Here is a 72,089-nt window from a genome sequence, read left to right as displayed (position 1 = left end):
ATGTTCAAAACCAAATGAATTATTGAAGTTACATTGTTATGTACTTTTTTGATGTTTGTTGTATTATATGATTTGGGGTTCCTGTTTACCCTATTACTTTGACCAAATAGGATGTTTACTTGAGGCTTGGGGGTTTTATTCTATGAGGATTTTACGTACAAGATCTTTTATACTTGACCATCGTGATGTAGTCACATGTCTCTATGATGAGTTTTATTTGTGGGCTGTTATTGCTTTCTAGTTCTTGTATAGAATTGAGGTGAATGATGTGACTTTTCTGGTGTAACCTTTGAGTCTTCAATCAGTTATCTTTGATGCTTTCCAATTGCTTGTATAGGACTAAGGTGATTATTGTTTTTTATCCTTTGGTGCTTTCCAGTTGGTTGTATAGGACTGAGGTGATATTGAGATTGGTCTTTAGGTGCTTTCTAGTTGTTTGTAAAGGGCTAAGGTGAATTATGTGTTTTATCTATAAGATCATTCCAATCACTTGTAAAGGGCTAAAGTGAAAATTGTGATTCTATTATTTATACTTTTATGAGCCTAGGATAGGTAATCTATGTGTGTATGTTGGGAAGTGGCTTGCAATGGAGATCGAAGCCCAAAGTGGCTGCCTAGGTAACCCATTATAAGTTGTTTTAATAAGTGATCATATTTCATTAAATGGGTTTTAAAATTAATTAATAAGAGTCATTTTTTTCCCTCACCCATGCATCAAGCACTAGTACAAGCTAGGATGGGAGTAGAGAAGATGGTTGGTTGCGACCTTGCTTCATTAGTATGCTTTGTCTGTACGAAAGGATACTAGTGTCACATAGAGACACTAGGGGGTCAGAGTCTAGAGTGGATACTAGGGAAACTTTAGAGTTGGTTCATGTGATGACACTTGCCCACTTACATAGTAGATTTCCTATGTGTCATTGTTGCCTTTGAGATTAGATGATACTTGTGTCTTGGTACCTTTGAAATAGTTTTCTTTTAGATGTTTCCTTGACCTAGATATTGGTTTTGACTTGTGGTTTGATATCCGTATGGGACTTGATTTTATCTCCTTAGTGTGGTGGGAGTGGGCCATTTAGGTTCCACAAGGTTAGGTAGTAGTGCATTTTTCTTATACCATTGAGATCCGATCATTGGATGTCATTGCTGGATGTACCTATGTAGTTGATCCTTTCTTTCTGATCTTATATTTCTGTTGGATGGTTATATCCTGTTATATTGTACTTGATTTATCATAGAGCTTATGAGATGATTTATTTTATATATTTTCTATATTCTTTGAGCTCTCAATACCCTGTAACTTTTACAGTGGATGATTATGCATTCTAGTTATGCCAAGTGGCAGCTTATGTAATTATATATTTACGTAAATGGATTTGTACTTATAGTTATTGTTTAATTTGGATTCTTTATATATTGGATTTAGTATTAATTAAACTTAAATGTGATTCAACTTTAAGGAACCCTTAGGAGATGTAATATGTTTATGATGGTTGTATGTATGTGAGTTAATGCTTCTACTATATGTTATCTATTGTTGTCTAATTCTTATCTTAAAAATATCCTTTTGAGAAACTTAGTTAAACTTCAAGTTAATTTCTTTTGGGATCCCTAGTGGGGTGTTACATAGCTAATGACATCAGTGAGTGCACAAGCCCTAGTATCACATGTGTGAATTTTTTTATAAAATGTATGCCAATAGTGCCATTATAATTGTAATTAATTAATTGATTTATTATAATTAATTGAGATGGCCTCAACGCTGACTCGAGGAATTATTTTGAAGATATGTTATAAAGGAAAGATGTTTTCTTTATTTGTAATGTATGGTGATGATTGCATGAAGTGCAAATTGCAAAAAGGAGTAGAGCGCTTGAGGAATGTGTGTAAGTGATCCAAGGGATTATTGGATGTGAGATTTTTTATTTGGTTACAACATCAAAAGGAGAAAAATTTTGGTTGATAGGATAGAAAAAGAGGAAGGAATAATACAATACAATTCTATTATTCTGCAATGAATAATATAGAGATCATTTTGATAGTGGGTTCATTGGTCTTGCCCTTGAAGCTATTTGGGTAGTGGGACTAGCTATCTTCCACAACTCTTAGTAGTGTTGAGACAAATCCTAATAGGGTCCATCCTCTAACAAAGAACATTTATATTAGTACATCATCTTTTGGGTACCATCCCCACCAGGGTTTTCTCTATAATCAAGGATTTCCCTAGTTAACATATCTAGTGTTATTGTGTATAAGTATGTTGTTGTGGTTTCAGTTTATATTACTCATATGGTTAAGTTTGTTTAAGGTTGATAATTGTGATAATAGTTGGAAAAGTTTCACCCCACCTCTTAGTTATACTAGTGGACTATATATTCTAACAATAAAACCAAGAGACCTCAAATTACACATCATTATAAAATGCAATGTACAAATTAATTGTATTTCTATATAAGAATCTGACCATTTCAAGACTTGTATAATATTTACACATTTTATAACTCATAAGGAATCATAACTTCAAATCAATTTATGCGTCCATTTCTGGACAATCTATTCATCTAACTAGATAGTAAATATAAATAATTGGTGAGGAGTCAACCATATTGATTTAAATTGTCTTGATAAAGAAACTTTATGTTTATACAATACAATCCTATGTTCTTGTCACAATGATGCTTACTTTGAGTAAACTCAACAACTTACAATGGAAAAGTTGTTTTGTAAGGATATCATTAGGCATATACTTTGCAACTAAGAGGCACTTATCCCCTTCACAACTATATGCTATTAAATTGACACTCCAACCAACTCTCTATGGCATACTCATTTTAAATAGGTATATGAGCACAACATTGGTATGAATATTACTACAATATGAATACTAGTGTACTAGACATCATGTAGTATACTCCTAATCTTCTCTCAATTCAATCTTGGTGTAATCTCTATAAGCTACCCATAACCAGTTTGAAACTTTTTGTAATATTAACTATTTATAGTGGTCTTAGATGTACAAATTTGAAACGACTACCAATAATGGGTTTCCCATGATATTTAGATAATGTTCTTGGGTAAGATGAAGGAAACAAGGGACTTAGAGCAGCATAATGAAAATGTATATCAGGAATGTCGATCCCAATTTTCAATAGGCATAGAAGGTCATCCAATCTCACTCATGGAAAATACAATGATAACATACCTGATAAATATTGAATGGAAAACACCTAAAAATCTTGCTAGAAATAGTACTAGGATTGAGTACATCACCTAGGTGCTAATTGAAATACTTATAAATTAGAGGGCTATGTTATGGCATTCAATTATAACATATTTGTGTTGAACTCACTACTAGGTCTATTAGAATAACTATTACATTAGACGAACATTTTCAACGACAAGCCAATTTGGCTTGTTAAATTCATTTTTAAAAAAACACGATCTCCACAATGTCAAAATTTTGATGATAGTAGAGTTTCTCATCAAAATTTCAATGTTGTTGGGATCATATTAAAAAAAGAAAAGTGAAATATTTCATTTGTTTTTGTGCAACAAATTGTAGGTAGGGGTTTGGGTCAAGCTTGAGAGGAGAAACTGTGACAAGAGGTAAGGGTAAATTGTATGCTTGAAGAACATTGTAACCCTTATCATATTTGAGAAACACAAATTGTAGCACCAATCTTCTCGGGATGACTTCTTGTCAGTACTAATTTGCAACAAAAACACAACCCCATAACACATCTATACAACATGTCTATTCCATGTCATTAAAGAATTCATTTAGTATATCCTCTGATCTTGAGCTAGATGCCATGTAAACATGTACATGCACATGGCATTGATTAGGTCTATAGAAGCAAAGGTTGCCCCATTTTCCCCTTCCTATTTTAAAATATGTGATAGATGTGGTTTGATATTTACTAAATTCAATGGGGATCCAAAAGAAGGAAGCCCTAGAATTCCCTATATCTACATCATCTAGAAACTCCAACCCTCAATTATTTCCTAACTGTGGATGCCAAAACCTAGACTTTCATGCAAGGGTTTGCTAAATATTTGCATAATATTATAGAGCCATTTTTCTTTAATTCACTAGATATTATTTGCTATAGTTTGTAGGAAATTTTTTTCCTTCTCAACTCAAAGTGTTTATTCCATTTCCATATGATTCCTCTTTATACAGTCATGTAATAAAATGGTCAATAAAAATAAAAAAATCTCTACCCTATTGGTTTGCACATTAGATATGCCTATAATAAGCTTGTGATTGGGCTACTAATAATTTACCAGACATCATTTTTAGCTTAGTGATTCTTGTCTAGATCTAAAATGGGAAGGTTAAGTGTATCTATAGGATATCGCCAATTTTCATAAGGGAAGATGCCCTAGATTGACTTCTGGTAATACAAATCATAGCATTATTACCCTCCCATATTAAAAAACTCAAGCTTTAGACTTTAGGTCCACCTTCTATGTTTGGTGTTTACAAAAGCCTTGATCACATTTATTTTTGTCTTATTATTGTTTACCATAATCTTTGCATTATTTATTTAAACATGATAGGTCAGTCGTTACCTTTCCTATCCCTACTTGTCATTGCCTTTACTATCTATTGATCTATAAATCTAACACCTAGTGTGTGGTTATATTGTTTTCCTTGTTTATTTAATTCTCTATTTATTGTCCATTTTAGTTACTATCTATTCTATAAGATTTAGTGGTTTGATCAAATCTATTATAATTCTAAATAACCTAGACAATTAACGGGATAAAGATACTTAGCTCTATGAGTGAAGAATGACTAATTATGATGAGCTTTCATTAAAATGGAAAATAGTGCCTCTCTTTGTTGATGTTACCTCATGGATTTTGCACCTTCAAGTATTCCTACATTTGAATTAGTTTCTCTATGCCATAGATCTGACCTACTGATTGCATACCATTCACCCCTTTCACCATAGAAGAAATTTATGTTGTGGTTTCACAATGTATGCCCCATTTCTCCCAAGAAATGGGAACCCCCTAGTTTAATTTTTACATTTCTAGACCCCTAGTTTGGGGTCTAAGTCTTTTTTAGGGCTCCATGTAGTGTTTGAGTCAATGCTAGCCTTCTACCTAAGAAACCCACATCATAGAAATTCAAAATTTTGGAGAAAAGGGTGATTTTATTGATAAGGGGTGCACTAGCATACCTTGCACACCCTTGAAGGTGTGCTACTGCCCTAGTCACGCTAGTGTAGAGCACATTCCCTTGGATGTGCATACCTGCACACATGGGTAGGTGCACACCTCCAAGGGGTGCGCTTGATCTTGATCCTATAAAAACCCAGGATCCCCCTTCCCTATTATGCATTGTTCTCTTCCAAATAGCTAGAAAAGCACCTTCACAGCCACCAAGGTGCACCTCTTCCTTTAGATTCCTGCACACATAAACATACACCTGAGTTAAAAGCTGCACCATTGCACATTGATCCAAGGTGCATAACTACACACCTTTTTATTTGAAAAAGCCCTAAATTACATACCTTCAGATGAAAGATGCACACCTTGTGCACCTATCCAAGGTGCGTAAGGTGTGCACCTTTCGTCACCAAAACTAAAACTTAAGAGTCTTCACCTAATTTTAAGGTGCACATATGCAAGTTCCTTACATTGCACTAAATGAATAAACTTCTTAGACAAATATGGTATGCAAGTGTGCACCTTCCAAGGTTTGCAATTGTGTACCATCCTCACCTTATGGTTTGTACAAAACATGGTACGCATATGCACACCATATTTTTGCAAGGTGATAAGAAGGGTAAAGGGTGCACACATTGTGCAACCCACAAGGTGTACAATATGTGCACCCTTAATTCAAAAGTTTGTTAAGTATGAAGGCACACCTAATGCACCTTCAAGGTGTACAAAAATCTATGCAACTGAGCTAGAAATAAGATTTTAGGGGGTTTTTAGAGATTTAGGGTTTCTAGGTTTTATTTTTCACCAATTAAAGTTTGTTTAAAATTGATTTTTCCCACCTCCCAGACTAATAGGCTTTTGTTGAGCAGGTATAATGGCTTCTCCTTTATCTTCCCTTGCTGCAAAGATTGCTCCTAAAGTAGTTCTTTCAAGTTTCAATGTGTCCAAATGAAATCACACTTCTAGGATGTGCATTAGTAAATCTTAGATACATAAATTGGTCACATCGACTGGAATGCATTCTTAGTTCTATGCAACAAACCAAATGAAAGGCCTCTAATGGTGTCTGCACTTATAAGATCAGGATTAATAAACATAGATTCACTCTCATTTTTAGTACAATCTTCTAAGTTGATCATGGCTCTGGTCAAGAATTATGTTTCAGAAGAGGGGGTGGTCTAAAGCATAACTAGAGAGATCATTCTTGATCTAACACCCAAGAATATAGAGAAAGTTTTTAATCTTCCAAGGGAAGATTAGTATATAAGATTAACATGCCATCAAGTAGAAAGGTGGAATAGAGATCATGAACAAGAAGCTATAGATATTATTCAATCATCATATTTGATTGATAGGACACCTTTGGGAAGAAAATATAGAAAAGAAGATATGATAAGAGGTTACATGAAGGATGATAATTCCATAGTGCTCCTAAGCATAATCATTGGATTACCAACAATAGGACACTTAAACATATGGATGGTACACTTCATTGAAACCATCAAAATAGAAAATATGCCAATTTACTGGGCCACAATTCTTAGTGAGAATTTAGATGAATAGCTAGTGGTGGTAAAAAATGATCTAAGGTTTTATATGACATCTTATTTGGTGTATCTGTTAGTAGCAAGGACTATAGACTACCTACAGTTTTTAAAAAGGGGCAACTTGCAAGATGTTGATGCATGGCCTTATGTAGTATACCTCTAACTAGTGAATAAAAAGCTCTCAAATCACAAAAAAGAATGTAGAGTAGTGAATGATACTTTCATTTTTTCAGTTATTCGACTCATTATGGGAGACTATACAAAAAGGATGTCAAAAGAGGCAGCAACAAGAATTATAGAAATAGGTGCCTACTACATCCAATTCAAGACATTCACCTACTTAAGGGTAATGGGTAAAACTATAAATCCTAAGAATCTCCCTAGGTATCCATGTGATAGACTCATTTTTCTAGAGATTACATGACAACTCTTGTTTGCATATGACAACAAAAGTAAACAACATAAGAAGAACTGGGTATAGCCCATCACCATAGGTCCATTTGGTGGAAGGAAGGAGTGGGATATGATGACTTTTGAGTTAGAATGGGATGAATATCCCTTGGAGGATTATAACTCCCCTCATCCATGTTTTGATAATATTGGCAGAGTCCAATACTTGGTAGGAAAACAATTTAAACATGAAGATGCTATAGAGGATCACTGGATGAATTTAGTAGATAACTATGATATTTGGATAAGGGATTATTGTAGGATGACTCTTTATTTTGTAGATAGTGCCTTAAGAATAAAGGTTCCATTGAAGGTTATTCAACAAGACACTTTAGATGTCTTGGATCCCCTATATAATCGAGATAAGATATGTGATCGGCTAATCATGAATGCAAAAATTAATAGAGAAGAAAATGAAGATATCAATCATAAGGTGAGGCATATCATCTAGTTTACCAAGGAATGGATTAAGAGACCATTCAAGCTGGATCCCATTCCACAAGTAGTAGTTTTCCAAGCTACAACCCACCTAGTGAAAGGTAGAGGGGCTAAGGTTAGAGTACCAATGTTCACAGCCCAATCTCTAATTAGGCTAGCAACTATGTATCAACATGATAGGGAAGTTGGGTACTTCAAGACATAGAAGGGCAAGAATAAAAGGAAAAGACTTTCTCCACAGCGAGCTAAGCCCAAGGTTGAAGGGACTCAAGCCTAGGAGGTACCTCAAGCCCAAGAAGCCACTCAACCTCAAGATATTCCACAAGTACCACCATCAAAATAGGGATAGAGATCCAAAGAGGAAGCACAAGAGGTGTCCCCACCAGTTCAAGAAGAAGAAGCCTCTCTGTTAGCTCCTAAGCGAAAAAAAGGCTAAGACTCCAATTAAAAGGACTAGTAGACAGAGGGTGTAAAGTAAGGTTATTCCTATTCCTTTAGTCCTAGAAACCATTCTTGAAGGAGTAGAAGAGGATGAAGAAGATGAAGAGGATAAACTTCCCTTAAGTTAGAGGAGTCATATAGCCAAGGCTACTGAGGTAGAACAAAGAAGGAGTTATGCATTCCTACACAACCTATTTAGGTTACAACTTCGGAGGATGAGTTACAATAGTGGATTGAGGAACAAGAGGATTGAGGAGCTAATGTCTTTAAAATATCAGATTTTGACTTCATGCCTAGAGGTACTAAACTCATAGGTTATAAGATAAGGGATGCACCAACAAATCAGCCTTTCGAAGAAAATTGGAGTCAATTACCATCTTCTCCACAAGGACCTTTAGGCGGTCCACCATTACTAGCTCAAGATGTATCTTTAGTAGATAAAGTTCATCCACTTCTCTCCCTTTGGTCAATAAAGAATAGGTGCAACCAGTGCAAGAAGAAGCGCTACAAGAAAAACCTATTGATGAAGTATCAAAGGAGGGGAAAATATATGAAGAACCACAACAAATTTCTCAAGATATAGAGGTAAGGATTCTAGGTTCAATAGATATAGGGATGCCTGATATAGATACCTCATAGAAAGAAAGCACTTCAGAGAGTAGTGATAAGGGAAAGGGTGTAATAGAACAAACCCCCTCCTCATCCAAGTATAAGTCTCTAATGGAAACTACTCCAAGGTGATTGAGAAAAGAGGTGATAGTTAGGCATAAAAGGAAATTACATTGTAATGAGGAAGATGGAAAGAGAGAATTAGTTGAACCTCTCAAGAAGCCTGGGTTACCTAAGGGTGATGCACATACATCGGCCTTCATTATTAGGGACCAAAATCAAGATTTTTTCACTCACATTGGTATCCCTCCTCTACATGTAGATATTGAAGATTTGACCACAAATGATTATTAGATCAAAGAAGTCTTTCTTGGTAAGCCAACTATAGACACGAATAAATTAATGGTCACCACAATAATTAAAGAAGTGTTCAACCACTTAGACAAAGATGAGGTTCAATTGGTTAAGTTGAGAAAGAAGACTGAAATCATGAGGGGATTTTTGCATGAGTTAGTCAATTGTATTGACCCAACTAATCTAGAGGCCACTCTTGAAGCAACTTTGGAGAAGAAAGAAAAGGCAGTTATATAGGTGGATCCATTTTTGAAGGCTTGTTAGTTATGGCGAGAAATTTTTAAAGAAAAGGGTGTGTAGATAATACAGGGGAACCTCAAGTTATTCCACAATATGCATAATAATGTAGAGAAATTGGTTGCTATTTTAAACTAGGATTTTGGATTGATGGACAAGGTACATACTTGGGGAAATGACCTTTGAGCATTGTACTTAATAAAAGATCAAAGGTATCATATGCTGATGAATGTATATATGAGGGATGAGTTAGATAAGATAGATGATTGAATTGAGAAGATTGCGACTGGTAATAAAGTAATGGAGATACTACATGTGGATATTCATAGGCTCAAGGATCAAACCCAAGAGAAAATTTTGGAAGCAGAGAAGTATTATAGTGATGCATGCCTTGACATTTTTGAAGATGAGTCAAGAGATGAACTCCTATCAATATAAATAGTCCTCAAACAATTTTGAAAGAACTTTGATGAAGCTTCAACTAATGGAGACATTAGACAAGCATTCAAGATGCAGGAGGCATTATTGTAATTGGATGTAAAGCTTGAAGACTTTGTGGAGACTTGCATAGAAGTGGGAAATTATTGGAAAATAGTAAAAGATAAGTATGATTCTTTAGATTTTTTTGATGCAACCCAAGTGACAAAGACAATAGAAAAATTCAAGAGCAAACATCTAGACATAGCTCTCGTATGAAGGGCAACAAAACCCAAAAGCTAGAATTTTAGTTTCGACACTTGGAAAAATTTTGCGTTTCTTTAACCTTGTCTTCCAAGGTACACTTCTCCAAAGGTGTGCAAGGTTAACTTCTCCAAAGGTGTACTAATAGTTAACTACCAATTCCAAATTTAGAGCTTTACATGCACTAGAAATGCATTCTGACAATAGTTTAACTCTTAGAAACATTCAAAGAAGGCTAGGTTTCCATTTTTAGAGCTTCCAGTGACTCCCAAATCCTCTTGGATCTTCCTTATTCTTATCTACTTCTTTTTTATTTTTTTTAAGAAATGTAAAGGTTCATGCACCCATTAATTGATATAGACAAGGGTGGAGTCCTAGTTAGTACCTTTTAGAGAGTTAGTTTGTACATAAATAGATTTGTTTTATTAGTTTAGAAGCATATGTTTGCATAAAGAGATCTCTCACTCTCAACACAAATTGAGGAGAAGACTTCCTCTAAATTGAGGAATTAAACATGTATTCTAGGCCATTATTTTGATGCAATAATATATGCTATTGGTGCTTTCATTCTGAGTGTAGTTATTATTGTCGGAGTGTGTTATATTTTGTGAATGTATGCTCATGAAGTGTAATGAAGCCAATTTTTTTATTGTGTTAGTTTGATTGAGTGATCTTTTAATTCTAGTGTTTGCCACATGTTTACAAATTCTACTAACGTACTTAGTTGGAGAAGAGATCACCCTATTTTTCCTACATAGCTTTTTGTCTTGCATGAGCACACTTTCTATGGCCTTCCAATTTGATGAAAACTAAAACATCTTATGGTTACTAAATTCCCATCGATGATTGCATCTTTGGAATTAAGGAAATGTTGCTCCTATTTTCATTGGCTACCTACCCATCTTTTCAAAGGTTTAATTTATAGATGTGTTGTTTTTGAGGCTTATGTCTATTAGGGATTTACTTTTCAAGTCATTTGCTTACACTTCTTGTTACCTTATCTTAGTTATTTTCTTTACAGTCACTTGGTTAATTGAGGAATTAATATAGTTGCATAGTTAAAATTGCATTCATTATAAAAAAAAATACAAAATATATATTTCTTTTTGTGTGGTTACTTTTTGAGATAGCAACCAGATTCAATAACTTATTCAAAATTGATCGGACTAGCAAAGGCCTCCTTGTGAATACTTACATTTATCTTCTACTGAGAAGATTCTAGTAGGTCAAAAGATTGCCTAGAACCTTAGAGTTGGTCCTAGATCAGTTTTTCAATAGAGGAGTTTGAAAAAATTCCTGCCATTAAGCATCGTGCAAAATGATAGCTCAATAATTTCTTAATCAGAACTCATACAAATCAAAGTTGTGATCAGTTGGAAAAATTTAGTCGAAATTAGTTTGATGCAATTATAAACAATTCTTTGTTTGATACAATGTGATTCTCAATTTTGTTAGCACTAATTTTCCTAGGATGACTTCTTGTCAGCACTAATTTGCATCACAAATGTAACACATGGCACATATATCTAATTTTTAATCTTCAAATTGATTTCATATTTATGTATTTGTTATGACTTCTCTAGTTTTATCTAGCCTAGAAATGTATTACAATAGCTTATAGATTGTTTGCAAGACCATAGGGTGCAGTTATGAATAAATTCCCTCATACAACAACTTATTGATTGTTTGCATTCCACACTTTACTTGAAAGTGTTAATCTTGACAACTAATTGGGAAATGAATTTCAATTTGTGACTCTTTAGTGGAGAATCTTGACTTCCTATTAGAAATCTTTCTAATTGTATGCATAATATTAACTTATTTGAATTTGACTTGTATGGGCATTATGTACACGTAAATAAAAGTTTGTCAATACAGAAAAATCAATCAAGAAATTTGGATTCCTTTAAAGTGAATTTAGCTAATTTATGAATCAATATAAGTCCACACCATTGAATGAGTCTTTGATATCCAATATTGCAAATGCTCTAATTTTTTCACTTGTCATGAGCACAATTTAGTCCCCTAAAACTAATACCTAATTGCTTAAACTCTAAATTGATGCTACCTAATGAATGTAAGGTTTAAAAATAATGAAAACCAAAAAACAATAGACAACCTTGGAGAAGAGATAGATTTTATGGATTATGGGCTCCACTGAAGCCATAGTCATTACTATTCTATTATGGGAGGAATAACTATAGTTATGTGGAGAGAAGTGTGTTTTTAGAAAGCCTTGTTTAGGCTTGTTGAAATCCAAAGTTATGTGATTTATATTGATATGGAATTTTCCTCTTGGAGATCCCACCTTCACCTAATGTGTCATGATTCAACTTGTGAATCATTGTGAATACCTTGGCTGGGGTTGTAATTGTTATGTTTTGTGTTGTCCATGCATTAGTAAGCATGTTTGATTATCACTCATTTGAGTCTTGGTTCTCCTAGCTTGGTGGGTGTTGTCCATTAGGCCTAGGATGGGAAGTGAGCCTCCATGGTTCTTGTTTGAAATGTATTTGTAGGTTTTTGTGCTCAATGGTATCATAAGAGAAGCATCATGAAGGACACAACTTTTCATTTCTATATTTCATTGTAATGGAGGTATCTTCATCTTTTTAAAATTTTTGTGATGCATGATTCCATGTTAACAAATTGGAATTTTGTGGAGATGTAATTGTATCAATGTTTAGTGATGTGCATTCAAGTGAAATGAAATGAAGATTTATCCATCTTAATTGAGATGTTGAAATGTATGAGTTGTATTGTAGAAAGAAAGTAATTGTGAAGAAGCATATGTAATTTTAATCTTATTTCCTTGAAATATATTTGTAAGGAATGGAATTGGAAAGCTGAAATCTCATTGTAGGTATAGTTTAAAAGTTGCTATATGATTAATCGTGTTCATATCATGTTTTGATCATGTAAGGATTTAGATAATGTAACTAGATCAATAGCATTTTAATTTTAATTTCATTGTAGATATATAAGAATGATCTAGGTCGAGTCCATAGTTGATTCTATTCAATGTATTACAAATCTTAGGCTATTGTTACAAGTAAACTAGTATTTATGAACACTAAAGTTTGAAATTTACATTCCATGATTTTAAGTGGTTTGAACCATAGAACTTTAAATTTGATAGGTTCGTTGGAATGTTAGTATTCACATCAACCTAAATATCTAATAAAGAAAACAAAATCATGCGAGAATACTTGAGTATGAAATACACAAACTACTTATTTTGAAAACACACACACAATCAACAAAATCTACAAGTGAGCAAATTTGCTCTCTAGATTTTGTATGAGAAATGGAAAATAATCCTACTATCTAATAAAAACCAATAAAATATTTAGAAAAAAAACATTCCTATAAATCTCCTAGGTAGAAAATTAGTAAAATAATATCCCTACCTAGGAGACAAAATACAATAACCGTAAAGAATTAGCTAGAAAATTAAGACATGACTAGTGCACCAAAAAAATTATTAACCTAAAAGAAATGTATTTAGCCTAAGCAGCCCATGAAAAGGCACAAACATTTAAAGAGACTAAGAATAGTGTAAACAAGTCTCATTCAATTTTTTTTATAATATTATAAAACTTTCACCTTTACCACATGCAAGAAATTGCCATATATCAAAGAGGATAGGAACTTAAAATAAGAAATATATACATATACATACATATATATACATACATACATACATGCATGCATACATATATATATATATATATATATATATATATATATATGTATATGTTAATGTCTATATGTATATATATGTATATATGTATATATGAATATATATATATGTATATATGTATATATGTATATATATATATATATGTATTTATATATATATAGATATATATATCTATATATATATATATATATAAATAGATATATAAATATATATGTATATATATGTATTTATATATGTATGTATATATATGTATATATATGTATAATATATATATGTATACATATATATATGTATGTATATATATACATGCATATACATATATATATATATATATGTATACATATATATATATGTATATGCATGTATATATATATACATACATATATATACATATATGTATATAGATATATGTATGTATATATATACATACATACATATATAAACATACATATATATACATATATATATATATGTATATATACATACATATATATATATATGTATATATATATACATGCATATACATATATATATATGTATACATATATATGTATGTATATATATATACATACATATATATATATATGTATATATACATACATATATATATATATATATATATATATGTATATATACATACATATATATATATATATATATATATATATATATATATGTATACATATACATACATACATATATATATATATATATATACATACATAAAGAACAAGCATATGAACAATGCTCATTCATGTGACACTATCCAAATGAAAAATAAATGATTACACTAAAGGCATACTACTCTAAAGAAAATAACTTCACATTATTAATCGATGGGCAAAATTACATTAAACGTCTTGCAAGACAATTGAATTAACTTTGCCCATTGATCCTTCTATTATAAATTTTTTAATTTAAAAAGAACCATGGTTTCCCCTTTTTGTGTAAGTGTGGTGTGTTTTGCAATCATTCTATCCCATGAAATCTACTAGTTCAAATTGTGTCGCCTATCTCGTACTTCACTACATGCCATGAATCAAAGTTGTTGGGTATAATCCTTTATTTTAAAAAAAATGGTGGTTTCCTCTTTTTGTATGAGTGTGGTGTGTCATGTGATCATTCTATCCTATGAAATCTTCTAGTTCAAATTGTGTCACCTATCTTGTACTTCATTGCATGCCATGAATAAAAGTTGTTGGGGATAATCCTGATACAAGTAAGGCACTAGGGATGTAAGAATAACATATTGAAAGAAAATTTGGTGCCTTTGAAATTTATTTCGAAGGGTTTGTGGCTGACTTTTTGTATTTAGTAGGTAGCTAGAATTCATGGGGTTCACTGGTTTAGGAACGAAGGGAGATCAAATCTCTTAGTGTATATGATACATAATATTCTTGTGCTTTGTGTTTTTAAAGATTAATTTGGATGTTGTTTATGTCTTCAGTGAGCATGAGAATCTCTAGGAGGCAAGCCATATGTGAAATACGGAAAGGGTTGGCCACTTTAGGGGTTTGATTTCTCTACGCATTTTCTATTTTTTTAGGACCAAACTGATAATGCTTGTTATTCCTATCTGTTCAGAAAAACATTGTTGGTATATTTTATTTAGTATCTATTTGCAAGAAACATTTTTGTATTAATGCAAACAAGGATGTGTGATAATTTAAATTTTAGGGTATTGGTTTCATGGCTATGGTTATAGGAAAATGAATCATCTATCTTGATAGGTGGCTTTCTTTTCTTGCTCCATGCCAACAGTAAATACTATCTTTGAAATTGAGGAATGCACAACTAGTGTTTTAGCTTTAGGAGGTTATTTGTGAGATTCAATATGCTCTGTTGTTAACATTTTATATTATGTTGCCTTTGTAAGCTTGGTCTGAACTGGGGAGGTTGATAAGGTCGTCATGGCCTTTCAATTTTAAACAATCATGGCTATGATTCAGGATAAGGGCAAGCACAATGCCCTACTCTTGCCAAAAGTAAATGCCAGCATCCTTGCTAAAGTTATCAAATATTCCAAATATCATGTGGAAGCTACCAAAACATTATGGATATTTTGGTTTAGTAAACGGAATAAAAATAAAGATAAATTCCCTTCACATTTTATAGGCAAGATTCCAAGTTTTCATCTACTTGTAGCAGTTTTCTTTTCATTGTGGTTGTGGTTAGGAAATTTTTCTATTTTTGTATAAGTATTCTTTGTTTTCTAGGTTAAATATTTTAGTGCCTTCAAATGATTTGTAGTAATGATTCTCCAATTTTTTTTGGAGTTCTGACGTTAAATGTTTAAGGTTTTTCTCAAAATTTGAAGGAATTTGTATAGAATTATAGTGAGCATTTGAAGCTATTTTTGTGGTTGTGCTAAAAAATCTAGTGTACTTTGCCATCACTTTCATAGGTTGTCTATTGATCTCATTTTTAATTTATTAATAATTAAAATTTCATGTTGGATACAATTGATTAATTGTGTGTTGTCTTTGATGTTACAAAAATGTCATATCAATTTTAGTCAGTGCATGCCAAGCTCATTTGGGCAATGCAAATAGTTTTCCGTGTCTACCAAGCATTCCTATGTTTGCCTAGTTTAGAAGGTAGTGTCTATTGAGTTCACTCGAGTGTCAAAGGAAAGTTTTATAAAGATGATTGTTAATCAAGCTCACTCGGTTAATGAGAAAAAATTTGGATGGAACTAGTGTTAACCAAGCTCACTCGATTACCAAAGGATTTCTGCAAGTATGCAATGTTAACTGAGTTTTAGTTGGTTAACACAAGAAATCATTTCTGAGTTAGTGTCTACTGAGCTGGGTCAGCTAAAGAAGGATTTTCTTTTATTAGCATATTAAGCTTAATTTATTCATCTATTGGTTCTAGACGACTGGGAAGATGAATTTAAGATATTCTAAGTTGTATTTGAGCTGACCTGACAGTGTGAATGATATAAGTATAAGGTCAAGTTGAGAATGTAAAATATGAATGAGTGTGTGAATAAATTAAAGATTTGATAATGAGTAGAGATAGAGAAGGATAAGTAGAATATCCTTGTGGACATGAAAAGATATATTCAATCAGGAAGGATCAAGTAGAAGCTAGAACAGAGATCTGTAATCAACATTTTTTAGTTTTTAGAGTTTATTTTTGTATTGACATCTAAGAAATCTAGGATTTATTTTAGTGCTAACTGATTCACCCCTCCCCTCTCAGTTACTCCTCTTATATTTCCAACAATTGGTATCAGAGCTTTTGGTGGTTTTAGAGAAGGTTTCAAGGACCTAAGCTAAAGATCAAGATGTCTTACAAAAGAGAGATTCCCAAGCTAAATAGAGACAATTGTGCATCATGGCAAGGACTAATGAGACTACATCTAGGTAGTATTAGTGATTCAAGTTCTAAATATCTTGATGCTAAATAAAAGACTCCCACTGGAACATTATTAGTTGAAGATATTATTGAAAAGAAGAACCATAACATCATGATGATTGATATTGCTTCTGCTCTCAATTATGGTGAATTTGATGAAGTAAAGGACTATAGAACAACTCATGAAATGTGGACCAAACTGAAAGATATCTATGGAGGAGATGAAAATGTAAGAAGAGCTAAGGGTGAAAGTCTTAGAGGTCATTTTGATCAGATGAGAACAATAGAAGATTAGAACATTGCAAAATATGTGGAAAGAATTGAAGCAAGTTGGAGTGCTATTAAGCCATCTAGAGGAAACGTTGAAGAGAAAATAGTTGTAAGAAAGGTAATCAGAACTGTTCTTCCTATTTATGCAATTAGAGTATCTACTATTCAAGAGATGAGATGTGATCCAAATTGTAAAATGCCTTTGGATGCTCTAGTTGGAAGATTGACAGATTTTGAGTTAGATAATTTTGATAACTATGTTCCTAGTTCAAAAGTTATTGAGTCTACATTTGAAGCTCTAACTCAGGAAAAAGGGTAAGAAAACAAAATCCATCCAATTAGGAAGTGAACAAGAAGAATCAAAAGAAAGTTTAGATGGTGATCTTGAAGTTGTTGAAGCCCTACTTGCAAGAAAATATTCTAAAGGTAGAGGAAAGTACAAAGGTAAAGTTCCTCTTATCTACTTTTCTTGTGAAGAAATTGGTCACATTGTTGCAAGGTGTCCAAACAAAGAAAACAAAGATGAAAAGAAAAGTAATAAGTTCAAAGGCAAGAAGAATTTCAAGAACTACAAGAATCACAAGGATAAAGTTATGAAATATTGTTTTATGGCTAAAGATTCTAATAACAGTGAAGATGAAATGGTATATATTGCTGTAAAGGATGAATCTAATGATGAAGAACATAAGATGACACTTATTTCTCATGTTAGAAAAAATGATACATGGATTATTAATAGTGGCTGCTCAAATCATATGACTAGAGATAAAACCAAATTTGAGGATATGGAACCATATGACAGAGGTAGTGTGAGATTTGGAAACAATGAACCTTGTTGCATAAAAGGAGAAGGTCATATCTCATTGACCAATGAACTTATATGTAATAATGCTTATTGGGTTGAAGGATTAAAGCATAATCTATTGAGTGTGGTACAGTTGAACAACATTGGATTCAAGGTAGAATTCATGAATGGCAAGGCCAAACTACTGGATGGAAAAGGAAATCTCATTGGATCTAGCAAGAAAAAAAAATGAAATCTATTTTATCTTGATCTCAGTGAGTGTTCATGTTTTATTGCTCAAGTGGAAGAAAGCTAGTTATGGCACAAAAGACTATGTCATGTAAACTTTGATAATTTGGTTAAGATTATCAAACATAAGAGAGTAAGGGGTCTTCCTTGTTTGAAGAAACCTAACATAGGTCTATGCAAGAATTGCCAAATTGGTAAGATGGGAAGGACTAGTTTTAGAAGAAAAAACTATCAATCTGAAGAAGTCTTAGAGATTGTGCATATTGACTGATGTGATCCTATTGGAATAGAGAGTTACAATGGAGAAATTTTTTTTATTCTCTTTCTTGATGATTATTCTAGAATGATGACTATAATGTACTTAAGAGAAAAATTTGAATCTTTTCAAAAATTCAAGTGGTATCTGGTAAGTGTAGAAAAAAAACTAGAATGAAATTAAAATGTTTGAGATTGGATAGAGGTGGTGAATTCATCTCCAATGAATTCAATAATTTTTGCATTGAGAAAGGAATCAAAAGATAGGTGTTAGCCCCTAGTACACCTCAGCAGAATAGTATAGCTAAAAGAAGGAATAGATCCATCATGGATTGTGTGCAAGGACATTGATGATTGCAAAGAATGTTGTTATCAAATACTAGAAGGAAGCTATCAACACTAAAATTCATACCTTGAATAGAGTATAGTTGAAGAAAGAATCAAAACAAACTCCTTATGAACTATGGTATGGCTACAAACCCAATGTAAGTTACTTTAAAATATTTGATAGAAAATGCTATATCTTGAAAGAATCTAGAAAAGGAAAATTTGATGTAAAAGGTGATGAAGGCATATTTTTAGGATATGCCTACAGAAGTAAAACATACAAATGTTTAAATCTGTCTACTCATAAATCATAGAAAGTGCACATTTGAGAATTGATGAGTATGCAGAAAGGAGTGAAGAAAAAAGCAACAAAGAACCAAACGATTATATAAGATTCATTTATTATGAACCTGATACTTTGCAAATCACATTTGAAGGAAATGAGGCTTCACCTCTCAAGTCCCCAAAATCCCCAACAGTTACCGAGTTGCATACAATGTAACCTAAGTCATAGCTTAAAGGACTCGAGTCATAGTCAGAGACTCCAAAGCTAGGTCATACTGAGTCTAATGGACCCGAGTCATAGATAGTGGAACCTGAGCCTGACATTGAAGTTCATGATGAAATCAGTGAAAATCATTCATTATCCAAAGTGCCTGTGTTAGCAAGATATCTCAAAAGGCATCATGCACCTAATCAAATTATTGGAGACAAATTTGATGGAACAATGACATGAAAAAAATTGAAAGGTACATGTTTACATGCTGAATTTGAACCTAGAAATGTTAAAGATGTATTAGACAATGAAACTTGGGTTGCGACACTGAATGAAGAAATATAACAAATTGAGAAGAACAAACCTTGGACTCTTGTTCCTAGACCCAAGGATAAAAATTTAATTGGCACAAAATGGGTGTTTAGAAATAAGTTGAATGGAGATGAAGAAGTTTCAAGAAACAAAGCAAGATTAGTATGTAAAGACTATTCTCAAGAAGAAGGTATTGATTATGGTGAAACTTTTTCCCCTATTGCAAGATTAGAAGGTGTTAGAACTTTACTAGAATATTCAACACATAGAGGATTTAAAGTATATCAAATGAATATTAAATTTGCATTCTTGAATGGAATTCTTGATGAAGAAGTCTACATTGAGCAACCAGAAGGTTTTCTAGATCCTAGCAAGAGAGACATGGTTTTCAAACTACACAAAGCCTTATATGGTCTCACAAAGCTCCAAGAGCTTGGTATGAAAGACGACATAACTATTTGTTATAGATTGGTTTTCAAATAACAAATGATAACAATAGCTTGTATATTAAAGGACTAGACAAGAAGAATGTATTGGTAGAAATATTTGTTGATGAAACTTTATTCATAGGAAATAATGATTTATGCAAAGCATTCTTAGGAGAAATGAGTAAAGAATTTGAAATGTCTATGTTTGGTGAGATAAAGTTCTTTGTTGGATTCTAGATATAATAGAACAAAGATGGTATCTACATCACTCAATCCAAATATATTAAGGAGACATTGAATAAATTTGGAATAGAAGATTTAAAACCTGTTGGAACCCCTATGTCTACTGGACATAAGCATTCCAAAAATGATGATTCCAAGGTAGTAGATCAATCCACATACAAATCAATGATTGGAAAGTTGTAGTATATAATGCATACAAGAGCTGATATTGCATTAGCAGTTTGTATGGTAGCAAGATTCTCAGAAAATCCTAGAGAAAGTCACATGATGGCAATCAAGAGAATCATGAGATATCTAAAAGATACTATAGAGTATGGCTTATGGTACAAACTTGGAGGCAATTTTGACTTAAAGGTGTTTACTGATGCTAATTGGGTAGGAAGTATTGATGATAGAAAGAGCACTAGTGGTGGAGCATTCTTTCTTGGTAAAAGACTAGTGTCTTGGACAAGCAAGAAGAAAAATTGTACATCTCAATCCACAACAGAGGTAGAATATGTGGCAGCAATATTTAATTGTTCAAACATTGTTTGGTTCAAACAATTGTTGGTAGGTATGTTGATAGAGATCAAAGATCTAGTTTTTATATACTATGATAACACAAGTGCAATCAATATATCAAAGAACCCAGTGATGCATCCCAAAAGAAAACACATTGCTATAAAATATCACTTAAGAGAATTGGTGCAAGACAAAGAAGTCAGATTGGAATATGTGAACACAAAGGAATCAATTGTAGACATATTCACCAAGCCATTACCTAAGGATGCATTTTTGTTTCTAAAATGTAAGATAGGGGTTATTCCCCTATCTAAAGCTCACTAAATAAAGTTTAGCAATGCATTAACTAGAGCATGTTGAAGATCAATTAGTTGATGCAAAATTGACAAGGGCTATTTTCAAATGAATCAGTACTTGAGATACATTGATATTAACAGTCTTACTATCTTTGACATGTGTTGTTCAAGAGGGAGAAGTTTGTAGTTTTCATATCTCATATAAAATCTCTCTAAGAAGGAGAATTTTTACAGTAAGAAGGAGAAGTTTGAGAAGTTTTCTAATAGAGGGAGAAATTTGAAGGTAGGAAAGAGTTCACCTTGATAGAGGGAGTTCTCATGGATGAAAATTAGAATGAAATTAAGGATATGTTCCTTAAATTTATTCTTGCTCTAAAAATTTTATTGTGCTATGACATGTTTTGTTTCCATCAATGCCAAAGAGGGAGATTGTTGGATACAATTGATTAATTGTGTGTTATCTTTGTTATTACACAAATGTCATATCATTTTCAATTAGTGCATGCTAAGCTCACTTGGGCAATGAAGATAGTTTTCTATGTCTACCAAGTGTTCATGTGTTCGCCTACTTCAGAAGGCAGCATCTATCGAGTTCACTTGGGCATCGAAGGAAAGTTTGTTGAAGATGAGTGTTAATTGGGCTCACTCAGTTAATGAAACAAAAGTTGGATGGAACCAATATTAACCGAGCTCACTCAGTTACCAGAGGATTTGTGTGAGTATGCAGTGTTAACTAAGTTTCATTTGGTTAACATAAGAAATTGTTTCTGAGTTAGTGTCTACTGAGCTAGGTTAGCTAACAAAGGATTTTCTTATTTTGGCGTATTAAGCTTAATTGATTTAACTATTGGTTATAGCTGATTGAGAAGATGAATTTAAGTTATTCTAAGTTGTATTTGAGCTGACTTGACAATGTGAATGATATAGGGTCAAGTTGTGAATGTCAAATATGAATGAGTGTGTGAATAAATTGAAGATTTGATAATGAGTAGAGGGAGAGAATGATAAGCAGAATATCCTTATGGAGCTAAAAAGATATATTCGATCAGGAAGGATGAAGTACAAGTCAGAAAAGAGTTTTGTAATTAGAAGTATTCAGCTTTTAGAGTTTATTTTTGTACTGACATGTAAGGGATCTAGGATTTATTTTAGTGGTAACTAATTCACCCCTCCCCTCTCAGTTACTCCTCTTATATTTCCAACATTTCAATCATTACTCCTCTTATACTCCCCTTTTGATGCATTTCATGAAAATATTATATTTAATAGTAATAATAATAATAACCATATATATTAGTATATATAATAATAATAATCATATATATTACTATATATGATGATAATAATATAATATTACTATATATAATAATTATATATAATATATTATTACTATATATCATAATAATAATAATAATCATAATCATAATCATATATAATAATAATAGCTAATAATAATAATCATAATCATATGTGATAATAATAAAACCAACATTTGTTAAATTTCGGTTTCCCTCCATTATTTGGGTGGTTTGCCTCCAGAGTTTCAAAATTTCAAAAATTTGGGCTACCACTTTTCGGGTACCTGATTTCATATCGAGTATCCAATCTAGTATCAAATACTCGATTTAAAATAGTGTACTTGATTAGGCTTGGTATTTACCAAACCTATTTACTCAACTCAAAAAACATTTTTGAGAAAGTTTTCACTAACATTCAAACTTTGAGTAGTCATTTGACAATATTATTTTCATCAAATTCAATGAAATGAAAAGGTTTTTTTTATAACACTCAAGATTCCATCAATATAATTGCTATCAAATTCTAAGTTTGATAAGTATTTATTAGTTAATTTTGAATGAAGATGATTGTAAAGTGTTGATAGACATACTGATTGAAAAATAGCTATAACTTTCAAATGGTATAATATTTTTGAAATCCAAAAGTTGCATCACATTCTATGCTTCACCTAGTATAAGTAAAAAAAAATTAATTTCGTAAAGTTTCCAATTAGTTTTTGATTAGGAAAACAGGTTTTACAAGAATCCTGAAACCCAAAATTTTATAGCATAAAACAACTAAAAGCAGAAAAGACAGAAAAAACAAAAGTTGCCTCAAAAGGCCAGAAACAAAAAGGCCCGAAGCTTGAGAAACAAAGGCCAGGAACACAGCCTGGTGGGCAGACTAGTGTCCCTTCTTTTCCATTGCCTGCAAGGTTTCTACAGTGTCACTTTCCTTCTAGTCGGCCTCTTCCTCTTGGATCGTGGGGAGGAAATGCATCTGGTCCCCCTGAATTTCTTGGATTACAGTCTCTTTTTGAGGATCTTCCCAGCTAGTTTCGTGCTTTGTACTTTGCTCCACATTTCCCACAAGGTCAGCCTTGGTTAGATAGTCCCCCAGATTAACAATGTTTTCATTCAAGGTATGGAGGGTATCCACAATCTGTTTAGTCACAACCTAGTGGATGGAATCCAGTCTTTGGATCTTTTTCTCGAGCCAGGTGATTCTGTCCTCCTGATTATCTCTGGGGTCCTGGCTTCTTTCTTTTTCTTGGCTACCCACCTAGTCTTTACTACCTCTAGCCTCATGATCCTTGACATTCCCCCTATTGTTGGTCTGGTTGGACCTATCCTTCAGAGTCTTAATTTCCTAAAAAAAGCCACTTAATGGAGCGGAAATTGTCAATCAGGTTATTCTTTGCATTGTTGAGAAAGTTGAATCCCATTTTAGGAACATTGTCAGACAGAACCAGAAGAGTCTGGTCAAGGAGCTCATCATAGTGGGTGCTACTATGGAGATCCCCCAACACTTGGATTTTAGCAGGTTCTCTAACAATGCCCATACTGACACTATCCATATTGAAATTTCTCCAGGCTCTTCTCTTATTTTTCCTGATGGCCTCTCCCCCCTTTTCAACCGTGATTTCTATCATCTCATCTGGGGGCGAAATGGGGACCTCTAGGGGGGAGGTGGGCGTAGTAGGGTTGGGGGAAAATTAGCGAAGTCACTGATATGATAATGGGTTGGGGTCTGGTCCAATTTTCTTTTCTTGGGGTTATCTTGGGTTACCAAGGGGGTCACCTCCTTCTTGTCATTATCTTTCTCCTTGTCATCTTCCAACTCACTTTCCTTCTCATCCACCGAATATGCCTCCTCTGACCCTGTATCCAACTCATCACTAGACTCCTTAGGATGAGGGCAAGGGGGGTTAGGGGGAGGGAACCTAGGGCTCTTCCTACTAGGGAAGCAAGGAGATGGTTTGGCTTTTAAGGTTTCAGACTTGATAGATTTCACAACACACACTTCCCCTAAGTCTGAGCTAGTTGTGTCCTCCGAGGAGCCACCCGAAACCCCAATGGACTTGACTCTTCTCTGGGTTTTCAAAAACTCAAAAATGTGGAGTAGAAGACCTTTGTGAAAGGGTAGGGTTCTTGATAGGACATTTCTTGTAACTCTCTATATTCTTAGTCATAGAAGTAAAAATATAGAAAGGAAAGGAGATTTTCACTTTATGTCTAAAATGATTAAGCAGAACAAAATGATGGGTCTTGATTCTATCAAACCTGGGCTCCAAAGTGACATACTCTATGATGATCTTCAGAAAAAGCCCCCAAAAATTCTTGATGGACTCAATGTCATAGTAGGTGTCAATCTTTACCAGTTTACTTTTCTCCTTGTCGTTCTTGATGAAAACATTGACAACATTGGCAGATATCTTCTTATCCCTAAAGAAGCTCATGCCTTCCTGGGAAAATCCTATCACCTCCGCAATGAGACCCTCTGTGATTTGGTGGGAGACACCATCAATTGTGACCTTTCTGTTGTGCTAGGTATCAACCATAATCTTGGTTACCCCCACATCGAAACCATGGAGCCTCTTCATGGAGCTGGTTATGCTGCCCTTTTAGAGTTTTTTCCAAACCTTCCCTTTTTCTTTCTAGCTCTCTGTTTCTCCCCATGCCTCCCTTCTAGTCCTTTCTCCCACCATTGCAATATTATACCTCTCTAACCCTAAACCCTTAACAGAATTGCAGAGCTCAAAGATGAAAAAATTGCTAAGGACAAGAGCTTTAATGCACATGTTATTGGGTTTAACTCCGGCTTTCTTCTGCTCGTATGATTCGTACATGTTATTATGAAATGGTGGGGGTTTTTCATAACTCCAAATGAGTTATACACATTAGTTAAGGTGGGGGTTCCACATAAAGTTTTCAATTAGTTAAGGTGGTCATACACAACAATTTTTTATTCTGGAAAGTTATAGTAGAAAAAGCATATCTAATTATTTATTTGTAATAAAAATACCCAAAAAATATATGTCACATCTAGGCATGAGTCTAATTTTTATATCTATAATTGTATTAAAAAATATTATTATCATTTGATTTTGATTAAGGTTGTCAAACCTACACCTACTTTTTATTTTTGCCCTAAAATTTTTGTAGTACTGCATTAAAATCAAAAGTTTTGACCAATCAAATAATTTTTTCTTTAGATAAGGCCTAGTAGTTTAGAAACTAAATTCAATTTTCTACAGGTTATTTTCTTAAAAAATTTTGATATAAAGTGCAAAATCACTTTAAAATTATGTGTCAAGTTGACATAACCCTAATTTGTTGGCTTTTCACTACAACTTAAGGCCATAGTTTGGTTGACCATGATCTTGGACATGCCCTTATGGATTTTTTCATGAGAGATTTCTTTGCTAAGAAGATCATAATTATAGTTGGAGCTCTTTTTGGGAATAATGTTCTTGCACTTAGCCCTTAGATTTTTGGCCTTAGAGGGATCTTTAGATGTAAGAAGATATTGATAATAAGCAGAGAAGGCCCTCATAATATCCTTAGGGCTAGTGATCTAAGTGTCATTATCCATGAGTCTTTCAGTGGACTCCTTGATCTACTTATGTTTAAATGTTGGAGCCAATTGGCTCGCAATGTGATGATGGCACCTTTGGTTTTGAAATGTTGATATTTTTAATGTCTATCTCTAGCTTGAGAGACACAGATAGCTAAGTTGGTGTCAAAGGGGTTAGACTATATATGCTTTTCTACAAAGAGAAGATCAACAGTAAGTTTTTTTTCTAGAAATATGTAATCATTAGCATTTTTTTGCACAATAGTTTTGAGTAGATTGTGCCAAGCATAAATATTTTGGTTCCATCTATTGATATGGTAGCAATAATTGGGGTTATTTTTATTAATGATACCAATCAGGTTGACTCCCAAGAGGATGTCTTCATCCTGCAAAAGACTAGTATTAAGGATGAATTTTGCATTCATAGGTTTATTATGAGTCATGTTATTAATTCTAATGCTAACAGAGATGGGACTATGGTTAGACAAAGTAGTATGAGAAACCATGACAAAGGTACCTTGACAATTAAGGGCAAAAGAGAAATAGTTTTTGTTAGCATAAAATCTATCAAGCCTAGAGTATATTCTAGAAAAACTAGTTTGTGAATTGCAGCAAGTATACCAAAGGCCCTTATTGGTGGGTGTCCCACCATTAAGTGGGTCAAAAAGAACTTTTTTTTGAAGCAATCTATTCAACTTAAACTTTTCTTGGTCTTTCCAAGAGAAAGGATTACAACTACTTTTATCAATTTGAGATTCAATCACGTTAAAGTCCTCTCCTAAGACCCACAGAATGTCAGGAAGAGTTGAGATCCAATCCCAAATCTCAATTCTTTCTTTGTATTCATTAAAAGCATCTATAGAAAAAATTCCTATCATAAAATCTTGGTACTTGATACTAACCCAAACTGCCCTATTGCATAGAGATATCCTATAATCAGAAATTTGGTTTGCCCATTTAGGGCTAATGAGAATACCAACACCACCCCTACCTCTTGGGTGATTCATGTCAAATTTAATAGCATCCTTCCATATATAATTTAGATTCATAGCTAACATGAACCCAATAACTTAAAGCTCTTGCATCACGAAAATATTGAACCATTAACTTTTTGTTAGGGGACTCAAGACCCCTTATACTACATGAAGTACAATTCATGGGGAAAATTATTAGAGAGGGGAACAAGTATGGTAACTGTTAGATGGTGTCAATAGAGTATCCCGATTCTCTCTATTATTTTTAGTCCCTTGGTTTTTTTTTTGGAATTGGAAGGGCACCCTCTTCTTTTTGGTATGGTCATGTTGTTAATATTCACAAGATCATCATCCTTCAACTAGAGTGATCTTACCACCTCCATATTGAAAAAAAAATAGAGTCATCAAGGGAAACCATGGTTGGTTTTTTCAAAGGTTCACTTTGAGCAACAATATCACCCATTGCAGGGATATTTTCAAAAATATATTCATCATCAATTTCGTTAAACATTTTTGTGGGGTGTTGCATTTGCATCATGGAAAAGGTATTATCACTATTTGGATCCAAGGTTTTAGATAAGGGTATTTGCATGTTAATGGAAATGTTGGAGTTGCTTAGAATATCACAAATGACTAGGGTCACGGTATCCACATTGGTGGGGTAAATGGAGGAGCTACCAACGATAGGTTGCTAAGAACTCTTATGCCTCCTCTTGGTAATTTTTTTTAATCATGGAATGAAATCCCTCATTATAAATATTACTAGCATAATTGTGTGTGGCTGAGGGGGTAATTTTGTTGGATACAATTAAGTAATTGTGTATTGTCTTTGATGTTACACAAATGTCATATCAGTTATCAGACAGAGTCTACCGAGTTCTATCAACCAGAAAAACAGTTTACAGAGTCTACCGAGCTCAGTTTGTTAGTAAAAGCCTTTTGCAATGTATATCGAGCATTTCAGTATGTCACACGGTGAGTTAGTGTTAACCAAGTTCACTCGGTAAGCTAAGGAAGGTTTAGTTCTTATCGAGATCACTCGGGCATCAAAGGATTTTGTAGCGAACGGTTAGTGTTAACCAAGTTCGCACGGTAAGCTAAAGAAAGTCGAGTTTTCACCGAGCTCACTCGGTAGTCGAAGACAGCTTTTACCGAGTCCAGTCGGTTTCCAAAGGAAGTGGCAGGTTTACCAAATTCTCCGATAATTGTAGTTTTTACCGAGTTCTTTCGGTTAACACAGGAAGGAAGTTTTTGTTCTGTATTGACCGAGCAGCGTCGGCCAGTGAAGAATTTTGTTTTTTAGTTCAAGCCGACTTTGGAATTGTTTTGACAAGTTGGTTGGGCCGACCTGGTATTATGAATAATATATAAAGAGGTGCTCAAGATAAAAAAAATAGAAGAGGAGAGAATGAATATACGAAAAGCGCAAGGAAGTGCAAGGAAGAGACTTGCGTGTGCCTAAGCAGAATTGAGCAGAGGGAAATCTTGGAGCTCCAGAGATATATTTGATCAGTAAGGATCTTGTGGAGCAAAACTGAGATCTGTATTCAGCAAGATAAGTTGCATGTATTTTCAGATCATTCATTTTTGCTTTCTAACCATTGTAACAGTGATTCCAAAATCTCCTAACAGAGTTGGTTTAACAGCCATTTCATAAATCCTTTAACAGGGTGGCAATTCAGTTGAATTGTTCAAAAAGACCTCTTACAAGGCCACTCCTAACAGGGTGATTAAATCCTCTAATAGGGTCACACCTAACAGTGTGTTTTGTAACCTTTAACAGGGTTGGATCCTAATAGGGCTCACTTCAGAAGAGTGAAAATTGGTTTCTAGTTGCTAGTGGTTTTTCCCATATTGGGTTTCCACGTAAATCTGGTGTCTACTGTGTTAATGATTACTTTCTTTTGCATAGTCGCTTATTTCAGTAAATGCTTCATAAATTAACTAAACACCTATCAAGTTTTAAGCAGTGATTTTTGTAGCAGGAGCAACTAAGTTTAAGGCATCTTTGGGACTTTTGAAAATGTTTTTGTGGTATCTGATTCACCCCTCCCCTCTCAGTTACACCATCTTCATTTTCAAACAATTGGTATCAGAGCTTTTGGTGCTTGCAGGAGAAGATTTCAAAGATCTAAGCCGAAGATCAAGATGTCTTATAAGAGGGAAATCCCAAGGCTTAACCGAAACAACTTCTCAGCATGGCAGGGATTAATGAGACTTCATCTAGCTTCCATTGGTGACACTGGTCTGAAATATCTTGATGAGAAATATGTAGAACCATCAGGTACATTATCAGTCAATGACATTGCTATAAAGAAGACTCATAACATTATGATGATTGATATTGCATTTGCCTTGAGTTATGAAGAGTTTGATGATGTCAAGGACTGCACTACTACCTATGAAATGTGGGAAAGACTGAAAGAGATCTATGGTGGAGATGAAAATGTCAGAAGAGCCAAAGCTGAAAGTCTGAGAGGACAGTTCGATCAGATGAAAATGAAAGAAGATGAAAATATTGCCAAATATGTTGAAAGAATTAAAGCATGTGTCAGTGCTATCAAAGCTTCTGGAGGAAGTATCAGTGAAGAGACAATCATAAGTAAAGTTCTTAGAACTCTACTTCCAGTTTATGCCATCAGGGTATCAGCCATTCAAGAAAGGAGGTGTGAGGCCAATCACAAGATAAACCTAGACGCCATAGTTGAAAGATTGACAACATTTGAATTAGATAATTTTGATAATTATGTTCCAGCTGCAAAGAACATTGAGTCTGCATTTGAAGCCAAGCTTTCACTCAAGGAAAAAGGCAAAAAGAAGAAGGAATCTCAGTCAGAGAGTGAAGATCAATCAGATTAGAGCTCTAACAGCGACCTTGAAGTAATTGAAGCCCTACTTGCAAAGAAATATTCAAGAGGAAGAGGTAAATACAGAGGTAAAGTACCCCTAATCTGCTTTTCATGTGAAGAAGTTGGTCATATTGCTGCAAGGTGTCCAAACAAGAAAGATAAAGATGAAAAGAAAGATAATAAATGGAACAGTAAGAAAGATTTCAAATCATTTAAAGATAAAAGTAAGAAATCATGTTTTATGGCTAAAGATTCTAATGATTCTAATGATGAAGAAGAGGATGAGATTGTTTACATTGCTGTAAAAGATGAATCTGACAATGAAGAAATGGCACTCATCTCTCACATAAGTAAGAATGATACATGGATCATTGATAGTGGCTTCTCACATCATATAACTAGAGATAAAACAAAGTTTGATCAATTTGAAGAGTATGATGGTGGCAGTGTAAGATTTGGAAACAATGAACCTTGTTGCATCAAAGGAAAAGGAAGAATCACTCTAACCCAGGAACTTGTATGTGATAATGCTTATTGGGTAGAAGGACTAAAGAACAATTTATTGAGTGTGGCACAGTTACTCAACAATGGACTCAAAGTAGAATTCATCCAAGGCAAAGCAAGACTGCTGAACGGTAAAGGAAAGCTGATTGGATCTGGTATTCAAACTAAAGGTAACTTGTTCTATCTTGAACTTGATGAACATTCATGTTTTATTGTTCAAATAGAAGAGAGTTGGTTATGGCATAAAAGATTATGTCATGTGAATTTTGACAATCTGGTAAAGATAAGCAAATTCAAGAAAGTGAGAGGCATTCCTGATTTAAAGAAACCAGAGGTCGGTTTATGCAAGAATTGTCAAATTGGAAAGATGGGTAAGTCTAGTTTCAAAAGAAAAAATTATCAGTCTGAAAATTTATTAGAAATTGTGCATACTGACTTATGTGGACCTATTGAAACTGAAAGCTATACTGGTGAAAAATATTTCATTCCTTTTGTTGATGATTATTCAAGAATGATGACCATCATGTACCTAAGGAACAAATCAGAAGCATTTGAAAAGTTCAAATGGTATTTGGCAAGAGTAGAAAAAGAAACAGGGAAAAGATTGAAATGCCTAAGGTCAGATAGAGGTGGTGAATTTATTTCACATGAATTTAATAACTTTTGTATTGAAAGAGGAATCAAAAGACAGGTTTTAGCACCAGGTACACCTGAACAAAATGGCATAGCTAAAAGAAAGAACAGATCCATCATGGATTGTGCAAGAACCTTAATGATAGAAAAGAATGTTGCTATCAAATACTGGAAGGAGGCTATTAGTACAGCAGTTCATACCTTAAACCGAGTATAGTTAAAAAAGGACTCATTCAAAACTCCCTACGAAATATGGTATGGCTATAAACCCAATGTAAGTTATCTGAAAGTATTTGGAAGCAAATGTTATATCTTGAAAGAATCTAGAAAAGGAAAATATGATGTAAAAGGTGATGAAGGTATATTTCTTGGATACTCATGTAAGAGTAAAGCATATAGATGCTTAAACTTATCTACTCACAAAGTCATAGAAAGTATACATGTGAAAGTTGATGAATTTGCAGAAAAGACTGAAGAAGAAAGCAGAAAAGAACCAAAAGATTACAAAAGATTCATCTTCAGTGATTCAGATATAATATCAACTGCATCTGAGAATCAGAAATCTTCTTCTACCGAGTCATCACTAACCGAGTTGCAGGAAACATCTACCGAGCCAACATCTACCAAGCCAACATCTACCGAATCAGAAAATACCAAGTTAGAGATTACCGAGCCTGAGGTAACCGAGCAGGTACATACCATGCCAGTTGATACCGAGCCAGACCAAATCGAGCAAGGAGGAGAAATGCAAGAAGATAACAAAAAAATTCATCCAAAAGAAAAAGAACCTGTTCTAGCCAAATATGTCAGGAGACATCATTCAGCAGATCAGATCATTGGAAATAAATCTGATGGAACCATCACAAGAAGTAAGTTGAAAGGTACTCGTTTACTTACTGATTTTGAACCTAGAACTGTCAAAGATGCATTAGAAAATGATAATTGGGTTGAAGCAATGAATGAAGAAATAGAGCAGATAGAGAAAAACAAAACATGGACTCTTATACCCAGGCCTAAAGACAAAAATGTAATCGGTACAAAGTGGGTTTTCAGAAATAAGTTGGATGAAAATGGTAAAGTATCAAGAAACAAAGCTAGATTAGTGTGCAAAGGATATTCTCAAGAAGAAGGCATAGATTATGGAGAAACTTTTGCTCCTATTGCTAGATTGGAAGGTGTTAGAACCTTACTAGCATATGCTGCCTACAAAGGATTTAAAGTTTATCAGATGGATGTCAAGTTAGCATTTCTAAATGGTATACTGGATGAAGAGGTCTACATTGAACAACCTGAAGGTTTTATTGATCCAGATAAAAAGAACATGGTTTGCAAATTGCACAAGGCATTGTATGGTCTGAAACAAGCCCCTAGAGAATGGTATGAAAGATTGCATAGCTATCTTATTCAAATTGGATTTCAAAGAAATAATGATAACAATAGTTTGTATATCAAGGAAGGACCAGAAAATAAGATTGTCCTAGCAGAAATATTTGTAGATGATACTATTTTTACAGGAAATGATGATCTTTGCAAAGAATTTTTAGAACAAATGAGCAAGCAATTTGAAATGTCAATGTTCAGTGAAATCAAATTCTTTGTGGGACTTCAAATTCAGTAGAACAAGAATGGAATCTACATCACTCAAGCAAAATATATCAAAGAGATATTGAAAAAGTTTGGTATGGAAGACTGTAAACCAGTTGGAACTCCCATGTGTACTAGACTAAAACTTACCAAAGAAGATGATTCAAAGGAAATAGATCAGACATTGTACAGATCTATGATTGGAAAGTTGCAATATGTAGTTCATACTAGGCCAGATATTGCTCTTGCAGTTGGAATTGTGGCAAGATTTTCAGCCAAACCAAGAGAAAATCACATGATGGCAATCAAGAGAATAATGAGATATCTGAAAGGAACTGAAGATTATGGATTATGGTATAAACTTGGAGAAAACCTAGACTTAAAAATGTTTACTGATGCTGATTGGGCAGGAAACCTTGACGATAGAAAAAGCACAAGTGGAGGTGCATTCTTTCTTGGAAAGAGGTTGGTTTCTTGGATAAGCAAAAAGCAAAACTGTACAGCTCAATCAACAGCAGAGGCAGAGTATGTTGCTGCAGCAGTAAACTGTTCTAATATTGTTTAGTTCAAGCAATTGCTACAAGGCATGAAGATGGAAATCAAGGAACCAGTCGTCATGTTTTGTGATAACACAAGTGCAATCAATATATCTAAAAATCCAGTAATGCATTCTAAGACTAAGCACATTGCAATCAAGTATCACTTTGTCAGAGAATTGGTGTAGGACAAGGAAATCAGATTGGAATATGTACATACAAAGGAATAGATTGCTGACATATTCACAAAGCCTTTACCTAAGGATGCATTTTTGTATCTCAGAGGTAAGTTAGGGGTTATTCCCCTATCTGAAGTTCACTAAAATAAGTTTTAGTGATGCATTAGCTCTTACAAAATTGAACAATCATCAGTTGATGCAACAAATCAAGGAAATATTGCATATGAATCAGTACTAAAGGTACAATGAAATTCATTTGAAATTAGATGGCCTTTGGCATGTGTTGTCAAAGAGGGAGAGTTTTACTGTCATATCTTTTTCGAAATCCAAAATTTGGTTAAGTAATTTCTTCACAGAGGGAGATTACTGTAAGAGGGAGAGTTCTCTATCTTAGAGGGAGAATTGTTAATTGTGTTGTGTTGCAATAGACTTGCTTTCAAATTTCATTTCTGCTATGACATGTTGTGTTGCCATCAATGCCAAAGAGGGAGATTGTTGGATACAATTAATTAATTATGAATTGTCTTTGATGTTACAAAAATGTCATATTAGTTATCAGACAGAGTCTACCGAGTTCTATCAACCAGGAAAACAGTTTACAGAGTCTACCGAGCTCAGTTGGTCAGTAAAAGCCTTTTGCAGTGTATACTGAGCATTCCGGTATGTCACATAGTGAGTTAGTGTTAACCGAGTTCACTCGGTAAGCTAAGGAAAGTTTAGTTCTTACCGAGATCACTCGGGCATCAAAGGATTTTGTAGCGAACGGTTAGTGTTAACTGAGTTCGCACGGTAAGCTAAGGAAAGACGAGCTTTCACTGAACTCACTCGGTAGTCGAAGACAGCTTTTACCGAGTCTAGTCAGTTTCCAAAGGAAGTGGCAGGTTTACCGAATTCCTCGATAATTGTAGTTTTTACCGAGTTCTTCCGGTTAACACAGGAAGGAATTTTTTGTTCTGTATTGACCGAGCAGCGTTGTCCAGTGAAGAATTTTGTTTTTTAGTTCAAGCCGACTTTGGAATTATTTTGACAAGTTGGTTGGGCCGACCTGGTATTATGAATAATATATAAAGAGGTGCTCAAGATAAAAAAAAATAGAAGAGGAGAGAATGAATATACGAAAAGCGCAAGGAAGTGCAAGGAAGAGACTTGCGTGTGCCTAAGCAGAATTGAGCAGAGGGAAATCTTGGAGCTGCAGAGATATATTTGATCAGTAAGGATCTTGTGGAGCAAAACTGAGATATGTATTCAGCAAGATAAGTTGCATGTATTTTCAGATCATTCATTGTTGCTTTCTAACCATTGTAACAGTGATTCCAAAATCTCCTAACAGAGTTGGTTTAACAGCCATTTCATAAATCCTTTAACAGGGTGGCAATTTAGTTGAATTGTTCAAAAAGACCTCTTACAAGGCCACTCCTAATAGGGTGATTAAATCCTCTAACAGGGTCACACCTAACAGTGTGTTTTGTAACCTTTAACAGGGTTGGCTCCTAACAGGGCTCACTTCAGAAAAGTGAAAATTGGTGACTAGTTGCTGGTGGTTTTTCCCATATTGGGTTTCCACGTAAATCTGGTGTCTACTGTGTTAATGATTACTTTCTTTTGCATAGTCACTTATTTCAGTAAATGCTTCATAAATTAACTAAACACCTATCAAGTTTTAAGCAGTGATTTTTGTAGCAGCAACAACTAAGTTTAAGGCATCTTTGGGACTTTTGAAAATGTTTTTGTGGTAACTGATTCACCGCTCCCCTCTCAGTTACACCATCTTCATTTTCCAACATAATTTAAGGGTTTCGGCTAGGAATAACAAATTGGGTGGGTACGAAAATTGGGTTAACTGGCTATGATTTTTTCAACTCTAGGGTTTCTCCCTTATTCATAGTTTCAATCGATTGTTCAACTTTTTTGATAGTAGCTTATTTTTTAGCTAAGATGGGACAATTCTTTCTTAAGTGGCCTTCCCACTTAAATAGAAAGCACATGTTAAGGCCACCAAGGAATTCTAAAGGACATGATAAATTTTCATTTTTGATATGTAGATTGAGAGAGGTTGGAATGCCTATTCAAAGTTTTAAAGATATCAAAGCTCTAGCATCCATGTACAGGATGAGCCTTGACAATTCGTCCATTCTAACAACCTTCCCTAGGGGTTCTAAGAGTTGTGGGAGGAAATGTCATAAGAAAGGAGGAACTCATTTAATTAACAACTATCAAGGAGAAGAGAGTGCCAAAACTTCTTCATAAATGTCTTCTAGAGACCAAGCTAGGGCTCGGAAGGAGGTGTCACCCATAGATCAGTATTTCCTTTTGAGGAATTTATCCTATGTGTTAGGATTCATAAAGAATAAAACAAACAAACCCCTCTATATTTGTCAACAGAATGAAATATCATAACCCATTTTAAGATTCCAAAAAGTATAAAACTAGTCATCCATAAATTTTTGATTCAAACATTTTTTAACCTCAACAACAACAAAGAAAATATTGATTCCCTTCAATCTAAATTTTCCCTTAGAGATTTCATTACTAGGGGAAATGGAGAGAGACATCAAATTCATGCCAATATCCTTACTAGATTTTCTATCCCCATGTTGATCTTGGATGTCAAATCTCACTCTAGCTATAATGGGTGTCAAAGGAAAAGCCACAACAGTTGAAAATGTCTTTTGCATGACAATCACTTTAGGAAAAAAAGAGGTAGAAAGAGAAACACCATTAATGAGAGCAGAGAGATTGCTTTTAATAGTAGAGTAGTTGTTCATCACATCACACTAGGGACGGTTATTAAATCCAATCTAATTTGGCTTAAGCAAGTTTGACACATAAAATGTATATATATATATATATATATGTATGTATATAATAAAATATATAACTAATATGTGCATTTATATGATTTAAACTATATATATACATATATATACATATACATATATATATACATATAGATATACATATACATATATATATATATACATATACATATACATATATATATACATATACATATATATATACATATATATATATACATATATACATATACATATATATATATATATATATATCTACATATATATATATATACATATATAGATACATATATATATATATATATATATATATACATATATAGATACATATATATATAGATACATATATATATATATAGATATATATACATATATGTATATATATGTATATATATATATATATATGTATCTATGTATATCTATATATATACATATATATATATATATACATATATATACATATATGTATATATATCTATATATATATATGTATCTATATATATATGTATCTATATATATATATATGTATCTATATATGTATATATATATATATGTAGATATATATATATATATATATATATATATATATATATATATATATATATATATATATATAGAATAGAGTAAAATATACAACTAATATCTGCATTTATATGATTTGAACTATAGGTAAGTGCACCAAGTTGTGGTGCCAAAATGGGGGTATAAGTGGCCACTTTTTTCCTTTTTTTTTTTTTTTTTTGTAAAATCAACAATTTTTTAACTTCAACAAGAATTTGAAGATAGTTATGCTCAAAATTTTGACATATGACAAAAATAATAGTTGTAATCCTTTGAATCTAGTTTCTAAAATACTATTATTTTTTCAAAATGGTTTAGTTTTAGGTCTTCAAAAAAGGGATCCACTGAAAGTGGTCCTATTTTTTTAGAAAAGACATAACATAGTGCAAAGTGTGGCCTCCTTAAAATTTTTACTTAAAGAAAATAAAATCTTTAATCACTCTAGTCAAAATTTATCTAACACTGTATAGTTTATCCTAGATTTTTCAAGTAATTTTATAATGTGTATTTTTTTTTGTGAATTTTTTAATTGGACACATCCCAAAAATGTGAAATATCTATGTGCTCCCCCTACTAATGATTGAAAACTAATCTAATATCTAAAATTCTTTATTTCAAAGTGTGTAGAATGGAGTACAGTTTCTAAAATACTAACTTGTTGTGAAATTTGATGAATGAGCTAAAATCTACAATCCAACTAGTGTACATTGGTTTTGATAGAAAATGGACATACATTCAAAAGAAATTATAGTTGAAAGGCTTGAAATAGTTCAAATTTGAAATAAATTATATAATTATATAGCAAAAAAAAAGATCTACAATATCATGTAACCTGATTTTATGGATGCTCAACCATAAGGAAACTTGAAGGAGAGCACACAAGGAAAATGAATCATTTTTTGTATCTTTACTACAAAACATATCTCAAACTAGTTTAGAGAGTCCAAACCTTTGGGTTGGATCCCCAAGGAAAACCAACCCTCGAGCTTGGTAGAATCCAAAGCTTTAGATAGTGCATGTGCGCTATAGTGCACACATGCTATTTAAAGCATTTTCAAATTTAGGTTTACATAGTGTGTACACACTATAGTGTGCACGCACTCTATAAGCCTAAATTTTAATAGAGAGGGAAGGAGAGAGGGAGAGTGAGTATATAAGGATAGAGATTAGAGGATTGGGAGAGTAGGAGATGGGAGAGAATGGGATAGGGAGAGAGGGAGGGATAAATAGAAATGGAGTAGGGGATGAGAGAAGGTGGGATAGGGAGAGAGGGACAGAGACAAGGAGAGAGATAGAGAGAGAGTAGGGGATGGGAGAGGGAGAAAGGGAGAGAGAGGGAGAGTAGGGGATGGGAGAGAGAGAGTAAGGGATGAGGGATGGATAGAGTGAGAGAGAGGAAGAGTAGGAGATGGGAGAGTGTGTGATAGGGGGGGGGGGGGTAGAGAGAGAGAGAGATGTGTGAGAAATATATAGAAAAAGAGAGGAGTGGGAGAGAGATTTAGCTAGAGAAATATGGAGATGAAGATCAAGATAGATACATGAAAATATTATATATATATATATATATAGAGAGAGAGAGAGAGAGAGAGAGAGAATGGGAGAGAGAGAGGATGGGGGAGAGAGGGAGAGAGGGAGAGAGAGAGATGGGGATGGGATATGGTGAGATAGGGAGAGAAATTTTTTACTTAGTAGGGGGGAGAGAGAGGGGGAGGGAGAGAGAGAGAGAGAGAGAGAGAGAGAGAGAGAGAGAGAGAGAGAGAGAGAGAGAAGGGGGGGGATGGGAGAGGGTGGGATGGAGATAGAGTGAGAGAGGGTGAGAGAGAGAGAGAGAGAGAGAGAGAGAGAGAGAGAGAAGGGGATGGGAGAGGGTGGGATAGGGAGAGATAGATTTTTCACATAATGCATATGCACTATAGTGCATGTATGCTTCATAGTGTATATGCACTATAATACGCACTATATGAAAACACAAAAAAATAGTTATAATGAAAATTTGGGTCCCTACTGACCTAGACTCTTTTTTTTTGTTGTTGTCTATTTGGCTATTCTGATAGAAAAACACAAGTTTCATGCTGTTGGAAGTTAGAAAACACCATATTCAATCATTGGGTACACTATTTGAAGGCTTTTTAAACATTCTTTCATTCTATTTGAAGATAGAAAACAACAAATTCAATCATTGGATACACTATTTGAAGACCTTTTGAACATATTTTCATGCTATTGAAAGCTAGAAAACACCAAATTTAATCTTTGGATACACTATTTGAAGGCTTTTTGAACATTCTTGTTGACATTACAATCATGTTTGTTATTAGTGACATACACTTATTTATATTGTAAGTATCTACTGAGCATATTGTATAGTTAACAATGTTAACCAAGCATTTCGGTATCTATCAAGTTCTATGGTTGCTACGAATTCCAAGAGACAATATTTAGTTCACATTAAGTAGTTACTACCATGGTGATGATTAGCAGTTGAAACCAAGCATCTTAGTGTATTCAAAATTCCTCAGTGCAAACCAAGTTGCGCAATGCTTATCAAGTTCACAGTTGACATGATCTAAGTCTAGTGTTGACTAAGCCACTTAGTGTTAACCAAGTGGCTCTGTTTATACTAAGCTCATAGTGATAGCATTTACCATGCTATGTAGTATGGACCAAGTTATTCATTTCATATGATGAGTTTTATAGTATTTTTTGAGTCACTAGTACAGACCAAATTCAAGACTACTTGGAAGTGATTAGTATGGATTGGGCTTCTATGTCTACCAAGTGCATGAGGATGTCGAGCATTAACAATGGATGCTAATTATCAGAACCTCACCAAGCTAGTCTTCATAACTCAAGTTTCTACACTTTGGACGACTTTGTGATTTTTATGTAAAATTGTTTTGTGGTCAAATTTTTAATTTTGTAATTGGATTGGTACATATGTAATGTATTGTATAACATCCAATATATTGTATGGAAGTAATGAAATAAGAAAAGAAGAGGAGAAAGAGAAAATTACAAAGGCTGCAATAGTATAAGGAACAACAAAGATTTATCTACCACAACAAGGTGATTACTAAATTCAAAGGAATCTCATTCAGCAAACCAAGTTGCAGATCAGAGATCAGCTACTATTTCATCCTAATAGGTGGATCAAGAAAATCCTTTCACAAAGTAGACTTAATAGTCTTTTGTACATCTTTTTACGGAGTACTAAAGCTTATGGCTATCATCCCCACCCTAGTTTTACTTTCTATTTCGAAAGTTTCTGGGTCACCAAAGTGTGTGTCAATAGTGTTATGTATTCTTTAATGTTTTTAGTTTCTCATGCATGTAGTTAGATCAGAATACACATGAAGGATTAATTGCTAAAATTTAAGGATTAAGTTTTATTGGTTACTAATTCACCCCTCACCTCTTAGTAACTTAGCCAATCAGAAAATTTCTAACAATTAGTATCAAAGCATTGTGGTTCTTCGAAAAGAAGCTTAACAATTTGAGCAAAGATAAAAGGCTACGGAGGTATTCAGACTTGACAAGGCTATTGACAATGAAAAACTGGTGTTGGAAATATAGATGGAGTAATTGAGAGGGGGGGTGAATCAGTTACCACAAAAATAAATCCACAAATTTTTCAGATGTCTTAAAATTAGTTACTGTCATCACTCGGTAGCCACACAAAAAAATGTTGTAACTCAGTAGATGTACTATTAACTTATTAAACATTCATAAAGATTTGACATGCATGCATAAAAGAAACAACATGAACACAAGAGATGCCAAATTTAACATGGAAACCTAATATGGGAAAGCCACCAAGTAACTAGCTACTGATTTTCACTCTTCTAAAGTGAGCTCTATTAGGAGCCAACCCAGTTAAAGGTTACAAAAAACACTATTAGGTGTAACCTTGCTAGAGGATTTAATCACTCTACTAGGAGTGGCCTTCCTAGAGGACTTTAGAACAATTCAATAGAACTATCACCTTGTTAGAGGATTTTAAAAATGGCTATCTAACCAACTCGGTTAAGAGATTTACAAATCACTGCTACAATGGTGAGAATGTAACAATGAGTAGACCTAAATGAGATGTAACTGAATTGTTGATACAGATCTCTATTCTACTTTACTAGATCCTCTCTGATTGAATATAACATTGCTACTCCTCAAGGATATCTGATCCTTCTTCAAAATTTTCTCACACCATATTCACAATCAATACACTTGCATGCTCACTCATTACACACTTATTGATATATTTGAATTCACAACTTGACCTTTTGTTTATACCTTACAAATTTGTCAAGTCAGCTCAATTACAACTTATAATAACTAATAATAATTACACCAGTCAACTACATTCATTACATAAAATAATTAAGCTTTATTTCCTAAAATAATGAAATCCTCCATTGGCCGACCTAGCTTGGTAAACAAAGCTCTAGAAATGATTTTCAGTGTTAACCAACTAAAGCTTGGTAAACACTGTAAACTAATCTTCCTTTGCTAACCTTATGAGCTCGGTAGAAACTTACTTTCCTTTGTTAACCTTGGCAGCTCAGTTAACACTAATTTCTATCTCAGAATCCTTTGATGCCTAAGTGAGCTCGGTAAAAATTGCCGTCATAGTGTAGAATATAGGAACACTCAATAGACTCTATAATTCTCTTTGTTGACCAACTCAACTTGGTAGACTCTATTTGATAACTAATATGACATTTTTGTAACATCAAAGACAACACACAATGAAACAATTGTATCCAAAAATCTCCTTGTTTGACATTGATGGTAACACAACATGTCATAGAAGAATGAAATTTGAAAACAAGTCTTTTTTTGATAGAAAAATTCCCCCTCTTAGATTCTATGCCACAAACTTCTCAAATATAGTAATCTCCCTCTATGAAGGAATTACATAGAAAACTCTCCCTTGTATACATTCAAATTTTATAAATATGATAGTATACTCTCCCTCTTTGATAACACATGCCAAAGATAGCTCATACCAAATAGGTAACAATGTACCTTGAGCACTAATTCATATGCAATATTTCCATAACTATGCTGCATTAACTGATAGATCTTTAAGTTGGTTCATGTTGATGCATCACTAAAACTTCATTTTAGTGAACTTCATATAGGAGAATGACTCCTAAGTTACCTCTTAGATACAACAATGCATCCTTAGGTAATGGCTTAGTGAATATGTCAGCTATTTGTTCTTTTCTGTGGACATATTCCAATCTGATCTCCTCATCTTGCACCAATTCTCTAACAAACTGATATTTTATTTCAATGTGTTTGGTTTTGGAATGCATCACTAGATTTTCAGATATGTCGATTGCACTTGTATTATCATAAAACATAACAAATAGTTCTTTGATTTCCGCCGTCATGCCTTCCAATAAGTATTTAAACCAAACAATATTAGAACAGTTTATTGCTGCAACAATAAATTCAACTTTTGTTGTAGATTGGCATGTACAATTTTTCTTTTTACTTGTCCAAGAAACCAATCTCTTTCCAAGAAAGAATGCTCCACCACTTGTAGTTCTCTTGTCATCAATGTTTCCTACCCAATCAGCATTGGTAAACACTTTCAAGTCCAAATTACCTCCAAATTTGTACCATAATCCATACTATTTAGTGCCTTTAAAGTATCTCACAATCTTTTTGATTTCCATCATGTGATTTTCTCTTGGTTTTGCTGAAAATCTTGCTACAACACCAACTACAAGAGTAATATTAGGCCTTGTATGAACTACATATTGCAACTTTCCAATCATAGATCTATACAATGTATGATTTACCTCCTTTGATTCATCCTCCTTATTAAGCTTTAGTCCAGTACATATGGGTGTCCCAACTAGTTTAAAATCTTCCATACCAAACATTTTGAGTATGTCCTTTATATATTTAGATTGAGTGATGTACATACCATTCTTATTTTGTTGAATCTGAAGGCCAACAAAGAATTTTATCTCACCAAACATAGACATTTCAAATTCCTTGTTTATTTGTTCTGAAAATTCTTTGCATAGGTCATCATTCCCTATAAACAAAGTATCATCCACAAATATTTTTGCCAAGACAATGTTGTTATCTGGTCCTTCCTTGATATACAAGCTATTGTTATCATCAGTTCTCTAAAAATCAATCTGAATAAGATAGTTATGCAATTTTTCATACCATGCTCTAGGGGCCTGTTTTAGACCATACAATGCTTTGTGTAATTTGCAGACCATGTCCTTCTTGTCTGGATCAACAAAACCTTTAGGTTGTTCAATGTAGACTTCTTCATCCAAAATACCATTGAGAAATATAGATTTGACATCCATTTGATATACCATAAATCCTTTGTGTGCAACATATGCAAGTAAGGTCCTGCCACCTTCCAATCTTGCAATAGGTCCTGACACCTTCCAATTTTGCAATAGGAGCAAAAGTCTTTCTATAGTCTATTCCTTCTTCTTGAGTGTAACCTTTACGTACTAGTCTAGCTTTATTTCTTGATACCTTACCATTCTCATTTAACTTATTTCTGAAAACCCACTTAGTTCCAACTAGCTTTTTATCTTTGGGCCTATGTACAAGAGTCCATATTTTGTTCTTGTCTATTTTGTCTATCTCTTCATTCATAGGTTCAATCAAACTTTAATTTTCTAATGCATCTTTGACATTTATAGGTTCAAAATCAGCAAGTAAACAAGTACCTTTTAAATTACTTCTTGTCATAGTACCCTCAGATTTATCTCTAATAATCTAATCTGATGCATGATGTCTCCTGACATACTTAGCTAATACAGGCTCTCTGCCTTTTGACCGCATTGCACTATCATCCCCTTGCACTTCAAATTCAGGTTCTCATTGTTCTATCTACTACTTGCATCCTTCAAACTCAGTAGACACTAGTTTGGTAGCATCTAAATGAGACTCAGGTTCCTGCAACTCAGTTTGAACTTCTTGCAACTTGGTATTGAAGACTTAGGAGTAGAAGATTCTTGATTAATAGATGTAACTGGTACTATATTAGGTTCAATGAAAAAAAATCTCCTATAATATTTTGGTTCCTTTTTGCTTTCTTCTTCATTCCTCTTTGCAAACTCATCAACTTTCACATGTGCACTTTTTGTGACTTTGTGAGTAGACAAATTCAAACATCTATATGCCTTACTCTTGCAAGAATATCCCAAAAATATACCTTCATCACCCTTCATATAAAAATTTCCTTTTATAGATAATTTCAAAATGTAAAATTTACTTCCAAATACTTTTAGGTAACTTACATTAGGTTTATAGCCATACCATAACTCATAGGGAGTTTTGAATGAGTCTTCCTTGAGCTATACTTGATTCAAGGTATGAATTGCAGTGTTGATAGCTCCCTTCCAGTGTTTGATAGCAATGTTCTTTTCAATCATTAGAGTCTTTGCATGGTCCATTATAGATCTATTCCTCCTTTAAGCTATTCCATTTTTCTCAAGAGTTCCAGGTGTTGATACTTGTCTTTTAATTCTCCTTTCAATGCAAAAGTTATTGAACTCATGAGAGATGAATTCACCACCTCTGTGTGACCTCAAACATTTTAATCTTTTCCTTGTTTCCTTTTCTACTCTAGCCAAATACAATTTGAACTTCTCAAATGCTTCTGATTTCTTCCTTAGATACATGACAGTCATTATTCTAGAGTAGTCATCAACAAAAAAAAATGAAGAATGTTTCTCTAGTATAACTTTCAATTCCAATGGGTCCACATAAATTAGTATGCACAATTTCAAAAATTTCTTCAAACTGATAGTTTTTACTTTTAAATCCAGTCTTTCCCATCTTACTAATCTAACAATTCTTGCATAGACTGACCTCATGTTTCTTTATACTAGGAATGCCTCTTACTTTCTTGAATTTTCTTATTTTCACTAGATTATCAAAATTCACATGACATAACCTTCTATGTCATAACCAACTTTCTTCAACTTGAGCAATTAAACATGAACATTCATTAAGTTCAAGATAGAACAAGTTACCTTTTGTCTATATGCCTGATCCAATCAACTTTTGTTTGTCTTCAAGTAGTCTTTCTTTTCTTTGCATGAATTCCACTTTGAATCTAGTGTTGATTAACTGTGCCACACTCAAAAATTTTTGTTTTAGACCTCCAACCCAATAGGCATCATCACAGACAAGACCTTGGGTTACTGAGATTCTTCCTCTTCCTTTTATGCAACAAGGTTCATTATTACCAAACCTCACACTACCACCATCATAGTCTTCAAAATGTTCAATCTTACTTTATCACCAATCATATGATGAGAGAAACCACTATCTATGATCCATGTATCATTTTTTCTCACATGAGAGATAACTACTATCTTATCTTCCTCATCATTATTAAATTCATCTTTTATAGTAATGTAAACAATTTCATCTTCACTATTGTCAAAATATGTAGAATCTTTAGCCATGAAACATGTTTTCTTACCTTTGTCCCTGAATGATTTGAAATCTATCTTGCCATTTCATTTTTGACCTTTCTTTCCATCCTTGTTTTTCTTGTTTGGGCACCTAGCAGCAATATAACCAATTTCCTCACATAAAAAATAGATTAGAAGAAATTTACCTTTATATTTTCCTTTGCCTCTGGAATATTTCCTTGCTAGTAATGCTTTAACCACCTCAAAATCACTAAATAAACTTTGTTTTGATTCACCTTCACTTTATAAATGAGATTCCTTTGTCTTTTTGCCTTTTTCTTTGAGTGAAAGCTTGACTTAAAATGCTGATTCAATGTTCTTAGAAGCTGGAACATAGTTGTCATACTTGTCTAGCTCCAATTTAGTCAATCTTTCTACTATGGCCTCTAAATTTATCTTATGATTTGGTTCACATATTCTTTCCTGAATTGCAGAAACTCTAATTGCATAAATGGGTAGTAATGTTTTGAGAATTTTACTTATAATTGTTTCCTCCTTGATATCTCCTCCAAAAGCTTTGATTGCACTGACACTAGCTTTGACTCTTTCAACATACTTGGCAATGTTCTCATCCTCTCTCATCCTCATCTGACCAAATTGTCCTCTTAAACTTTCTACTTTGGCTCTTCTCACATTGTCATCACCTCCATAGATATCTTTCAGCTTGTTCCAAATTTCAAAGGTAGTTTTGCAGTCCTTGACATCATCAAATTCTTCATAGATTAGGGAAAATGCAATGTCTATCATCATGGTGTTATGAGTCTTATTCTCAAAAATTTCATTGATAGATAGTGTACTAGAAGGAGTCACATATTCTTCATCAAGATATATCAATCCTATATCTCCAATGGAAGGTAGATGGAGTCTCATGAGACCTTGGCATGCTGAAAAGTTATCCCTATTAAGCCTTGGAATTTCCCTCTTGTAAGACAACCTGACCTTTAGCTTAGATCCTTGAAATCCTTCATGCAAGTACCGAAAGCTTTGATATCTATTTTTGGAAATATAGACAGAGTAACTGAGAAGGGGGGGGGATGGGGTTAGGGGGGTGAATCAATTACCACAAAAATAAATCCATAGATCCTTCAGATGTCTTAAAACTAGTTACTACACTCACTTGGTAGCCACACATAAAAATGTTATAACTCCATAGATATACTGTTAACTTATGAAGTATTCATAGAGATTTGACATGCATGCATAAAAAAAAAAAAATGAACACAAGAGACACCAAATTTAATATGAAAACCCAACATGGAAAAACCACCAAGTAACTAGCTACTAATTTTCACTCTTTTGAAGTGAGCTCTGTTAGGAGCCAACCCGGTTAAAGGTTACAAAACACATTGTTAGGTTGATCTTGTAAGAGGATTTAATCACCTTGCTAGGAGTGGCCTTGCTAGAGGACTTTAGAACAATTCAATAGAACTGTCACCTTGTTAGAGGATCTACAAAATGGCTATTAAACCAACTCGGTTAAGAGATTTACAAATCACTGCTACAATGGTGAGAAAGTAACAATGAGTAGACCTAAATGGGATGCAATTGAATTGTTGATACAGATCTCTGTTTTGCTTTACTAGATCCTCTTTGATTAAATATAACTTTTTTTCTCCTCGAGGATATTTGATCCTTCTTCAAAATTTTCTCACACCTTCTTCACAATCAATACACTTGCATGCTTGCTCATTACACACTCATTGATACATTTGAATTCACAACTCAAACCTTTTATTTATACCTTACAAATTTTTCAATTCGACTCAATTACAAGTTACAATTACCAATAATCATTACACCAATTGTCTACATTCATTACATAAAACAATTAAGCTTTATTTTCTAAAATAATGAAATACTTCACTACTGACCCAGCTCAGTAAACACAGCTTCAGAAATGATTTTTAGTGTTAACCAACTAAAGCTTGACAAACACTAAAAACTCTACAAAATCCTTTGGAGACTAAGTGAACTTAGTAAGAACTGATCTTCCTTCACTGACCTTGTGAGCTTAGTAGAAACTAACTTTCCTTTGTTAACTTTTGGAGCTTAGTTAGCACTAACTTTTGTCTCAGAATCCTTTGACACCCGAGTGAGCTTGGTAAAAATTGTCTCCATAGTTTAGAATATAGGAATTCTTGGTAGACTCTGTAATTCTCTTTTCTGACCAACTAAATTTTGTAGACTCTATCTGATAACTGATATGACATTTGTGTAATGTCAAAGACAACACACAATTAAACAATTGTATCCAACATCTAGATTTGGAATCGGCTATTGGAAAACTCAAGAAAGAAAAGTAGCAACTCTCTCAATCCCTAAAAAGAAGAAAAGATCTTGCAATTCATATGAATGATCAACTCTACATTAAAGAAAGAATTGAAGAGATTCATTCAGAAAGTAATTTAGATGAAGCCAATGATACAATCAAGGAACTATTGAAAAAGAATAGCTCACTTCAAGAAGAAGTAAAAAAAATAAGAAGAGAATAATAAATTCAATTAGTAAGATTATGTGAAGTCATGGAAGAGAAAATAAGGATAAAAGAAGAGATAGAAGGAAAGAAAAATGAGATTCAACACCTATCCTTTCAACAAGTAGACTTCATTGATCACCTCACCAATGGAAATGAAGAAATTGTGAATCTAAGATTAGAGAATGAAAGATCACAAAATGATATAAATATTAAAAGGAAAGCCAATAAGAGGATGATGAAATCTCAAGCAGACATGAATCAATTGAATGAGAAAAGTCATTTGAGACAAAAGGGGAAAGTAGGAATTAGATATAAAGAAGAAGGTGAATCATGCAAGCAATGAGCTCAAAAGAATCAAAGACCTACTTGCAGTCACTGTGGTAAGATAGGTCATACATCAAACAAATGTTTGGGGAGTAATAGGAAAGCTAAATTCAATGAAATGTTCTACAATTGCAATCAACATAGTCATAGGGCTAATGAGTGCAAAGAGAAACCAAAATTTGAAGGAAAATGTCACAAATGTAAGATGCATGGGACAAATCCTCAAAATGAAAAACTAAAATATTGAACCTAGTAGAGAAAATTGTAAAAGCTATATTTGGTTAGGACTATAACACTTGGTGGAGATGTCATTACTATGGAGAATTTGGACACATTGGAATGAATTGTGTAAAACATCACATGAGGAAAAGGGATACTACTAGAAGATGTTTCATTTATATAGAACTTGGTCATCTTGCCAAGAATTGTATAAATAATGGAAGAATTGAAGATGATAAGAAGGAAAAAGCTGATAAAATAAAAAAGAAGATGAGACAATAGTGAGTTTCAAAATCTATTGAGAATGCAAGTCTGAGCACTAATGAAGATGTCATTCAAGAATTGGGTGACTAAAGCATTTTCACTTGATTTATCAAAAGAGAACTGGAACTAGGATTCTAAAGAAGACATCTCACATTAGTTATAGTTAGCAGAATAAAAAAATCCAAATCAGCATTCAAAATGCAAAGGGATCACTGAGTAAAATATGTCAATCTTTACTAAGTATGGTTGGGTTGAAGACCCTACCGAGAAAGGTTGAGAGTAACTAACTTTTGTGTGGTTACCAGAGAATTCAAAGAAAGTGAAGTAGATAACAATCTATCATTTGAGTGAACAATTGTACCAGAGAATTTATGGCAATCCAAAGGAGAATTTTGTTAAAAGGGAAAAACTGAAGTGATTTCTCACTGTGAATATTTGACAACTATCTATGTAGAGTGAATTCTAGAGCATTCAAGCAATTCGAACAAATTATTGAAGATTTTTGTGTTGTTGAAAACCCTACCGAGTAGAAATTTCATCCACAAGAAAAAAAATTAAAGAAAGGATCAGATATGTTAGTTTAAAGAGTGGAGTGGAAGGCACCAGATTCTAAGTTGTACCCTGCCATCACAAAAACCCAAGATCTAAGTGGATCTTAGTTACAAATTCCACCAAAGTTACTATTAATCAATGATATCCATTCAAATTTCAAGTGTGTGATTTAGGAAATTGGAACATTCGGGATGGATGAATCTTTGATAGAGTTATCTATTAATGGTGTGTTGAAATTGAAACATCAACATCTTGAAACAAAAGGTTTAACTCATATTCCGCATATGCCACAGGATTTTCAAATTAAATGAAGAAGATTTGTCCTTAGTCATGTGCACAATGGTCAATTGTGGTTGGAACAACCTATTTTGATAACCAAGAAGATGATCCACAAGATCACTGGTCTTCCTATGTTGGCAAAAAAGAAAATGACCAAAACCCTAGGTTGGGTCAAACTTGAGAAGAAAACCCGTGTCAAGTCAGATGGAAGTGGAATGAAGATCAACTATGTCATAGACATGGAATTGAAGTTCATAATACATGTCATCACTCACAAGATTTATAGTTTGGGCAGACTTAACAATGTGTCATGTGAAGCAGTGGATTTAGTATTCAAAGTGGTCAAGGATAACCTATCACTTGACCTTGTCAAGTTGTTGTTGAGCTAGTTCAACAAGAACATAGAGAGTATAAGAACTTCCAAGAACAATCATTGTAAGTTTGGTTCACTTTTGACTTGTCTATTTTTCTATGTTTAAAATTTTTTCCCATCTAAAGGTATAGTAGTATGGAGGAAAGATGTACCCATTCTTTATCAGATTAATGAGTATATAGCTGAAATGGTACAGAACAATGCAAGTAATATGGACAATTACTTTGATGCATTTGAAGAGAAGATGAATAACATATTTAGAATATTAAAGAAACTAGTTAATGATTACAAAAATGATGTTTGTTCTATGGTTTATAGTGACAAAGTATATATTCAAGCAGTTAAACCAAGGATAGTATGGGTAAAACCTCTTGGATATGAGGTAAACATAGATGAAACCAAGGACATAATTGAGGCACTAATTAATGAGCCTATTGATCCTAAAGCTACATACTTTGACACTTGTGATGAGGCAAAGGCTAGAATAGAACTTGAAATCAAACTTCCTTAGGTAGTCAACAAAGGAAAGAAGAGAATTGCCAAATTGAAAACTAGTTCCACTCTTCTATTGACTAAAGGAAAAGGAGATGATATTGAGGATGAAGAAGTAGAAGATGAAGAAAAATTAGAGAAAGAAGAGCCATTGAAGAAGAAAGGTAAGGTAATTATTACCAAACCTATCAAACCATTTACTGTTGTGTTTACTAGAAGATTGTCTAGGAAGAAAGTGGATCAAGAAGGAGGAGATGTAATCTTTAAGAGGCCTCCACTCACCTTCCAAGAAAGGCTAAAATATTTAAAGTCAGGATCTAACATAATTAATTTCAAGGCACTGAAGTATGAGACTAGGACTATAGAAGAGCAAAAGGAAACAGAGGACTTGATAATAACTAAAATGGGTAAATGGAAGTATTCTCTAGACCAACTTGCTCAGTAGATTCCTAATGTTCTAATGGAAAAGATCAAGCCAAGATGGGAGAATACAATGAAAATTGCCAAAGATATATATGAGAAGACCCTAAGGCAACTCATGTCGAGTTTAAATGAGAAGGAGGTAAAAGAATCTTTGAAGAAGAATGAAGAAAAACTCACCTTGAGATTCAACACTTGTCTTATACTATTGATTAACATTGAGCATGCAGTAGTAAAGAATGCTATAAACACATGGGAGAATATTTATGTTCTTCACAAGCCAAGTGATTTTTTAGTTAGTGTAAGTGACAAGGATGATAATGAGAAAGAAAAAGATGAAGAAGTTACACATTTTGATAATATAGTGATGAGGAAGAGGAACAAGGACATGAAGCTACCCAGGAAGATTTACCAGATATTCAAGACACTGAGGAGACCAACCCAGAGAAAATTGTTGTAGTGGTCATAGCCTTGCTTCCTCATTCTTTGAGAAAAACACTAAAAACATCAAACCTCGAGGAAGCTATAGTAGGATTGATTGTGTCAAACACTGTAGACAAAAGCACTCAATCAATTCTTGCACCTCTCCAGCTCAACACTTCATTGATAGAAGTGGCAAGCACTTCATCTACCAAGAAGACAACACTTTCCTCTACATCAATTTTGGTTGCACCAGGTATTTCTACTATTGGTATTTCAGAAATAAGTGTAGTATCTACTTTTACAACTAGTCCTACTATATCCACAATTGTTTCCATTCCTAGCATGCAAATAATAAGTGCAAAGATAGTTGAGACCAAGTCTTAACTGAGTACAATTTTTTTGGTAAAAGGAAAAGAGAAGGAAGAAGACATAGATCTTGATGAGGAGATTGTTATTCCTAATTGGGACATCTTAAATCTAAATCCTAATCAAATGCATGTTTTTGGAGAAATTCTTTAGAAAAAAGCTAAGCAGCAGAGGCTTAGAGAAGAAAGGAACAAGGAATTTTAAATAATTGAAGATGTAAAGAATATCCTTGCAGAGGCTCTAAACATAGAGGTCGATACTTCACAACCAATTTTGAATCAATTAGTAGAGGTAGTCTAGAAATTCAATGAAGATGGAATGGACAAGAAAAATTGTTGTAAGAGCTGAGAAGAAATTTGACAATAAAGTTTTGGAACTTATTACTCAGCAAATTACTAGACATCAAGTAGAATTATCTACTATTCTAGGCTTACTGGCGACCTCTTACAATAATGTGTCTTTACTATTCAATAGACTCTATGATATTTGAACTTTTACCAAGGAAATAAGAGATAAACTATTAAATATTGATGAAGATTAGAAGGAAAGTGCACAATAATTGCAACTTGACCCGAGTTCCAACTTTTCCCACTTCAACAAGATTAGATTCCTAACTGATATGTAAGCAAAATTGTTGAGAGAAGAAGCAAGAATAAGAGTTACATTGATAAGCATTCTGAGCATGATTCTGCCAAACATGGATACATTGTAGAAACACATTGCACATGCTAAAACACTCATCTATGATAGTAACTTCTCTATTGCAAACCACATGATATGGCTATCTATAGAAGTACAAATTGCATTACACACATGCAAGGTGTTGCAAGAGAATTGGGACAAGACAATGGCACTAATATTGAAAGTACATGCATATTTCTTGTCACATTTTGGCATTACTATATAGTATATATAGCATATATCTTTGGCATTAATGTCAAAAAGGGGGAGAAGATGTATATTGTGTAAAATGGGAGAAGATATTATAAGCAGTATATAGAAAAGAGGAGAAAATGTATATATAGTGGAATGTGAAAAGATTTAAAGTATATTGTATATTATGTATGGGGGAGCATTATCATATATAATACATGTACAGATGCTCAGAGGTAAATCTCTTACAAAAGATATTTTCAAAAATTTCAAAAATAATCGCTATCATGTTAGAGAAACAAGGTGGTGGATAAAAGATGTTCTTGAAAAAATTTTAATTCAATTTTGACTGATAAGTGTTTTTTTCACTAATGCCAAAGGGGGAGATTGTTGAAATTTTAGTCATGTTTGTTATTAGTGACATACACTTATTTAGATTGTAAGTATCTAATGAGCATATTGTATAGTTAATAGTGTTAACAAGGAATTTTAGTATCTAGCAAGTTCTATAGTTGCTACCGAGTCCAAGAGACAATATTCAATTTGGATCAAGCAGTTACTACCATGGTGATGATTAGCAGTGTAAATTGAGCATCTCACTGTATGTAGAATTATGCAGTACAAACTAAGTTGTGTAGTGCTTATTGAGTTTTTAGTTGATGTGATGTGAGTCTAGTGTTAACCTAGCTACTTAGTGTTAACCATGTGACTTAGTTTATTTCAAGCTCATAGTGCTAGCATTTACTGAGCTATGCAATATGGACCAAGTGAATCAGTTCATATGATGAGTTTCATAGTATTCGCCAAATCACCAACACTTGTAGACCAAGTTCAAGACTACTTGGAAGTGATCAGTTTGTGATTTTTGTGTAAACTTGTATTGTGGCTGACTTTGTAATTTTGTAATTGGATTGGTATATCTGTAATGTATTGTATCAAATCCAATATATGGTATAAGGCTACAACAGTATAAGGAGTAGCAAAGATTTATCTATCACAACAAAGTGATTACTACATTCAAAGGAATCTCATTTAGCAAACCAAGTTGTAGATCAGAGATTAACTACTATTTTATCCTATTAGGTGGATCAGTCAATTCCTTTCACAAGGTAGACTTAATAGTCTCTTATAAATCTCTTTATTGAGTTCATACTTCATTGTATGTTTATAAATCCTTTTGCAATGTGGACCTAGTAGTCCTTATTGCTCCTAATAGGGTAGATCATTAGAAGTCATCATTGTAAGCCTTAACAAGCCAACTTTATACTACAGTACTAAAGCTCATGGCTATCATCCCCACCACAGTTTTACTTTCTATTTGGAATGTTTCTGGGTCACCAAATTGTGTGTCAACAATGTTATGTATGCTTTAATGTTTTCAATTTCTCATGCATGAAATTAGATCGAAATACACATGAAGAATTAAGTTTTATTGGTTACTAATTCACCCCTCCCCTCTCAGTAACTTAGCCAATCATAATATTTCCAACAATTCCTTCTATAGAATAGGTTAGTGTAGTCCACTTTAAATATTCTTTATTACTATAGAGACAAGTTTCATTATAATTTGACAAGTTGTTTAATATATAGTGAATTCATTGAAATTTGTATTTTTGAATGATTTTTTATTTGGAAATGGTTAAAAATTTGAAAAGTTGTTTAATATATATCAAGTGTATTCATTAAAATAATTTTAATTTGTATATGTTTTTGAATGATTTGTTATTTAAAAATTGTAATTAACTCAGATGTTTGAATAATTTGACATATAGAAATCATCATCATGCCAAGGGAAAAATGAAAAACTCAAACAACCGAAGAGAGGGAGAGAGATTTGGAAATTAAAAGAGATAAAATGAAACTACTACGTGAACAAAGATAATTGTAATGCAATAATGAAGAACTATCTTTCGAAGAGGAACATGAACCACCAATACAAAGAAAAAAAGAGGAAGAATTGGAAAGACAAAGAGAACGAATGAAACTTTTATGCTGAAGAAGAAAATTGAATTGTGAAGCTATTCCATCTTCTAATGTTGGAGTCATATCATCATCTCATGTTGAAGAGATGCTAATTTCTACGTCCAACAATGTACACACTCCATCGTGTCTTGCTAAAGGAAAAAAATCAACATATCAAGTAGGTGATATTCCATCTTTGACATCTTATTACCAAGGCACATCATCTTTGGTTCAAGGTATGTAAAATACTCAACCTTATGTTGATGTTCAAAATGTTGAGGGAATAGAAGATTATAACACCTTCTAGAATTCATTTTAGAAGACCAAAATATTTGATTGATATTGATACTAACATTTTGAAATCATTGCCTGATAGGATTAGCAAGCGTACTTTTCAAAGAAAAGTTAATTGTATGTGGAGATTATACTTTGAAGAATTAAATATTATAGGTCACTACCAATTATTTGTTAAAATGATGGAGAATTTTAAATTTAGGCCCATCATGAAGATTCTTCGGCTAAGAGCAATTGATGATTCAAATGAAAAAATCATTGTAAAGAGTCTAATGATTGCATATGACAAAGTGGGTTCTAAATCACACACCAAAGATAGTAATATCAAAAGATGTGCACTTACATTGATAATAGTAAGTACCCAAATGAAGAAATCTTGACTCATGAGAAAGACAAACAAAATATTGAAAATTAGTAGAGGTACTCTAAGGAGAGCCCTGGTAGTGAGAGATTGGAAGATCCAACAAAAAATGAGTTATGGACATTTAGTGAAAGACTATCGTAAAAGGATAAAAAAATTATTGAAGCTTTGAAATAATTGATTGAATATTTTTGGACAAATAACATGCATGTTTCCCCTAATAAAAGAGATGTTGTAAGAAGGAGAATTGGTAGTAGAAATCATGTCCCACATGTGAAACATTTTTTTGGACTCATCTCAAACACAATTTTCTACAAAATTTATTGGTATGTCTCCTCAAATTTGAATAAGTCAATTTTTTTTTGAGATGGGTAAACCTTTTTATGTTAATATAAATTACACACACACAACTTGTTGTTGTAGGATACATATTGAATTTTCTAGCCATTTTGATGTTTATAGGCATATATGTTTGTTTTTGCATTCTAAGTTTATTTATCAGGATTGTGACATGAATGAGCCACCTAGATCTTCAAGGGAATTAATATCCAACATTTTATGTGAAATAGGGGATGGTCAACAATTTTAAAAGGCATCAAGCTTGGATGGTACATGCTTATTTTGTGGTACTTTGTAGCTTTTATCAACTTGTGAACATATGGATAGTACACATGTGATTGGAAATGAAATAGTAGATTAGGGAAATATAAGACAATGATACATTCTCTAAAAGATGGGAAATAGGGTAAAAGATGTGATTTAGTCATTGAAAAGATTCCAATGTATGAGTCTATGAAGATTTTTTGTAAAAACATTATTTATGTGTATGCAAGGCATACACATAGAGCTTGATGGCTAGATTTGCAATTCAAGTTGTGCAAGGATACATTTCCACTAGATACCATTGTTTTGGCTATAGACTTCATAGAGAACAACACACTACAACCGCAAAATAAAGTGCAAGAAAAGTATTATACTTCTCAACAATTTTTGATATTTGTTCACATAACATTCATGCATTTACCTATAAGTACAAAGGATGACAAGAAGATATTGAGGGAGTACCATTTTTACATTAGTGATGATCGATCACATTCTACAGAGTTTGTGCATTGTTTTTTTCAACTATTCTATGGAGATTTGGCTAACAGGGGCATACCATATTGCCAACACATCATTTGGTTAGACAATTGTACATCTCAATTCAAGAATGCATAGATGTTGTATTGGTTGATCAAGATGCATAGGTTTTCTAGAATTCAATATATGTAGAATTTCATAGAGGCTAGTCATGGAAAGGAAGAGCATGATGGTGTAGGTACATGCATGAAAAGAGCCTTACTTGTGAAGAACTAAAGTAAAAAAATGGAGCAAAATTGATAGATGCAAAATCCATTATCTAGTGCCATAACGCTAAAATGGGTCCAGGTAAGGAAGGTGTGTCTATAGTTCATAGTTTTTTTTGGTTGATATATAATACTAAAATTGCACCATATGAGGATTGTTGCACACTAACAAGATCAAGTGGGTTGCACTATTTTAGATGCTCTAATGTAGGTTCATGGAGTATCCACACATGAAAAATGTCATGCTCTTTTTCATCATGTACAAAAGAAAATTGGGATGAGTGCAAGTCAACTGAATGGGTGGACAAATTGGATATATGGGTTTTCGATGCAATTTTCACCTATCATCCCCCAAAAGCACTAAAATTGGTAGAGATGGATGAATCCATTGACTTTGACTGCTTGTTTGATCTAGTGTAACTTGGTAGTGTGTGTCTGTGTGTGTCTATATATATATATATATATATATATATATCTTTTTAAATTAAATTTGTAACTTTATAATGTTTACCTAAGTATTTACTAAATTAATGACCACATTTTGTACATTTATCGCTATAGGCCATGTTTTTAATGTTATTGCACCTGAAGACAATGAAGAAGGGACACATTATTATTTGTGTCATTCTGTCCAAGATTTTTTTTTTTAGATTATTCGATTATAGATGGTGAAGGTTTTGAGTACCATATAGGTGCAATGGTTGTAATCGGCACATGGCTTAGGCGATATTCTATGAAAATCCCTAACTTGTGGTTATTTGAGGATTGGAAAAAAAAGAGGAGGATTCTTCATTATTCAAACCTTGTTTTCATGTCAAGTATACAATTGATAAAATATAGTGGAAAACCACATAATAAGACTCTTTGGAAGTTTTGTGAATTAGACCATGAGGTAATACTTGAGACTTTAAAATGTAGAGTAGATCCAATTGGTTCATTAGATTGAATATAATTACAAAAATGTGGAATCATATGGTAAAATATTTTTAGGTTTGGGAAATTAGGGTATTTGGTTACCTAATAGGTCCTAGGAATCCCAAATAGGGTCCTAGAATGGTCCTAGATGGACCCATTTGATCAAAAGATGTAAAGAGCAAAAAATGTTCAAAAGTTGCAAAGTTGCTCGAGAAACTTTTGCAATTTTTCCAAAGAGTTGAAAATGATAGTTTGGGAAGTTATAACTACCCATGGTTAGGTATTTGAGCATGGGAAATAATATTTTTCAAATTTAGAAGGTTTTTAGCATGGGCAAGCACTTAAATTCCTAGGTTGGTCAAAAGTTGCTCAATGAGCCAAATGTTGCTCAATAGGTTAAAAGTTTTTAGGAATGGGAAACTAAGGTATTTGGTAACCTTATAGGTCCTAGGAATCTTAAGTAGGGTCCTATAATAGTTCTAGATGGACATATTTGACTAAAAGATGTAAAGAACAAATATTGCTCAAAAGTTGCAAAGTTGCTTGAGCAACATTTGCAATTTTTGCAAAAAGTTGGAAATGGAGGTTTGGAAAATTGTAACTACCCATGATCAGGTATATGAGCATGGGAAAAATATTTTAGAAGGTTCACAATTTTTTAGTTAGATTTCACAATCCTTTCCAACCAAGTTGCATTTTTTAGCAACTTGTAGAACTTTTGCAATTTTGCGCAAAAACTGCAACTTTTGCAAAGTTCACTAGATTTCACTTCTAGGACTTTGAAAAGGTTCCAAATTATTAAAAAACAACTTAAAAAACTTAATCCTAGGATATCTTGACCAAAAACTATAGAAAACTCAAATTTTTCCTGATTAGCAACTTTTGCTCATATCTAACATTCTTGGACATGTTGAACCAAATTGACCCTAAGAGTCATTAAATTCCATAGGGCAACGATCTTTAATGGGGCATATCTCAGATCTCATGTGAGGTATGGATAAAACTCTATGTGCTACAAAAAAAATTTTGACACCTAAAATAACCTGTCTCACTTTTGGAGATTGGATTCCATTTTGATTTTCTGGCCTTATCTCAGATGATGTTGAAACTTGTAGTGTTGGCCAATACAATGTCACCAACTGGTGAATCTCTCTAACCATTCATCATGGGATCTAAATGTCTATTCCATTAGCTCTAGGTGTATGGGTAAAACCTAGTCCCAAGCTCGTCTCATCCTGTTGACCACTCAAACATTCTCAGGAAAGCTAAACTGAATTGACCCTAAGAGCCATTAAATGCCATAGGGAAGCAATATTTGATAGGACATATCTTAGAGAACATGTGAGGTATGGATGCAATTATAGGTGCTATAGTATTTTGTTTTTGACACCTTCAATAACCTCTCTCACTTTTGTGAGATTGGATTTCATTTTTATTTTACAACCCCATCTCGGGTAATGTTGAAACTTGTAGTGTTGGCTAGTACAAAATAACCAACTAGTAAATCTCTCTAACCATTTGTCATGGGATCAAATTTCCTATTTTGTAAGCTCTAGGTGGCTAAGTAAACCCTAGTCCCAAGCTTTTCCCATCCCTTAGACTGCTCAAACATTCTCGATCATGTCTAATAGAATTGACCCTAAGAGTCATTAAATACCATAGGGTAGTGATCTTTGACAGGGCATATCTCAGAGCTTGTGTGAAGTATGGATGTAATTATAGGTGCTGCAAGATCATTATTTTGACACCTACAATAACATCTCTCACTTTTTGGAGATTGGATTCCATTTTGATTTTGAGGCCCCATCTCGGGTGATACTAAAACTTGTAGTGTTGGTCAGTATAAAGTTGCCAACTAGTGAATCTCTTTAATTATTCATCATGGGATCAAACTATCTATTTTTTTAGCTTTGAGTGGCTAGGAAAATCCTAGTCCCAAGCTCATCCCATCCTATTGACCACTCAAACATTCTTAGGCATGCCATACTAAATTGACCCTAAGAGTCATTAAATACCATAGGGAATCAATTTTTGATGGGGCATATCTCAGAACTCATGGAAGGTATGGATGAAATTCTAGGTGCTATAGAATCATGTTGCAAGTACCTACAACAACCTCTCTCACTTTTTCAAGATTGGATTCCATTTTAATTTTGTGGCCCCATCTCGGTGATGCTAAAACTTGTAGTGTTGACCAGTACAAGTCGCCAATTGGTGAATCTCTCAATATTCATTATGGGATCAAAATGTCTATTCTATTAGCTCTAATTAGTCAAGAAAACCCTAGTCCCAAGATCATCCCATGCAATTGACCATTTGAATGTACTTGGGCATGCCAAACAAAATTGAGCCTAAGAGTCATTAAATGTGACAGGCCAATGATCTTTGACGAGGCATATCTTAGAGCTCATGTGAGGTATGGATAAAATTATGAGTGCTATAAGATCATGTTCCCAACACCTATAATAATCTCTCTCACTTTCTAGATATTGGATTTTGTTTTGATTTTGTGGCTCCATATTGGGTGATGCTAAAACTTGTAGTGTTGGCAAGTACAAAGTTGCCAACTAGTGAATCTCTCTAATCATTCATTATGGGACCAAATTCACCCTAAGAGTCACTTAATGCCATCGGGTAGTGATCTTTGAAAAGGCCTATCTCAGAGCTCATGCAAGGTATGGATGAAATTTTTGGTGCTATAGGATTGTTTTTCCAACACCTATAATAACCTCTCTCTCTTTTTGGAGATTGGATTTTGTTTTGATTTTACAAACCCATCTCAGTTGATGTTGAAACTTGTTGTGCAAGTCACCTAGGTGGTAACTAGATATGTCATCTCATCTAATGATGGAGACTTGTGACAGAAGGTAAAGGGGTGATCATACACCTCATTTCTACCATGCTATTTTTTTTATGGAAATAAGGCAATCCTTGTTTGTAAGGTCAAGGAACTTGAGGTCACCTATAAACCCAAGTTGCCTTAGTCCCAAGCATTTTTGATTTTATTTTTCTTTTGCTAATAAGTTAACTCAAGAAGTCCTTTGAGAGTCATTACACTTTATATATGTCCTATGTGTTACCAAAAACCACTTGGTTAAGTTCTAGGAAGAGTTTGTTCAAAAATTACATTTTGCAATTAAAGTTGCTGACAACTTTTTGGCAATTTTAGCATTTTTTTGGAAAACGTTGATATTAACCTTGTAACCAATCAAACCAACTGGTAACCAATTGGAATAGATTTTAAATGATGAAAAAACCCTCTATGAAGTTATAGGAGGCATAAGGTGTATGTTCAACAAATATTTAAAACCAAATATATAATTTTTTTGAGAAATTCCTAAGGTTAGGGTAGATAGATTAAGATTCCTAAGTTTCATAATTTTCTTAGATGATCTAAGGGGTTAATGAACATTCCCTAGTGTGAAAATATGGTGTTTTTAGTCCTTCAAATGCTGATTTTATGGATAGGACTCGGATTTGGTGATGTAAGTAGGAGGTGTTAATCTTGTTCTTCTTACCAAACTCTATAAGTAGGCTCCTTCCAAGCCTTCCAAACATATTTATTTTAGTCCCTTGGGAATCCTCCAAGGATATAGACCAAATGGTTTTTCTATTCTTTATGCCACAGTCACATATTCCAAATATCTCTACTTAAACCTGCACAAACTCAACCAACTATCTCACACAACACACAACACCTCCACTACCTTACACCCTCCAGGGTCTTTCACAACACCATACTCCAAATTACTTCCAAACGCTTAACTCACTCCCAATAAATTTATTTTCAAACATTCATAAGGTTCTATACACCTTAGTAGGCCAAACACCGTTACAAGTAAACTGACCTAATGAGGGCTCTTCCTTGTAGCCCTAGCTTGGAACTTAGGTAAGAAAACAAAATTTTCCAATCACTTATCAATACTCAACTATAAACTATAAAATCTCAAAAATCTCAAAAAACTCTAACAAAAAAACTTCAATACTTCATTATCTTATCAAAACCTTTCCAACTACTAACTTCTAGGCTTCTAGTCATTGAGTAGAAGGTAGATTCTTCAAACCCTTGTCTCCATGATGGTTTCATTGCTGATTATGGTAACTATCTCTGAAACTTAATTATCTCATCTATTCTCCTCTTCCAAGAGGTCCCATAGCATCCCATGAATGCACACAAGCCTTCCAATTGCTGATCTTTTGTATTTTCCATGCAATCAACATGTATTTACTTATTCTCTGCCATAGCCATAATAAGAAACAAAGGTATGGTTTCAACCTATAAGATGGTGATCTAAAACAACCAAGGGAACATTTAAATATTCCTCCACTTTATATAAAGATAACATGTAGGTACTGTGATCATTTAACCCAAAGAATCATGCAATTTACTGCTCAATCTATGAATACAAAGAACTATACCCATAACTAGTGATGTTAGACATACATGCAACACTTAGTATTGATCGTAACTTCATTACCATGTATCGGGAAGTTTAAGAGTCACCATAACCACAAGATATTAGAAAATAATTGGGACTATAATCAAATGATAGTACATCAATACAATCTCACCAAAAATCAATGATTTATTATACAAATTCACACCATACTCTGCACTTTTCTTCTTCACACCTCTTTCCCCTTATCTTCTACATGGAATTACATTTTTTATACCATAACATGACCTTTCACCTCCTCTAAGAGCTCATCCAAGATGGATGACCTCCCATCTTCCATAATTTGTCACTTTTGTAAAAAAATGCTAACAACTTGTTTTGACAATTTTACATTTTTTGCACATTTTGCATTTTATACTTTCACGTGCTTCATTGGTACCCTAAATATGTCAAAAAGCTTATTATGACCTTTTAACACTTCAACTATGGCCTTACATGGCATTTTCCCCATTTTGAGGGACTTTGACTCACTTAGAACCATATTTATTAAAACATGAACTTGGTCAACATGACCTTAATTGAACACCTAAATACATGAATTGAAATAACTAACTCCCTAACCCATCATGAGAGAGAAAATACTAATTATGACTCCAAATTCAAAGGAGATGGTTACGGTGCTCCTACACTAGTTGAGTTATGAAACTTGGAAAATAATAATTCCATGTTGGGAAAGGTGTAATAAGACCCTCTATAATAGCAAACCAATCCTAAGAACCCATTCTTGCACATTCAAAGTGCACTAGGATTGATTTGGCCAATTAGGCCTATGAGGCTTGTGTAGGTTCAGAAGTGCTAGAGTAGCTTGGGGATTTTAAGCTTTGGGGTTTTGTGTAATTTCAAAAAGGGTATCCAAATACCTATTTTTTTTTCCAAGTTTAGTGGAGAAAAATAATGTTGTTGCTTGAAAACCACAAAAAAGGCTATAAGGGAAAATAGGCCTATTGGGAGCAATTTTACAAAATACATGTTAGGAGAGTAAACCAATTGTAGAAAACTCATCATTAGGTTTTCCTTGAAGTGTCTAAGGTGTTAGTTTGAAGCAAGAAGTTGATTAGGAACCATTTCTCAAATTTTCTCATTTTAGCCTTATTGCTTCCCAAGTCTTGAATAGGGAAAGTAATCATGTAGTTTTGTGAAGTTGGGTAGAAGTTGGTTTAGTGTTGTAACCAAGTTGGGAAGAGTCTTTGAAGACACATAGGAAGGTGGGAATCCACTAGCTTTTGGTGTGAACACTCTACATCATTTTGGCTGCAAATTACATTAAAATGTAATACATGAAATTTACTTAAAACATAAACAAGAAAAGAAAGATATATATTATGATAACCAATAATGTCATACATGAAAAAACATATCATATATTATGATAACCAATGATGTCATAAGTATAATAATGTTATGCATCAAATATATGTCATACATCAAATATAAAATGTCATATATACATCAAATGTATGCCAAATATGTCCACTAACATAAAATCCAAGATATATATCCACTAATTCCTATACATGTGTGTCTATCCCTATATCTTCTCCTTCTTATGAGGGGAAGAAAAAAAATCCCTAGAGGTGTCCGGTCATTGCATGGAGGGAGATGATGGGGTCTTCTTCACACACTTGCTCGTCTTCTTTTTTAGGCTCCTCTCTAACGGGAGATGGTAGAAACAAAGTAGATATAAATCAATAATCATTATACATTTAAATCAAATATATGTGCACACAAAATTAATTATTTTCTTACCGCCATCAAATAGTCACTATGTACATCCACCTCAAATGCTTGTGGACGATCGGGAGTAACAAGGCCCTACAAAAATTCAATCAATATAATCACTTGATCATACTTATAAATAAAATTTAATATTTTAATAATAACTATTATAAATAACAACTAAAACTATGAAAATTCTTTCATACCTCGGTCAATGGATCTGAAGTAACCATCATGGTAGCAACTCAACAATTGGACTTGTGAAGGTGAGGAGTCTCAGACATCAACAATTGCAAATCATATAATACAATTTACATGTAACATGAAACATGAAAAAAAATAACCAAATGAATTAAATTAACATGAAAAAAATGTACCTCTAGGAAGCTTGTATCATGCCTAGGCTCAGAGTCCCATGTGAATGTTGATGGTCTAGTAGAGAACTAATGTAGATGGATAAAAAAATTTCTCAATCCTTCATATGATTACTTAATAAAAATATGTATTAATTTAAATGATTAAATTGATACATACCTCTCGACTTGTCAATGTGATGTAAAATAGGGTCGATTAATATGTACTAGGTCAATCAAAAAAATTTTGAACAATGTCAAGACATGCTAATTAATTAATCATTCACTATACATATGAAATGTTATCAAATTACTTTATTATAATTGTAATTTACCTATGTGTTAATGCCATGTCATGTAGGAACTCATCGGTGACTAGCCCATCATCCATAGTGTCTCCAACATGATTTCCAAATGTGCATTAGGATCCACATGATATGCACATGTGACTACAATGCAAATAAGGCCCCTCCTCAACTAATGGACTAGCACAAGGAATGAGAGTCTGTGTCAAAGCATTGATAGTCCCTAGAGTATTGGTTTTTTCATGTTCCTTCATAACTAAAGCAATAATTACATGTTTTATGGCTAAAGATTCTAATGATTCTAATGATGAAGAAGAAGATGAAATCATCTACATTGCTGTGAAAGATGAATCTGATAATGACGAGGAAATGACACTCATTTCTCATATGAGCAAAAATGATACATGGATCATAGATAGTGGTTGTTCTCATCACATGACTAGCGAAAAAACTAAGTTTGAATACTTTGAAGCTACGATGGTGGCAGTGTAAGATTTGGTAACAATGAACCTTGTTGTATAAAAGGAAAAGGAAGAATCTCTCTAACCAAGGAACTTATATGTGATAATACCTAATGGGTAGAAGGACTAAAGCATAAATTGTTAAGTGTGGCATAGCTACTCAATAATGGATTCAAAGTAGAATTCATGCATGGTAAAGCAAGACTCCTGGATGGCAAAAGAAAGCTGATTGGATCAAGTACTCAAACTAAAGGTAACTTGTTCTATCTTGAACTAGGTAAATGTTCATGTTTCATTTCTCAAGTAGAAGAAAGTTGGTTATGGCATAAAAAGGTTGTGTCATGTGAACTTTGATAATCTGGTAAAGCTAAGAAAATTCAAGAAAGTAAGAGGCATTCCTAACATAAAGAAACCTAAGGTTGGTCTATGCAAAAATTGTCAGATTGAAAAAATGGGAAAGACTAGTTTTAAAAGTAAAAATTATCAATCTGAAGATATATTAAAAATTGTGCATACTAATTTATGTGAACCCATTGGAATTGAAAGCTATACTGGAGAAAAATTCTTCATTCTTTTTGTTGATGATTACTCAAGAATGATGATAGTCATGTATCTAAGAAACAAATCAGAAACATTTGAAAAGTTCAAATAGTATTTGCCCAGAGTCAAAAAGGAAACAGGGAAAAGATTAAAATGCTTGAGGTTAGATAGAGGTGGAGAATTCATTTCACATGATTTTAATAACTTTTGCATTGAAAGATGAATCAAAAGACAGGTTTTAGCCCCTGGAACACCCCAGCAAAATGGAATAGCTAAAAGAAGGAACAGATCCATCATGGCTTGTGCAAGAACTTTAATGATTGAAAAGAGCATTGCTATCAAATACTGAAAGGTGATGAAGGTATATTCTTTGGATACTCATGCAAAAGTAAGGCATATAGATGTTTGAACTTGTCTACTCACAAAGTCATAGAAAGTGCACATGTGAAAGTTGATGAGTTTGCAGAAAGGACTGAAGAAGAAAGCAAAAGGGAACAAGAAGATTATAGAAGGTTTGTGTTCATTGAACCTGATATAGTACTAGTTACATCAGAGAATCAAGAATCTTCTACTCCTGAGTCATTTGTAACCAAGTTATAGGAATTTCAAATCGAGCCACAACAAATTGAGTTAAATTCAGTGTCTACTGAGCAAGTGTCTACCGAGTCTTAAGGACCCGAGCCAGCATCTACCAAGCAAATATCTACTGAGCCAAAATAGATAGAACCTGAAGTTGAAATGCAAGAGGATAATAATGAAATCCATTCAAAAGTCAAGGAACCTGTATTAGCTAAATATGTCAAGAGACATCATTCAGCAGATCAAATCATCGGAGACAAATCTGAAGGAACCGTGACAAGAAGCAAGTTGAAAGGTACTTGTTTACTTGTTGATTTTGAACCTAGAAATATCAAAGATGCTTTAGAAAATGATAGTTGGATTGAGGCTATGAATGAAGAAATAGAGAAAATAGAAAAAAAAAAGACATGGACTCTTGTACCTAGGCCTAAAGATAAAAATGTGATTGGAACCAAGTGGGTATTTAGAAATAAGTTGGATGAAGATGGTAAGGTATCAAGAAACAAAGCTAGACTAGTATGCAAAGGATATGCTCAAGAAGAAGGAATAGACTACGGAGAAACTTTTGCTCCTATTGCAAGATTGGAAGGAGTCAGAACCTTACTAGCATATGCTACTCATAAAGGATTCAAAGTTTATCAGATGGATGTCAAGTCAACATTCCTCAATGGTATCCTGGATGAAGAGGTTTACATTGAACAATCTAAAGGTTTTTTTGATCCAGATAAGAAGAACATGGTCTACAAATTACACAAGGCATTATATGGTATGAAATGAGCTCCTAGAGCATGGTATGAAAGATTGCATAACTATCTTATTCAGATTGGTTTTCAAAGAGCTAATGATAACAGTAGCTTGTATTTTAAGGAAGAACCAGATAATAAGATTGTCTTGGTAGAAATATTTTTAGATGATACTATTTTCATACGGAATGATGATCTGTGCAAAGAATTCTCAGACCAAATGAATAAGGAATTTGAAATATCTATGTTTGGTGAGATCAAATTCTTTGTTGGTCTTCACATTCAATAGAATAAAAATGGTATCTACATCACTCAATCAAAATACATCAAGGAGATATTGAAAAAGTTTGGAATGGAAGATTGTAAACCAGTTGGGACTCCTATGTGTACTAGATTAAAACTTAACAAGGAAGATGAATCAAAAGAAGTAGATCAACCATTGTATAGATCTATGATTGGAAAATTGTAGTATGTAGTTCATACTAGGCCAGATATTGCCCTTGCATTTGGCATTTTAGTAATATTTTCAATAAAACCAAGAGAAAATCACATTATGGTAATCAAATTAATAATGAGATATTTGAAAGGAACTGAAGAGTATGGTTTATGGTATAAGTTTAGAGGTAATTTGGATTTGAAAGTGTTTACTGATGCTGACTGGGCAGGAAACCTTGATGACAGAAATAGTACAAGTGGAGGTGCATTCTTTCTTGGAAAGAGGTTAGTTTCTTAGACAAGGAAAAAGAAAAATTATACATCTCAATCTACAGCAGAGGTAGAGTATGTTGTTGTAGTAGTAAACTATTCTAATATTGTTTGGTTTAAATAGTTGTTGGAAGGCATGAAGATAGAAATCAAAGAACTAGTTGTTATGTTCTGTGATAATACAAATGCAATCAACATATCTAAGAATCCAGTGATGCATTCCAAAACCAAGCACATTGCAATAAAATATCATTTTGTCAGAGAATTGGTGCAAGCTAAGGAGATCAGATTGGAATATGTTCATACAAAAGAACAAATTGCTAACATATTCACAAAACCATTACCTAAGGATGCATTCTATATCTAAGAGGTAAATTAGGGGTCACTCCCCTATCTGAAGTTCACTAAAATAAAGATTTAGTGATGCATCAACTCATACCAGGTTGAAGATCTATAAGTTGATACAGCATAACCTAGAAATATTTCATATGAATTAGTACTAAAGGTACACTAAAATTCATTTGAGTTGAGTTGTCTTTGGCATGTGTTGTCAAAGAGGGAGAGTTTTACTATCATATCTCTCTGAAATTTGTTTAAAATAAAGAGTTTTCCATGTAATTCCTTCATAGAGGGAGATTACTGTAAGAGGGAGAGTTTTTTATCTTAGAGGGAGAGTTGTTATGAGAAAGACTTATTTTCAAATTTTAGTCTGCTATGACATGTTGTGTTGCCATTAATACCAAAGAAGGAGATTGTTGGATACAATTGTTAATTATGTATTATCTTTGATGTTACACAAATGTCATATCAACCATCATACAGAGTCTACCGAGCTCAGATGGTCAGCAAAGCAATTTATAGTGACTACTAAGCATTCTTAAACATTACATAGAAAGTTAGCTCTTACCAAGCTCACTCGAGCATCAAAGGATTTCGTAGTAGAAAGTTAATGTTAACCGAGCTCCCAAGGTTAACAAAGGGAAATTCAATAACTACCGAGTTCACTTGATCATCGAAGAGAAAGTTAACTTTTACCAAGCTCACTCGGTAAGCAAAGGAAGGTCAGCGTTTACCGAGTTAAGTCGATCTCTGAAGGAAGTTGCAAGGTTTCCAGTGTTTACCAAGCCTCACTTGGCTAACACTGGGGAAACTATTCTAGAGCAGTGGTCACTGAGTTGGGTTGGGTAGCGAAGAACTTTATGGTTCTAAAGAATCAAGTTTAATTGTTTTATGCAATGTTTGCAGCTGACTAATTTAATTTTTTTCAGTTATTGTAACTTGTAATTGAGCCAATTTGACAATCTGTAAGGTATATATGAAAGGTCAAGTTGTGAATTCATAAAAAGTAAGAGTTTGGATGCATAAGAGTGCAAATATATGGATATGTATTGAGAGAATATTGAATATATCAGCGAATGTTGAAGAAGGACTCGATATGCTTATGGAGCAACAAAGTTGTATTCAATCAGTGAGGATCTAGTGAAGCAGAATAAAGATATTTATTCAGCAAAGATAAGTTGCATATATTTCAGATCACTTCATTGTTGCTTTCTAATCATTGTAACAGTGATTCAAAATCTATTAACAGAGTTGGTTTAACAGCCATTTTGTAAATCCTCTAACAAGGTGATAATTTAGTTGAATTGTTCTAAAGACCTCTAACAAGGCCACTTCTAACAAGGTGATTAAATCCTCTAACAGGGTCACACCTAACAGTGTGTTTTGTAACCTTTAATAGGGTTGGCTCCTAACAGGGTTCACTTCAGAAGAGTGAAAATTGGTACCTAGTTACTTGGTGGTTTTTCCCAAATTGGCTTTCCACGTTAAATCTGGTGTCTCTTGTGTTCATGTTATTTTTTTATGCATGCATGTTAATCACTTTAAATGCTTAATAATATAAACAGAACATCTATCAAGTTTCATCATTTATTTGTGTGGTTACCAAGTATCAGCAGCAACTATATTTTAAGACATCTAAGGATCTATGAATTTATTTTTGTGGTAACTGATTCACCCCTCCCCTCTCAGTTACTCCATCTCTATTTCCAACATTTAGTTGGGTCAAATTTCATTGTGAATTGAAGAAATTATGAGCATTTGAGTGGAGACTAGTCTAAACCTAATTTTTATGTAAGTAATTTTGGGAGAAGAGTAATAACTTTTATTCTAGTTATCATTTTGAGCTATAACATTGGAAAAATGTGTTTAACTAATATGTATAGTCTCTCATAAAATGAATTAGTTTTATCTCTTCATTTGTGAAACTCATGATCATCTCTTCTCAAGTGGAAAATTATGTCCTAGTTTGTTGATTCAGTTATAAGTTTCCAAAATGTGCAATATTGCCATGATAATTTATGGAGTTTTGATTATGTGATTTGTGAGTCCTTGTACCACTTGCATTAGATGCCCATAGAAGTATTCATTCTCAACAAATTGGTTTCTTTTAACTTTTTCTTTTTTTGTAGAAGAACTTTGTGAAGTTGATCATTTTCTCTTAGATTTTGGTCAACAGTACCTAAGCCTACTAAGGAGGCCCATAAGAGGAGTTATTTCTCTTCTTCTAATTCACATCACTTGGAAAGTGCTTTGGGAAATTTACACTTTTCACCTTTTTCCACTTGGATTGCATAATGAAGAGTGGTTCAACCATCATAGTTGCATTCTCTAAGAGGATGGGCATCACATTTTCATTTGTGGTTGGCTTAAGGAAGAACATGAAGAATGTGTTCTCAATGCTTTCCAGTAGGTTTAATATATAATATAGGTGTGTACTTCTAGCTAATATAGAACACTTAAATCTCCAAGTTTTTTGAAAGCCTACAATGTTCCATTACTTTTGCGCATTAGAAAAGGTGCATACATGTTTTATGGCCCCTAATTCTTCTCTCAACTAATTGCTTAGATTGACTCTTTTAACTATCCAACTTGCAAATTGAAAAACTAGCTGAAATAAAATCTAGAATCAATTTTTCTGATATACAGGCTTCAAAACTAGATTATGTTGATCAAAGCAAATTCCATATACAATAAGAATTATCCCAAAATTATTTTCTTCATATAGATTGTACTATGTTATAATAGATTTTTTTAATGTTTATTTTCTTGTAACTATACAATTTCCTCATTTTTTTATGCATATCTCCTCTCACAAATAAGTCTAGAAAGTGTATTACACATCTATACAGTTTTTGTAAATTGTTTATACATTAAAAGCTATTTCACGGCTAGGACTATGAAATACCAACTCATATGCATATAAATAATACACCCTTGAAGTAGTAATATTTTTAGAAATCATTTTTCATTATTACACAAACAAAACTCTCATATTTTTTATAAATAATTATTTTTCTTATCTTAAAATTCATAAAAAATATAGTAAACATGATTTTGACACATATTAATAATTTCAATTAATTTTCTATTTTACAAATTCTAAAGAAATACACACCATTATAGAAACAAAACTCTCACTTTATTTATAAATAAAGACCAAAATCTCTTATTGTACTTGTCGTAGGCAAATACTATTGCACTTAGTTTTCAAAAAACTTAATTAATTTCTATTATTTCTATGATCAGGTGGATTGGTCCTTTCTTAGGAAGGTTCTTCAGGCCTTTGGTTTTGACAATAAAGTGTGTAAACTAATTTCTCAATTGGTGACTACCTCCTCTCTTGATGTTCTGATTAATGGATCCCCCTCTAATTTCTTTAAACCTTCTAGAGGTCTCAAGCAGGGAGACCCTCTCTCTCCTATCCTCTTCATTATTTTAGCTGAATGCATTGGGAGGCTTATTGAACATAAAAAGCCTGAAGGAAGTCTTAAAGGGATTAAACCTTGTTCGAGAAATGCCCCCTTCACTCATTAGCAATTTGTGGATGACACTATTATAGGGGGGGGGGAAGCTTCTGTGAAAGAAGCTAAGACTTTGAAAGACGTTCTTGATACTTACTCCAAAGGGAATAGACATCTAATTAACTAGAACAAAAGCTTGACATTCTTTGTTAACAACCCTATAGTAAGACAAAGAAAAATTGCCAGAATCCTTGGATGTGAGGTGGCCTTTCTCCCCTCATCCTATCTAGGGCTCCCCTTGGGCTCCTCTCCCCCTGACTCTTTTTGGAATGGCATTCTAGATAGATTTAACAAGAAGATGGTTGGATGGAAAGGTGCCTTTCTCAGCTAGGCTATGAAATGTTTACTGGTCAAATCCACTCTTCAGAACCTTTCCATTTATGCTCTGAGCCTCTTTGGAATTCTTGTGAAATTTGCAGAGAAAATGGAGAAAATCCAAAGAGACTTTCTATGGACCAGACTTGAAGGAAAGAAAAGGTACCCTCTTGTTGCCTGGGAGAAGGTCTACCTCCCCAAGAGGTATGGAGGTTTGAGCATCAGAAAGCTTACCCATCTAAATAAAGTGCTTCTTGCAAAACAAATCAGGTGAATCTTCAATAACACTAGTGAATGGAGAGACATTCTAGAAAATAAATACCTTAGAAGACCATCTCTTCATTTCACTTTATTCAATGAGGACATCCCTAAAGGTTCGACTATTTGGAATGGTATCTTGAAGGCCAAGGACTTGGCTAAGGTGAGGGTTTCTTGGAAACTAGGCAATGGAGAGGATATTCTATTTTGGTCAGACAAGTGGTTATGTCAAGGCCCTCTTTCTAACAACCCAGTATTTGAGAGATGGATGTAAGAATGCATGGAGCTATATGGATTTAAAGTAAGCAATTACAGGGTTGGTCAGGAATAGAGAGACCTTTCCCTCATTTTTGAGGATTTAAAACCAATAATGACTATGCTTAACTCTTCGATCCTTAGTAATAATAAGGATGAGCTGGTCTGGAGGGATAATCCCAATGGAAGTTATTCTATTGCTTCTGGATACAACTCTCTTTGGGGCTTAAAGGAGGAACCCCCTTGGGCAGATTCCTGGCTCATGGGCCTCACTCCAAAGATCAACATATTTTATTGGCTGGCCCTTCAGAACAAAATCCTAACACAAGATAATCTCATGAAGAGAGGCCATGTTATGCCTAGCAGATGCCTGCTCTGTAAAAACCAGTCTGAGTTGAGAAATCATATCTTCACTCAATGTGACTTTGCTGGGGAGGTGTGGAGTTCTATTAATCAGGATATGGATATTCTCTGGTGGTG

This window comes from Cupressus sempervirens, chromosome 8 (assembly GCF_028749045.1).
Source record: "Cupressus sempervirens isolate cs-2001-9-10 chromosome 8, ASM2874904v1, whole genome shotgun sequence".
Classification (NCBI taxonomy): Eukaryota; Viridiplantae; Streptophyta; class Pinopsida; order Cupressales; family Cupressaceae; genus Cupressus; species Cupressus sempervirens.
The sequence above is the reverse complement of the archived record's forward strand: the minus strand, read 5'-3'. Positions refer to the sequence as shown.